Source organism: Pongo abelii, chromosome 4 (assembly GCF_028885655.2).
Source record: "Pongo abelii isolate AG06213 chromosome 4, NHGRI_mPonAbe1-v2.0_pri, whole genome shotgun sequence".
In the NCBI taxonomy this organism is placed as follows: domain Eukaryota; kingdom Metazoa; phylum Chordata; class Mammalia; order Primates; family Hominidae; genus Pongo; species Pongo abelii.
This window is the reverse complement of record NC_071989.2, coordinates 97113405-97185493: the sequence shown is the minus strand read 5'-3', so window position 1 is coordinate 97185493 and position 72089 is coordinate 97113405.

Here is a 72089-nt window from a genome sequence, read left to right as displayed (position 1 = left end):
TGGTAATAAAAGCTATCTGTGACAGACACACAGCCAACATTATACTGAATGGGGAAATGTTGACGCGTTCCCACTGAGATCTGGAACAAGACAAGGATATCTTCTTTCACCACTTCTATTCAGCATACTACTGGAATTCCTAGCCAGAGCAATCAGATGAGAGAAAGAAATAAGGGCATCCATAACAGTAAAGAAGTAGTATTTTTGCTAATTAAATATATTGCACATTTGACAATGTAACAAATGACAAAGTAATTGGAGAGACATTCTGTAGATTAGATTATTATATTCATCAATCATTTAATAGTGTGTGTGAAGTAAAGACAGTGAGAGAACTCTAATCATTGAGAAAAAGTACAAAACACAAAAGAGAAGGCAGCTGAAAAGTTACTGGAACTAGTAAACAACACACATGATGTGATACTCAAGGAGATACTATTGTTTTAAAAATTAAGAATTAGCCGGGCATGGTGGCTCACATCTGTAGTCCCAACACTTTGGTAGGCTGAGGTGGGTGGATCACAAGGTCAAGAGATCAAGACCATCCTGGCTAACATGGTGAAACCCCGTCTCTACTAAAAATACAAAAATCAGCTAGGCGTAGTGGCATGCACCTGTAGTCCCAGCTGCTTGGGAGGCTGAGGCAGGAGAATTGCTTGAACCTGGGAGGTGGAGGTTACAGGGAGCTGAGATTGTGCCACTGCACTCCATCCTAGACGAAAGAGCGAGACTCCATCTCAAAAAAAAAAAAAAATATTAGGAATCACCACTTTGGGAGGCTGAGGCAGGTAGATATAGATCACTTGAGGCCAAGAGTTCAAGAGCAGCCTGGCCAATATGGCGAAACTCCATCTCTACTAAAAATGCAAAAATTATCCAGACATACTAGCACATACCTGTAATCCCAGCTCCTCGGGAGGTTGAGGCATGAGAATCACTTGAACCCGGAAGATGGAGGTTGCAGTGAGGTGAGATCCCACCACTGCACTCCAGCCTAGGGGGAAAAAAAAGAGGGAATCACATATTATGTTTTCTTCACTCATAAAGAAATTTACCTAATTTGACTTCTTTGTTATTGGCACTGAAAAATAAGTTCATTCCCATAAAATTCCATGTGACACTTTGACTAAATAAAATTGTTATTACCAACATTTTATGACTGAGAAGTTAAACATTAATAAGTTAGTCCAGTAACTCAGCCAGCAGAGGTTAGTAGCATTTGGAAAAGAATGCTCTAATTTCTCTTTAGAGACCTTTGGTTCTGGAAGAGATTGGTGTTGAAATCCTTTAGGTTAGGGCCTAATCCTTTGGGTTCAGCATTTATGATATGAACACTAGTAAAGATTGCAATCTTAAGGATGAGAAAATAGCAAGTCAGAATGTAGAGGTTCTCAGACTAATAATCACAGTCAGCAAAGGTTAACTTCCTGATTGTCTGCTTGAGGGAGACGATGATTCATTAATTATACAAAGCAACTCCGAACACAGCTTTCACACATTTCTCTTTTCTAACCCAATTTTACTTTAAGTGAGGAGTGAACACAAAATGTAGAGTTAAAACTCCTTTCTTACAAAAAAGGAAGAAAGAAGAAGAAAGATAAAAAACCTTCTACTTATACAATTGTATGGTAAATATACTAGTCTCAGCATTAATCTTACACTGAAGATGGCCTTTTGATCACTTTATTACTTGTAATTTTCTTTTTCTCAACATCACAATGAAAATCTCAAGTTCAACTGGGTGGGAAATGACAGAACCATATTTTGTACAAAATAAGGATGATATTCAAAATTGTATTCTAGGCACTGTTTCTAATTAACTATTTGTTGATAATTCTGATGCATGCCCTGAACAAAAGAGGTAAAATTTATCACAGAAAGAACTACCTTGATGTTATAAAACCCCTGCTGTTCTTTGGGACCTCTCAAAGCAGCAGCCTGCCTTGGTTCAGGACAAAGTCATTTTCTTGTATGATTGACTAAAAAGGGGTCATGTTACCAAACTAAGGTGGAGAATACAAAAAGTAATATTGTACTACTAGGCATTCTGCATACTTATGTTAAAGTAAAGTAATTATAATGGATGTGTATTAATAAATGAATACATTTTTATAAATAAATATAATGGTCTTTTTAGAAGATACAAATATAACTAAATTTATCTTTTCTTATTTCTCTGTAATATATCCATGAAAAGATATCCTAAAAAGAAAAACAATCCTCAACTGTTGCTTAAAAGAACGACAGAACCAAATAAATTCTCAATTCTTACAATAATTTCTAGTCTGCCACCTAATGAGTTAAAACCCAGGAATGGTGTCTTCTGTCAAGTGGCCCTAGGCAGTCTTTCTGGAGAGGCATGCTGCCAGAAGTTGTTGTTCTAACAAGGGGAGGAATGAAAGGTACTACGGCAGATACAACTTGAATTCAGAGAAATTGGCTCAGTAAAATCAATTTAATGTGTGCAGTATAGGAAATATTTTGTTGAGGACAGCCTGAATATTCCAGCCCCTAGTATGTCTAATAATTTCAGGGCTAGAAAGAGAAAACAGATGCAAAAATCCGCCTGAACCCTAAACCCAATTTGGAGAATTTAAGAGGAAAGCAGGAGTGAAATGCTCATCTCCAGCTGACATACTCCTTGTTTTCAAATACGGAAGATCTACCCTGCTATTAAATAGAGCATTCTTTACTATGCAGATTATGAGAAGAGGAATGAAAGTATCTCCCCAAGATAGCGTGCTCCCTAATTCTAACTCCATGTGATACTTCATGTTGAAAATCTTGCTATTGGTATAACGCTCTTACATAAGAATGAAAGTTTCAGCATCACAGAAATACAACAGACAGTTTCCTTTGGCACATCACTAAGCCATTCCTTGAGTTTGTAGCTGAAACTTGAAAATTTTTCTTTCTCAATGAATGGCACAAGTGGAATTTTCCCCAACACCAAACAGAGCCATAAACCTAGCACTTGTCACAAAATCTCAAATCTGTCTACCATTAGACTAGATCTCTAGAGATTAGCCAAAGAATCACAAGAAGAGAGGAAGAACAATAATAATAACTTGACTTAGTAACATTTTAAAGAACCAGAAAAAAAATTTGGGAGAAAAAAAATGCCTATGCTATTCCTGATACAGAACAATCACACAAAAGTAGATTTTGAAAACAACTGGTATTCTTTTATACAGAAGAAAAGAAAGCATAGTAGCTGCAAAACAAAAACTGAACCAATTAAACCTTGTTAAAGAAAAATCTAGGTCATCAATGAAAATCACTAAGTAGTGAAAATCAATGACTCGAACAACCACTCAATTAAACAGGAAATAAAATTAAGAAACATGCAAAATGGGGAGGAGATCATTAATTTTCTGAGTTTAAAAAAAGAGGGAAAAATGGTAGACATAGAAGAATATCACCGTTTTTTAAATGTGTAATGAAACTACATTACTGGGCAATGATTACCAGTGCTAATCAACATCACACATTGAGATACCCAGAAATTGTATGCCTCATGAAGGAAATACACAATACCAGCTATGGAGAATTCTTGTTGAAAACAAAGTTCACTCTGATTGAACCTATTAGTCTGTTCTTATGCTGCTAACAAAGGCATACCTGAGACTAGGTAACATAAACAAAAAAGGTTTAATTGACTCACAGTTCAGCATGGCTGGGGAGGCCTTAGGAAACTTACAATCACGGTGGAAGGGGAAGCAAACATGTCCTTCACATGACAACAGGAAGGAGAAGTGAAGGGGAACTGTCCTTTAGAAAACCATCAGATCTTGTGAAATGTATTCGCTATCACAAGAAGACCATGGGAAAAAACCACCCTCATGAATCACTTACCTCCCACTGGGTCCCTTCTACAACACGTGGGGCTTATGGGAGCTACATTTCAAGATGAGATTTGGGTGGGAACACAGCCAAACCATATTATTCATCCCCTGGCTCCTCCCATATCTCATGTCCTCACATTTCAAAACCAATCATGCCTTCCCAGCAATCTCTCAAAGTCTTAACTCATTTCAGCATTTACTCAAAAGCCCACAGTCCAAAGTCTTATCTGGTACAAGGCAAGTCCCACCCACATACGAACCTGTAAGTTAAAAAATTTAAAAAATGTTGGTTACTTCCTAGATACAATCGGGGCCGGACATTAGGTAAATACACCAGTTCCAAATGGGAAAAATTGGTCAAAACAAAGAGACTACAGGCCCCATGCAAGTCCAAAATCCAATAGGGCAGTCATTAAACTTTAAAGTTCCAAAATGAAATCCTTTGACTCCATGTCTCACATCCAAGTCAAGCTGATGTAAGAAACGAGTTCCCAGGGCCTTGGACAGCTCCACCCTGTGGCTTTACAGGGTACAGCCCCCTGTCCAGACTGCATTCACAGGCTGGTGTTGAGTGTCTGCGGCTTTTCCAGGTACACGGTACAAGCTGTCAGTGGATCTACCATTCTGGGATCTGGAGGACAGTCGCCCTCTTCTCACAGCTCTTCTAGGCAGGGCCCCAGTGGGGACTCTGTGTGGGGGCTCCAACCTCACATTTCCCTGCTGTACTAGCCTATCAGAGTTTCTCCTTTAGGGCTCTGACCCTCCAGAACACCTCTGCCTGGACAACCAGGTGTTTCCATACATCCTCTGAAACCTAGGCAAAGGTTCCCAAACCTTAATTCTTGTCTTCTATGCACCTGCAGGACCAACACCACATGGAAGCTGCCAAGGCTTGGGGCTTTCATCCTCTGAAGCAAAGGCCTAAGCTGTACATTGGCACCTTTTAGCCATGGCTGGGGTGGATGGGATGCAGGTCACCAAGTCCCAAGTCTGCACACAGCAGGGGAGCCCTGGACCTAGCCCAGGAGACCATTTTTTCCTCCTAGGGATCTGGGCCTGTGATGGCACGGGCTGCTGTGAAGGTCTCTGCCATGCCCTGGAGACATTTTCCCCTGTGTCTTGGCAATTCGCATTTGACTCCTCATTGCTTATGCAAATTTCTGCTGCTGGCCTAAATATCCCCCCAGAAAATCATTTTTTGTTTTCCACTGCATTGTCAAGTTGCAAATTTTTCAAACTTTTATGCTGTGTTTCCTCTTGAATGCTTTGCCACTTAGAAATTTCTTCCCCCAGATACCCTAGATCATCTCTCTCAAGTTCAAAGTTCCACAGATCTCTAGGGCAGGGGCAAAATGCTGCCAGTCTCTTTGCACAGCAAGAGTGATCTTTACTCCAGTTCTCAACAAGTTCCTCCTCTCTATCTGAGACCACCTCAGCCTGGACTTTACTATCCATATCACTATCAGTATTTTGGTCAAAGCCATTCAACAAGTCTCTAGGAAGTTCCAAACCTTCCCACATTTTCCTATCTTCTTCTGAGTCTTCCAAACTGTTCCAACCTCTGCCTGTTACCCACTTCCTAAGTAACTTCCACATTATTGGCTATCTTTACAGCAGCACTCCACTACACCATACCAATGTACTGTATTAGTCTTCTCACATTGCTGATAAAGGAGGATGAGTAATTTATAAAGGAAAGAGGTTTGATTCACAGTTCAGCATGGCTGGGGAGGCCTTTGGAAACTTACAATCATGGTAGAAGGGGGAGCAAACACCTCCTTCTTCACTTGATGGCAGAAAGAAGTGCAGGAGAACTTTGCCATTTATAAAACCATGAGATCTTGTGACACTTATTCACTGTCATGAGAATACTTGGGGAAAACTTGCCCCCATGATTCAATTGCCTCTCACTGGGTCCCTCCCACGACACATGGGTATTATGGGAGCTATGGTTCAAGATGAGATTTGGGTGGGGACACAGCCAAACCATATCAGGCTTGTGCTATCTAATTTTTAGTGTGCTGGGTACAGAGGAACATATGCCATAAGAATGCAGTAAGAAAAACCTGACTGTGAGAAATCCTGCAAGAGAAGTAATTCAGTTTCTTCAACAGGTCAATTGGAGGGGGAAAAAAGAAGAGTAGAGAGTAGATTTTAAAAGACTTGAGAGACACAGCAACTAAATTTACATCTGAACCAAACCTAGAGTTTGGTATTATAATAAAATCAATGCCAGAATATGATGAGGAGCTGGTCTCAGAATGCTTACAGCAAAACAGTAATACATAAATGTCATGAAAAATCAAATTGTCATTCTATATATATGGAGGGAGGGTAGGGAAGAGCTTCTTTTCTCTTCTACAGGGCTGAGTTCCATTTGTGTAACACTCCATTCCCCAGCTCACATCCAAGCAGAAGCAGCTGAAGCAAATATTTACTGGGGACAGAAAGAGGATCATGGAGGGTGAGCTGGAAGAGTCTTTATGGCAATGGCTAAGAACAATACAACTTCTTTTAAACTGAAAGAAACAAATGAGTTTCATGTACCCTAGTGAGATTCTAATTTAAATTATAAGCTTTATCCCTGTATAGACAGTGCTAGATCAGCTAACTCAAAATCCATATTGCATTCAGCACCAGGAATGAGAAGATGAAGGGAGTAATCTCAAATAAATATAGTTTTTGAATAAGACTTAAGAATTGTCTTCTACTATACAATTACACATTGGTTCCAGATTGGTTAATTATGTATGAAGAGGAAAACTTCCTTCATAGGTATATTTCTTAGACCCAAACAATTCTGTAACAAGAGGCAGTGAAAACAGTCATAGTGCCAGAAACCTGGAAATGCTTGATCATAAAAAGAGTGTGGGCTTTGTGACTCAAAAGTCATTCAATTCAATTCTACAATGCAGAAACACAAAACCAAGGAGAAAATGGGAATTCAGGTGTTTGAAATAGACTATGCAGAAAAGGAAGAACTTTATAAAAGACTTCACAATGGAGATGCCATAAAGGCAAATTTAGAAATGTATGGAAGAATCTAATGATGGCTCAAATTGAATTTTTTGCAAGATGAGACATTTTGCATAAATGGATTTAGTCCCTGCCACATGCTGGATGCATAGGGCCAAAATTAACCTTTTATTGGGAGAGTACTTCTGACTGAGTGTGCTTACTTTAATTTCTTTGAACTTTAACTCATAAGGACAATATAATATAATTCAATCGTTTTTTCATGTTCCAGAGTCGCTGGGTGGGTGAGTATGCCTAATTCTGAAATTCAACATTTAGGAAGCACACTATAACACAGATATAAGCCAATTCCTCCATAAAGGAAGAGTTGGTATTTTGGTTGCCTTCTCTGTCTTTTTCCACATATTATTTCTCAATTGGTGAAGAGAGATACTAATTATTGATCTCCTCCTACATGAACACAAAAGAAAGATTTTATCATTTGAGTTTACTTTCTGAAAATTTGCACACCAAAATAAACTGTTCCTACAGGATCATTAATGGCACTGTCCAGAAACCATTAAACAAAAGTAACTCTTAAAAGGGAATGCTTCTGTAGAAAGAAAACTGGAATTCTCAGTGAAACCAATGACAAAATCAAAGATAAGAGAAAAAAAAAAAGAATTAGAGATCCTTAGTTTACGTAAAGCCTCATTTATTAAACAAATACTTATCTATTAGATGCTCTGCTAGGCAGAGTAAATACAATGTTGAACAGAAATATGTGCGCCTGCTTCCACAGAGTTTGAATTGTGTCTAAACAGAAGTAACAAAACAAAACTAAACAAAAACCACCGAGAGAGAAAGATGCTATGTTATCCTATATGCCTAAATTGAGAAACAGAATCGCTATCACACTAGCTGGGCCAAAAAGGGTAATGTGTCGAAGAAACAAGAAGGGAATTTGTTCTTTATCTTTCTTAGGCTACATGGTATTTTAATACTAATACTTCTGTAGTGCAATTTTATTTTATTTTTTTTTTCTCTCCCCAGGCTATCCCTATTTCAGTATGCACATGGTAGACACTGAGTGCCCAGTGTTGGTTCTGAATTTCAACACACAATACAGATTTCATCTTTGAGTCATAATTCCTGATTGACCCACAGAAATCTGTTTGACCCAAAGTTAAGGGTCCACCACACAACCAACCAATCATTAGTAGCCAAAGGTTGGGTAGGTTGGGGGTTAGAATCATATAACACTAACATAAGGATTAGCTCTCTTGGAAGACTTTGCTACTTGCCTATGCAATGTCTATTCTCTACAACTTTATGGTTATAATAAAAACCTAATTTTGTATGGGGCAACAATGCTTCCAGTTGAAATATAATATTCCTTATCCTTTCTTGTGGATAAAAATAGTCATTTGACAAGGTTCTGGCACAATGAAATATAATTGGAATTTTCCAGATGGGGCTTTGGATAAAGCTTTTTAAAGGGAAGACATTAGAGGCTCATGGCCTTTGTCTTTGGCTTTCGTATTCTTCTTCCCCAGAACTCAGATACAAAGCTGGTGGTGGCTAACCATCTTACAAGCATGGAATGGCAAGTGCAATGGCAAGTGTTCATATTAAAATCAGCTGAGTGAAGAGGTTAAGGAGAGTAAGTCTTAAATATTATTTCAAAAGCTACTGTAAAAGCCCTGGACTTCTCACCTGCAGAATTTTGTGAAGTGACAAAATAAACTTTCTGTTTAGCTAAATCACTATGAATTTTATTTTCAGTCATAGGCAGCCAAGTGATTTAAGTACTGCCCCTTTGTGATTAGTTTGAGATGCCTATCGATATCAGATAAGTGGATTTTGGTTGATTAAGCAATTCAAGCAGACTTACCTCCAACAACAAATGGGAACAACAACAGTAATCAAAATACAAAAAGAAAAAAAAAGTTAATGTTAAAGATGCAGAAAAAGTTAGTAAAAAATTAGAAGAGAATGGAGAAGATTTGGGCAAAAGCCGAATACTTTTTACACTCTATGACAGTTTAGACCAATATATATAAGCGTGGAATAAGAATATTTGTGCGATGCCTTTTAAATTATTCAACACAATGTAAACATCAAAGCTATGGTAAAAATGCAACTATCAGTTAAGTCTAAATAATAAAAGTGTTCATTAGATGAGAACGAGAAGTCCTTATATAAAAATAGATGGAAATACTATGTAAACAATGAGTTAAAATCGCAAATTGAAGTGAAAAAATGCTAGCTAGATGTAAGACATGAACCTAGAGCAAATGAAATGCAGAAAGTTAAAAAGAGAATGATAAAGACTTATTAATAAACTTTGTATAAAGTCATCATGAGTATTATTAATATCAAACAAATTAGAAATTAATCACTACATAAACTAGTCCATTATTTACTAGTTTTTAAAAATGTTAATGAAAGCCAAACATTAACAAATATCCATGTACCAAACAATATAGTATCCAAAAACATAAGGCAAACGTTTTTAGAAACATAGTATTTGTCAGAAGTTGAAAATTTGTTTAATCTCATTATGAGTCTATGACAGGTTCATTATGCAAAAATCAATAGAACTTCCAGGGGAAATTAAAAAGTTAAAGAAAAGTATTATTTTGATGTGATAGAGGTCTCAGTTTGAACCTTGGATCTAAGTAAAATGCTATTAAAAAAAAAAAAGCCTCATTTTGGAATTAAAGAGGAAGAAGAAATAGGAGAAACGAAATACTTTTGCCCCAACCTAAGAAAATGAGAAAAAGAGATAGAGAAGGGAGGTGGAGGGAAGGTGAAGCCGTAGGGAAGGAAGAGGAGACATTAGAGGAGAAGGGAAATCTAATTCAGGTTCTGTATTATTGCCATTATATGCATTACTTCATTTAGTCTTCACATGTGCCTATTCCCATTTTACAGAGGAATGAATATAATTTCAGAGGTGAGTAATATTCCCAAGATCCAACAAAGGGTTTTTCTTTGTTTTGTTTTTAATGCTATCAAATTTTCTTTTTCTAATATTTGAAATTTAGTTTTTAGGGTTATTCTACTTTGAAAAGTTTACAAAATAAAGAGAAGTAATTTTCTAGTTTTGGAGAAAGAAAATTTTAAATTGTGGTAATGATAAGCTTCTTGACTCAAGAGTCTAAATTGTATATTATCATTTGCTTAGAACCTGTTGATAAATACTCACAATTTACATTTTTAATGGTCATACAATTGAATGTGTTTTGAGAGAAACTATTTCTAATATTATTCACAAATTTTTTTCCAATCTCAGAAGCATGAAACACAAAGGGGTAAATAGCTTAAAATAAATAAAAAGTTGTGTAGTTTACATACAAATTACATGATCCAGGTCAAAATATACAGCAAAATAGAAATCTTTTCACTTTTACAAAGTAACCATTTGAAATCCTTTAAAGCATTATTCTCTTTAAACATTTTGAAACAAATTTGCCTTTTGATTGGAACTATGTGTTTCATTATAAAGATGGAACACGATGTTCTGGCTTACATATTCTCTGCAGAAGGAGGTCCTTTTTTGTACTGAATTTTTAGCATATAGTAAAGATCCAGATTGTAAAAAAAATTAATTTCAGGCATGACAGACTGGAAGTATATATTGAACAGATCTGGGAACAGAAATGATGCAAATGCCTTTCTCCCAGCTTCTGAAAATTATGTAATGGACCAGAATTTCAAGATAGACTTCTGTTTGAGTGAAGCATGGACTCTCAATCAGAGGACAGTACCAAAAATGGCTTTTGGAAAGCAAAGTATAAGGCAGTTTCCCACAAATGGTAGTTCGATGAGCATTGACTGTAGTGGTATCATTATGGCTAAACATCAGGATATTCACATATATTGTAATTATTAGTGGTGGTAACAGAATTTGGATAGTAAACATTTCTTCTGAATGAGCAAGAGCAGTAAAGGAAATTGACTCGTGAAAGGAAGACCAGTGATGCGTTAAAAGCTAGAAATAAAAATCAATAAAATTGTTTTAATTTTCAGCATATTGCTATTATGTTTAAAATATTATACACTTTGGTCAGTAACAATGATGATGGTAACATTTATATTGCCTATACATTGATTTTTATATTATTTAGTGTTTCCACCTCAAAGCAAATAAAAATACTGATAAGCTGATAAAAATACTTGAAAGATTTGTCCCTTCCTGTCATTAAACTATTTAAAATATGGTAGTTGCAAAGAGTGCAACTGAATACTACTAACCACTTGTTATTATGAAAGTTTTACCATAATGTGTTTGATAAATGACATTAAAAAAACTAATGAAAAATTAGTAATTCTAATACATGAAAAATTAGTTCATTTATACTTGCATACATATACCTAGAATTAGAAATCTTTCTAATAATACATAACAACTATCAATAGAACAGATGGATGGACTTTTAGAAAGGTTCTGTTAAGCCATTCCACTTAAAAATTGTCTACAAATTCAAGTCAATGCAATGCAACTCAACAAATGTTTTATCAAGAGTCTGTTAATGTGCAATTTTTCCCTCAAAATGTTTCTAGGGAGGGAAGGAATAGAAAAGAAACATATCCAAATTTTTTTTATAAAAAGGACATGACAGATCACTCAAAAATACAAGCAAAATGCTGTGGAAATATACAGGTGTCTTAAATGTCTGAAGCATCAGCAAAGACTTCATGGCAGGGCTGGCATCTGAGATGGTAATGTTAGGGCAAGAATTCAACGTGAAGAGCTATGAAGGGGGACTTCATTCAAGGATGAAAGCCAGTGCAAGTCTACTCTCATAAAATTACCTATAATACAACTGTATAAAGCCATTAGCTTACTTTGACTTAAGAAGGTCAAAGATCTATAAGAGACAGTGGTGATATTCAGTTATCCAAGCACTCAGAGACCCCAAGTAGCCAGGGCTTTTCTACAAGCAGCTTGTGCAAGACGGATTTTCAATCCTATCTCTATCTCTACTCTATCACCTATTATTTATTTATCTAGTCCTATTTTTCAATTATGATACATCTGTAAAATAGCCGCTACCTAATTTTATCAATGACAAAGTAGATTCACACACACACACACACACACACACACACACACACACACACACACTGTGTTTGCTGTTCTCAAAATATCACCCTGATGACATGACTGCAGAATTTATAAACCTTCAAACCTCACTGTATGAAATACTTTCGTAGAAATTTTTCAGAATGATCCCGCCCAAACCCATGTCTTTAAGATAATATATAGGTGAAATTCTATGGCACACAGACTTCCGATTTTAAATTCTCGTTAGGATAAGATTTGTGTTATGAAAAAAAAATCCAAAAAAAAGATAAATGAGCAGAAATGTGACATATTAATAAAACAGAGAGAAAAAGAGAAAATGTGTGTAATTAGCTTAATTGCTTTTGTGATGTATTCAAATCAAAATATTTTCAATATTTTAAATCACAAAATATATTTTTAATATTTAAAATTATGGCTAATGCCTTAAATTCCTATTGTTTCATCATCTTCAGTAAATTTTCCTGAATATTTTTTCACTAATTATATTTTTTGTTTCTCTAATGTGTTTTAAGTAGATCCAAGCTGAGATCTTTATTTCAATGTAAAAACTTTAATATATATATATGTTTTTTTAAAACACTTTTTGCTCTTAGAATTTTCTTTTTTATCAAATGGAATAGTAAATGGCCATACACTATTTAATGGCGATAGAAGTGCATACCTGTTCTGGAATCACTTTCTCCTTCTCTACTTATGGTATACTATTCTCCTGTTACTTCCTTTTCCTAATAATACTTCTTTATATCCTCATATCTCAATGTCTGTTTATATGCTCCCTCCTCCAAGAAGTCTTTCAAAATAAAATGAAATATAATAATAATTATATCTTTCTTATTGTTTTTACATGGCTGGCACTGAGCTAAATGTTTTGCATCTATTCTCTCCTTCAATATTCTCAGAAACCCTCTAGGGAAATATTGTCAACCCATTTGATAAGGAATCAAGGGTCAACACAGTTCAAGTGACATCCAAGTCTGTCAGATTCCAAACAGCAGCTTGCTCTTCATGTGTGTGTGTGTGTTTTAATCTCATCCTTTTTCACATGATTGTATGCAAATATATATGCATGAATTTGTGTGTGCAAATACATACACATACATATGTATGTATGAATATGTATATATGTGCAAATATGTATACATGGATGTGTTTGTGTGTGTATTACTACTGATTTTTGTTGAAGATTACAGCCAGTCTTTTTATATGTGCCTGCAGATTGGATCATAAAGCAGTTAAGTGAAATGATAGAGTCTTATTCATAGTCTTTATCCAGTCTTCATAGAGTCTTCTCATTTTTATTATTTAATGCAGTAATTGCCAGGTAATAGTTACTCAATAAATTATTATTGATTGAATATCAAAAACATCTCTCAATTTACCTAGAGAACTGTCTGAATAGAGTAATAAACTCCTTACATTCTTATATTTTCATTCATTATTGCCCACACAGGTGCTTTTCACTAGGAATAATATTTTCTGTTCATTTAATTTTCCCCATTTTTAAGCATGTTTTAAGGAAATTTGCCTATTACTAAGAATAATATATTCTAAAAGTGTCAAATTTGATTTTGCATAGCAAAAATGATTACAGATTAAAAATTTTTATCACAAATCACCTTTCATAATAGGAAAAGTAAGAAATAATTTTTTTTGAGGGATCTTCTTTTTCAGTTGATACTAATTAGATTTTTTTAAACCAAGTTTAAAGCTCACACTGTTCTGGCTTGAACAGTGCCAAGTGATAATCCAATGTGACATACATTTCCTATAGCAATAACATTTTGGCAGATAAACTCCCCAATGAGAAACAACCATTTCTATGCTTAGATGAATTTTGTGATAGAACGCAAATGAAAAAAAAAAAAGTAACAGAATTTTCAGAAAATACTCTACAGTATAATGAATCCCCTTTCCATATTTACAGAAAGTGCCTCAATCCATAGAAGGTAAAAACATTGAATATCTAATAAACAATACATCATAGATTCCTCATTGTCCTTGGAATGTTGATCGAATAACTGATTATTATTTACACTAAAATTCATTCCTAGAAATCTTGTATCCTTTCCCTTCATTATGCAATGCTGTCTTGGACCTGGGAGTCTAGAAATGTGGAAATTATAACACTTTGACACACCATGTAAATGAGGTATCGCAGTAACATGCTATTTAAATAAAGTTTGGAACAAACATTCAGTAGGGAAGTTTGGAAAACTTATAACGAGATTACCTCATAACTTTTTTTTTTATAAGCGTATTCTTGTATTTCCCCCAGCCATCTTTTAATTCCAACAAGAAGGTACAGTGTGCCAATTTAGCTCTCCGGCAGCAAAGCTGCACATTGTATTATTGTGGCAATTAGTCAGGAGCTGAGCTTGTCGTTTGAGCCTCTCCTCCTTTCCTTTATGTAGATAATATTTGACTTGGAGGGTCTTTGTCTCTCTGATGGAAATACCTGAATTAGATATTATCAGTCTCAATCAACAAGATATTTTCCATCATCAGTTCTGGAATTGAGGCTAACATGGGACAGGTAATAGAAGTTTCCAGATTAGCCTATGTGCTTTATTCATTTTTTACATGTTATTTTCATGATTAGTTGCAAGACCTAGAGAACTGGATGCCTGTGGAAAGCTTTAGGAGAGATTCAATTTTTAAGTTTCTTTTTAAAATGTAATAAGTGTATTTTTAAAATATCATGGCTGTAGCAGCACAAATGACTAGCCATAGTTAGGGATGCCACCTGTGGCCATGCAAAAAAGAATAAAATGAAAATATCTCATTTTTGGAACATAAGCCCATATCTTTAGAACTGTTCTGTTTTTAGGGGCATTTATTTGCTAATGAGCTAGAGACCAAAAAGTGTATATATTTAGAAATAAAATGATGTAAGCCTAAGGAAATTAAAAATTCAGATTTCCTTGTGCAAATCTCAGTCAGACAGGCTGCATACACCCCCAAATATTTATTTGTTAAAATTAAAATATTTCTTTACTTTTCTAGAATTCAAGAGCTGCTAACTTGAGGTGGCTTAGAAACCTCGTCTGGTGTCTGTCTTGTGTCTGTTTGGCAGCACCTGAAATCTACACTTCCTATATTTTCTGTAGTTTCTGAATTCCAATCAGAGACCCCGGCCTTTCTTTTCAGTTTTTTCCTTTTACATCTTCTTCTGAATGTCATATCATAAATAAGCATTTAATATGAAACTTCTTTCTGTAAACAAATTAGATAAGTTCCAACAGGCTGAAAACCAGAGAGAGCAAAGAACTATCCACGGAAGAATCTGGCAAGGGAGGCCCAGACAGTCCCTCCCTCAGAAAAGCCAATGCATCTTCTCAGAAACTATTTCAGTCACCATGTGTTCTCTAAATAGCCTTCTGAAGAATTTCCCAAGGAGATTTCTTCCCAGGGCACTTAAGAAGGTTCCTTCCATTAGGGTGCGTTTTTGGGAAGAAGTGGATGAAAGAGACCATTAGGTCAGCTTACTAAAGATAGCTTGCCATATACTTTAATCCTGACAAGGGAAAAAAGACCAAAAACATTGTCATGAAATAGCAGAATGCTTTCTGAGTAACAGTATAAGGCTTTCAAATTCAAGTCTGGTTATCCCAATGCCAATACATATGTACATTGGAGTATGGAAAGCCATAGCTTATAAATAATCTATCTTCTAATGTTTTCATTTCTGAAACTATTTCCCAAAATAGTGCGCTATCTCTTTTAAAACTGTGGCCTTTCTTATTTACATGACTAGAGGAGTAAAAGCCAAATTATCATTTCACATCTCTTAGGCATCTTCAATGAAGAAAGCCACTTGTCAGTTTTATTTGCCCAAGTACTTTAAATTGATGAGTCATTTTTAAAGAAAAGCAATATAATTTAATTCTACTTTTCATTTGTGCTTTTTGCTCGTTTTCAGCAGAGCTAGCTGAGAGAAAACTGAAGGGGACTAATTTAAAGTCAGGGTGGATAGGATAAGAGATTGTACTTTCTTAATGGAGAGTTTACCAGAAACACATTTTAATTTTTTATATTTATTATATACTTAGCACTGTAGACTTAATTGTACTGGTTGTTTGCTTTGCTGAAATATATTATACGTTTATATATATTTAAATAAAAACACTTCCACTTGGTAATATCCGCTAAACCTACTTTTTAGCTATAAATCCTTTCATTTTTATTTTGCTTTTATTATATCTACGGTCAAAGAGATAACAATAGATGCATCAGTTTTTTTCTTTACTTGTGTGTACATGTATTCAAGAAATTTTAAATACTTTTATATTAAGCAATTGCCACTTTCAAATACGGAAATATATCCCTTGTAGTTCTATCTGTTGATTTCTAAACATACATAAACATAGCTACTGCACATTGGCCATATTTTCATGACAGATTTTTTAATTATAACTTATTCTCTTAGGCCAACAAATGGTCATAATTTTAAGATATTGTGAGAGGAAAAATCATCTCTTTCTCCACACACATCCACAACAAATACTGGTTCATTTCTGGTTCTCTTTTGTGGTAGCTTGCATGTAAAGAAAACTCAAAAGAAAGCAATTCCTAGATTTTTATGCATTGACTGAATGTTATAGGTTTTGTGAAAGTACTTACATATTATTTAATAATTTCATCTGATTTGTAGTCCTTGATTTTTAAATGAGAAATTCTGAATACATTTTCTTCTCATAATCTGTTGTCTGTGTATACAAGGATGCCATTTTATTATAAATTACATCTATTTGATTAAATCATTTTTTATTTTTCATGAAAATACCACACCCTTAAACCATGTTGAGTAAATTCTAACATTTTTCCATGAAGATCAGGAAAACCTACCACTGAAAGGCACATGTTAGACTTTCTTCATTTTAACAGCTCAGAAAAATGTATTCTCTAAGTATTCCTTGAAATTTGATGAATATTAGATTACCTATGAATTTTTTCTTTTGATAAGTTTTAATGAAACCACTATCATTTCAGCCTCCACTATAAGCTAATATTGTAAAAGAGAGAATTAATTAAGATACAAGACCTTTAGAGATCCTAAGTTTTACAAATTCCACCTTAAGATAATCAGATAACAGATTTTTAATAGCTGCTATCAGTCTATATTTATCGCAGTTCATTGTAAAAAAGATTAGACATAATAAATCAGAAAGTTTTAAAGATTACTACATTGTGCTTTACTATTAAATCAAATATGTGAATAAAAATCTTGTAACTTTAGTCTTAAGTCTACACAAAACAAAAAAATCAGTGGAACTAGCTGATTTTCAAGTAAATGCAGTCAGTTGAAAATCAGTTTAACAAATATAATTAAAATGACTAACTGGGGAAATACACCAAATATGACAAGCAAAGAGTTAAAATCCTTGTAACATGAAGAACTAATAGATTAATATAAAAAATACTAACACCTTGGTAAAGCAAACAAAGAGGTAACTTGAAAAAGAGTATCGCACATACTAATTGTGTGTACATGTGGGTTGTGTGTGAATATAAAAGCATAAACAAGAAGAATATGCAGAACAGAAATACTCTCTGGGGAGAAAGAGAAAGGAGAATACAAGGCATTTTAAATATAGCTATAACATTCTATCACAAAAGCAAATCAGTCAATAAATGAAGTTAATATTGTGAAATTGCTAGTATTTGTCAAATTTTTCTGATAAGTTCAGAAGGACTTATTTTCTGTGCTTTTGTTCCACATGTTTAAAATAATTTGTAATTTGAAAATAATCCTCAAAGAATTTACAAAAGAAATATTTAAAAAGACCAATAAAAAATAAAATAACCATTAAGAAGTTTATCACACTAAAATAATAGAAAATATAATAAAAAGAATGATAAAAATTGGCAAAAAGCTATCAGAGATCTTTTAAATGCAGGATACTCAATGTTAGCATGGGTAGGATGACGAAGTCACATTCATACAATGCTGTGGGAGTGTAAATTGGCATAACCTTTATGAAAATCCATTTGGCAGTAGGTATAAAGAGCATGAAAATGTTCAGCTCATTTTGATCTAGTAATTCCTTTTCTGGGAATCTAGCCTACAGACAAAAGACAAATGTGAATAAAAAATATATAGGCACAAATAGTCTGACCATTTATTTATCTCCTTAATGAATATTTATTTATAGAGCCCTTACTATGTGGCTGATATTTTATTAGCCACTAAGTCTACAACAGGCATGGAGACAGATAAATTCCCCATAGATTTTGCCCGCTTAAGCATTTTTTTGTAAGAAGAAATTGAACACAGATTAACTATCTAACAACAGGGAATATGTATATTTATATATAGATATACAGCATATCTCATATAATTAAATGATTATAACTTTATTGTATAAATTAGGGTGTGCAATATGGTATTTTGATACATATATACATAGTGAAATAGCAAACTATCACATTTATTGAGGAACTACTACGTGCCAGGACCTATTTTAATCATGATTACATGTATCATCCCATTTAATTCTCACCACAATCCCATGAGGTAGTGTATTAACTTCCGATTTCTGTTGTAACAAATTATTATACCCTTAGTGGTTTAATAAAGCAAAAGTTTCTTCTCTTACCAGTTTTGGAGGTCAAAAATCCAAAATGGGTCTCACTAGGCTAAACTCGAGGTGTTGGCAGGGCTGTATTCCTTCTGGAGGTTCTAGGAAATAATCCATTTCTTCCCCTTTTCATTCTTTCTAACTGGCATCCTTCAGCCTGTGGGCCCGTTGCTCCATCTTCAAAGCTATTAAGGTTATGTTAAGTTCTCACACTGCCATATCTCTTGTTCTCTCTCTCCTGCCTCTTCCACTTTTAAGAACCCTTTTAATTACATTGGGACCACCAGAATAATCCAGGATAAACTCCCTTTCTCAAGGTAAATTGGTCAGCAACCTTAATTATACCTTCAATCTGAATTCTCCTTTACAATAAAGCCTAACATATTCTGGGGATTAAGATATGGACATCTTTGGAAGAACATATTCTAGCTATTACAGGTAGGTACTAGTTTTAGCCTCATTTTACATAAAATAAACAGAGAGAAGAGGTGTTTGTTATTTTGTCCAAAGGTCATACATATACTTAGTGACAAATCTGGAATTTAAATCTAGCTGAGGCCGGGCGCGGTGGCTCACACCTGTAATCCCAGCATTTTGGGAGGCCGAGGTAGGCGGATCACGAGGTCAGGAACTCGAGACCATCCTGGCTAACATGGTGAAACCCCTGTCTCTACTAAAAATACAAAAAATTAGCTGGGCTTGGTGGCGGGCGCCTGTAGTCCCAGCTACTCGGGAGACTGAGGCAGGAGAATGGCGTGGACCCGGGAGGCGGAGCTTGCAGTGAGCCGACATCGCGCCACTGCACTCCAGCCTGGGTGACAGAGCGAGACTCCGTCTCAAAAAAAAAAAAAAAAAGAACAACAAAAAAAAACTAGCTGAGCAATCCAAAATGTGGGCTTTTAATCACTGTGTTGCAGTACATCATAAGCAAATCGCTAATGCTAAATCTTCTATAACAAAATAGAAAAGTTTTCAGAGAATAAAAGGTGAGAATCTGCTAAGATGTTAATGCCATTTACATCTTGGTAATAAGCTCATGAGTAGTTTTTATTCTGCTACATTATATGTTTGTTTGTAATTGCCACGTTTTCTTTAATGAATGTGGTTAAGATTTGTTCTATCATCAACTTGATTAAGCTGGGAACTGTTTCCTAAAAGCAGCTTCCATGTCTGTGTATAGGTTCTAGCTGACCAAAAGTTATACTGCAAATATTCTGGAAGATGGAAGCAAAGCACAACCATTACCCTCTAATGGTCATCATCAGTCAGGCTATGGGAGACAGATGCAGCTCTGCAGGTGATTTCAAACAGTTAGGCTGTAGTTCGCTGTGCTGCAAAGTCACAGAGACACTAGCCATGAAAAGCCAATAGCCTTCCATATATTTCTATACCTGTCTCCCTTTGTTGCCCCTGTTCTGCAGCTGTATGTGCATAGCTTCCAAATTTCCATGTAAGAACTGACTCATCCAACTGTGTCAGGACTGGCTAGTTAACTTTTCTCTAGTATCGCTACTCCCTTTTTTTTTTTGGACTTTTACATCCCTAGCTTCTCTCACAATTGTGTAAGTTCAAATTCTTGTAATAAACTTCTTTTTCCTGCCATGCACAGTGTTTCTGTATTTCTGATTGAATCTCAACTGATACAGTTATTGGAACCAGAACTCAGTTGCTTCTGCAATAAAAAGCTGCAGGAAAGAAAGTTCAAGTTAAGTATTGGCAGAAATATCAGCTTTATCTGTGGTAATGTGGAAAATAGAAAGTGTACCCAAGAAAACTCATTGATCTGGCTGGGTAAATAGTATGTTGAAAGTACTAACTGGTTTATTCTAAACATGTGATAAAATATGAGAAAAGAGAGATAAACTTACGAAGGAAGTGTTTAGCTGTTTGGCAGAACTTAGGTATTAAAGGGTCAAGGACAGTTGTTTCACTGAGATTTAGGCTCTCAAATTAAGAAATGGCCTCAGAGTAATGATCAAATTCAGGAACCTTCTAGTAAAATATCATCTCAGTTTAAAAATGGAGTCAAATGTAGTTTTAACTGTGTATTGGGACTACAGATAGACTTGATGACATGCCTTGTAGACAGAAAAACGAAGCTTGTTAACTTGTCCTTTAGACCTTCTCTGCTAGAGGGTGTCTCTGGATTTTAAGGGTGTTATACCACAGCACCCTAAGCCTCAGGTCGAGATAGAGAATGAACTGTTGTAAAGACATTTGTGTGTATGCTTTTGCCTAATCATGTAACTATCAATAATATTCTGAGAAACCCACAATGTTTTTAAGACATTTGCATTGGTAGAAGCACTAACAAATTGCATTAAATAAGAGAGGATCAGTTCAAGGCAAAAATATCATAGGCTTTCAAATTTCTATGGGAAGAAAGCAGGCTGAGAAAGTTAATCACCTACAAACATGAGCCATTCCCTGTAGAAAAGGAAGGAAGTCTCAGAGTGCAGAGCCACCTGGCTGGAGAGTGGAGTTAAGAACCACAGGGAACCACTCCCAGGGAGCACAGCTGGGCCCTAATCAAGGAACTGGAATTGTTGCACTGGCTGGATCAGAACTGCTATGAACTAGTAAGTACTACTCATTCCTCATTCCTCCTTTTTAAATGGAAATGTTCACTGTAGTTATCCTGATACCACATCTACCCCAAGACCATCTTGTTGCAAGGAAGCCCGATGTCTACATGGACAGGCTGAGTGGAAAGACAGAGGTGACGACAGAAACCCAGCTGGGCCGGGCTCCCAGCCCACGTGCCAGTGTCTGCTGCACCAATATGGAGAACAACCAAGGAATTCAACTGACAGGGACAACCAAGGACTCCTGCAAACCCTCATCCCAGTCAGCTCCAGCTGTTTGCATCACCCCAGCTGAGGTGCCGGCATCATGTGGAAGAGATGACCTATCTTTGCAGTGCCCTGTCTGAATTTATGACCCACCAAATCAGGAATACAATAAAATGGTTGTTGCTTTATTCCACCAAGTTTCGGGATGGAATCAACACATAGCTGAAACAATATGCAGTCTGTAATTTTAAAAAAATATGTACTCATTTTATAAAGAAATTTAAAAAATAGATTGATAATGTCCCTTTTTTCCATTTGTTAGTTTGGCAATTTAAAATTTAAAACTTAGAGGAGTAAACACCTTAATGTTCTGAATCAAAAGGTGGTAATTCATCTAGAATTCAAATGCCATCACCCAATAAGCATTTCTGTGTGGCTTCAAGCTGGAAGTTGCCTTCCCTTCCTCTTTCTTCCCATAACTCTTAATTTAATGTACCATTCATCTGGCATTCCCCATAAACTGCTTGGTTGATAGGTATTAGTGATTTCATATTACATTGTAATGATCAATGCAATGTGCTGCAGAAGATGCAAAAATATATAAGGTATTATTTATGTCCTCAAAGAACTCAAAGTCTTACAAACTACTCTGATGACTTGTATAAATAAATACACTATTGTTATATATGATTGACAAAATTCTATTCCATAAGGAAAATTCAGAGTATTACAAGGGTTCAAAGGAGAGAGTTTATTTGCTACGAGTTACAACAAATAGTGCATGTAGGAGATATAGCTGAGATGAAACTAGGATTATATTGGTTTTGGGTCCAAAGTAGACTTCAAAATCCTCAAGAACAGAATACCATGATCTTCATGTCTGAATTCCTCAAGCACCCGTCAAAGAGTTTTGAAAATTATAGCAGCTCAATAATCGTTTGTTGAACAAATTATTCGATGGATTTCCAATTTCTGTGTATTGTATTGTTGGAAAAGAATCACTTGATTATCTTTTGTTCTAGGATAATAATTTGACAGTGTCCTTTTTACTACCAATTTATGTGGGATGCAGACAAGCTTACATATAAAGCCATTGTGACAGTTTTAGATAAGGTAACTCGAAAAGCATAAATTACTATTAGATGAAAAAAAGAGGATAATATTCACTAATATTTCTCATGCAGCAATGATTTTGCCATGTTTGCCTGGAGTAACACAGGCAAATGGCTTCAACATGAAAGTCCATGCAGTTTGTTCAAGATATTTTGACAGATTCTATGTTTTCTCATGATGTTATGATTTGTAATGTTTATAAGCATCATCTTATGACCTGATTGAAATAAATGAGAGCAAAGTAAAGAGATGAAAAAATCTAATTCAGGATAGAGCTGTAAAAACAAAAGATTAGAATAAGGTCCTTTCTGTCACTGAGATAAATTGTTACACCCTTTTATGTTCTACATCATGGACTTCTAACACATTCACAACTTGTATGTGTCATATGGGCATGAGCTATTTCTCATCCTCCCACTCATACTTCCTTCCTAATAGCAAGTTGTTCCAAAATATCTTGTCAGCAAGCCTTTGCTGCTGCTTGAAGACAAACTTGATTCTGAAACCCTTTGCTCTTTGTGAAAGAAAGAAAAATAATCTTGTTTTATTTCCAGTGTTAGAATATAAATCAGTATCATAGCTAATTTCAGAATTTTATGAGTGTTTAAATTAAATACATATAAAACACAATGCCTATTCTTGAAAAGATTTAAAGTATAGAATAGATGTTATATACATATAAAATATGTCAAGTTTTGGTTTTCTTGATTTTTCTATATCCTTTTTTCTTAAAATCTATGTATGTATTCCTACTGAAGCAAAAAATATTAAGAATTATAATTTTTTTACCAAACTTTTGAGAAAATTTTCAATTAATATAGTTAATATAGCCACATGTATTTAAATAATAGATTGATTAAAAGGAAAATAAAAGAAATTTACCAACTCCAGTCCCAACAGCCTTGAAAATTACAAAAAAGCTTGTGATAAAACTTCAGCCTAGAAACTGCACATTTCTTATCCTGGCCACTGTGTAGGTTTCAGAAAAATCCGTAACCCTCAAACTTCTGAAGTAGAAACAACATCCCTCCCAAGTCAGCCCTCACTGTCTACAGTTGAAGTTTGACCCCAGTGTCTAGCTCAGAAACATGACCAAGAAGTAAGTGGTGGGGCTAGAACCAAAAAACCACCACCATAGTGCTGACTGACTCCCATACTCTACAATTGTAATACTGGAACTGGAAGTTCCAATACAAGGGCATCAACTAATTGGGAATAGGACAACTTTTTGTGGCATTTATAAAATATCTCTGGTCCACAAAGAAATGGTAATCAAGGGGCAGAAAAGATATTCATTTATTCATGCATTTGTATATACACACATGTTCGTGACCTCAATATAATGTTGCATTCTTGGTGAAAATGTAAAGTGGTAAAACCATTATGGAAAATAGCATGAAAATTCCTCAAAAAATTAAAAATAGAGAGAACTTATAATCCAACAATCCCACTTCTGCATATATATCCAAAAGAATGAAATCAGGATCTCAAAGAGATACTGTAATTCCATGTTTAGTGCAGCATTTTTCATAAAACCAAGATATGGAAACAACCCTAATGTCTATCAACAAATGAATGCATAAAGTAAAATGTGGAATATATATTCAATGGAATATTGTTTGGCCTTACAAAAACAAAAGGAAATCTTACCATTTGCAACAACATGGATAAACCTGGAAGATACTAAGCTAATTAAAATAAGTTAGTGTCATAAACACAAATACTGTACTATTCTACTTATATGAGGTATCTAAAATAGTCCAACACATGGAGAATAGAATGGTGGTTTCTGAGGGACTTGGAGGAGCAGAAATGGGGAGTTGTTGGTCAATGGTTATAAAATTTCAGTTATGAAAGGCAAATATGTTCTATAGGTCTGCTGTACAACGTAGTGCCTATAGTTGACAACAGGATATGGTACACTTAAAAATTTGTTAAAAGGGTGGATCTCATATTAAGTGTTCTTACAACAAAAGGAGTGGGATGCATAAGGAAACTTAGAAGTGTTGAATATGTTTATTACCTTGATTGCAGTGACAGTATCACAGGTACATAAATATGTCCCAACTCATCAAACATGCATTAAGCCTATGCAATTCCTTTGTATAAAAATTAGACTTTAAAAAAAAAAAGACCAGGGAGATTGATATAGTGGCATTACAGAAATGTAATGGTGAGGTACTTAAAGTAGAAAGGACTAAAGAGACCATGTTCAGGTTATAAGCATTTCATAGTTAGAAAAAAAGCAAAAATAAATAAACTTTCATAGTTCTTGTATTGAGTAATATGTTCAACATTTCAGATATTTACCTCATCACTGAGCCTCAGTTCTTCCTTGAAGTTAACTCCATCATTAACCTTTAACAATTTCTTAAGCCTCGAACTAATTCTGACGCTCATTATGTCTTTGATCTCCACCCCATCTCTGAGATTCAATTCTTAGGCTCTGTCCCATTCCTCGCATTTGCCTTATCCCACTCCCAAATGACGACTAGTTAAAATTTCAGTCTTACTCCAAGGAGAAGGTAAATGTTAGGTACAGAGCAAACTGTGGTATTAGAGGTTGGAAGTGAATGTCAGCAACAAGATCATACCTGGAGATGAGGTAAAATAATAACAAAGGAGATAGAGGTTACACACATCAATGTTTGTAAAAACAATCATGTTTATATTCTAAACTTAATTTATTTTAGAAATATAGAGCATATATAGGCATCGATGTATTTACAGATTCAAATCTGGAAGTATGTCATTCATGGGAATCTAGAGGGTGATTCATAACATTATACATGTCTGGCTATTGGGTCTCTGGGGCATAGGTGGCAAGTGAAACCATAAGGCAAATGAGGAACATAAGAGACTCAGAAATGGAGGGAAGAGTATGGAATTGTCAATAAGAAGAAAAAAGGTGTACTGTCTAGTCCTCTTTTCCTGTAAGTTTAGTGAAGAGCTGTGAAGAAAATGATTAAATCAAGACATAGAGCAAAGTTCCTATAAACACATATTAATTGAAAAGTGTTTGATGACATTGAAAAATGAATTCACAAGATCAGGGGAAAGGGTGAGTGCAAAGGAGCAGTCAAGACTGAAGTGTGTCTAAGGAATTAGAAGTAGTTGGATCGAAATTCACATGTCAGAGAGTAAAGTAGAGAACATTTGACTTTCACTTTTGGTAGTCACTGGAATAAAACATTGATGGATGCTGGAGTTGAGAAATAAACTAGAAGGCCATGGTAAAACAGGAACAGGATATGCAGACTTTGCTGCTGACAGAATTTGCAGCTTTTTGAAACCACAAAGGCCTGACTGGGGACTGGGATGTTGCTGTGATCTTGTAAACATGCTTCCTCTACTTGGTTCTGTTGCTGATAACAGCTTCACACTAGAAAAGCGGGTTTTGGAGGACTGTCCCTCAGCACATTTACCTTCTACATGTTCAGCTCTTCAATGAAAACAGAGCATGTTAGGTAAAAGAGGTCCTAGGCCTCCTTCCTCCAGGAATTATGTTGAAGTGACTAGGCAATGTGAAGCTAAATAAATTGGCAGTCTATTGGTGAAGTGATGATTTGCAAACCACAGCTTTATATCAAGTTGTAGAAACCAGGGCCTAAAATTATCAGGATAATATTGCACAACTGCTGACTCAGGAAGGCCTCAACTGTTTCCTTCCACTAAATAGAAAAGGCAGCACCTAGTTTTCATCCTTAAACCAAAACACACATTGTAGGAATGCCTTCTATACTGATAATTTCACTCCTGTTTTGTGTTAGAACTTCGCATATGGTATGACCTACAGTACTAGATAGGAAGGTGAGAGGCTTCACATCTCTAAGTCACTAAATTATCTAATCACTACATGTTGCAGTGACATCAGTAATGGGATGGTCCCCATAGCCCTTTGAGAGTTAACATGATCAGATTTGCATGTTAAAAGATGATTTTCACACTATGTGGAGGGTGGATTGGTAGGGTCTGTGGGAAGAGCAGATGAGATAAATCAGGAAACGGCTGTCAAAATCTAGTGAGAACTGATGGTCTATAAGGAGAAAGAATATGTTTAGGGGGATTAAAGTTTGATGACTAATAGGATATGGGAGAAGGAATGAAGTAGAGAGAGGAAGGTAACTGGAATGAAAGCAAGATTTCTGGTTTGGGTGAAGGTGTCCTTTCTGAGATAGAGAACATAAGAAAGTGAGTGCCTATGACAGAAAAACTCTGGTATTCACTTTGGGGAATGTTGATTTTGGATATTCAACTTTAGACATGTTGAAGATGTCCAGCAGGCAGAAAGATATACAGTTTTGAAGATACATATATGTAAGAGCTCAGTGTGTACATAGTTGGTGAGGTGGTAGACCACCCAGGGAAAAGATAGAGAAGAGACCCAGGAAACATACTTTAATTTTAACCTATTTGAAATTCAAAACTTTAGTTAAACAAGGAGCCATAGACTAAGGATTATTTTTTACTTTTATACATAAAACCTTATTTGCCAAATAAAAAGCATTATATGAAAATGATTGGCACTTAATGGATTAGATCCCTTATAGTTGTTTGTGCTTTTAAATGCACTTACCAAAAAAGAGGAGCAATATAACCCTGGGTGTATATGTGTGTGTGCATATGCAAGCCAGAGAGTGCAACAACAACAAAACATACTGTATACATATGGGTGTTTGTATAGATAAAATTTTTTTTGAATAAATGCATATAAGGAAACACTAAAAATTTGTTCTTAAGGGCTAAGAGGAACACTAGTTTTGGGGGGATGAGGAAGGAAATGTTTGTTATGTGGGGATGATTACTTTGCTTATAGTTCTGCTTCCAGTCAGTGTGAAGTTAAACTTAAAAGCCACCCAAGGAATCCCTATTTAACTAATATAGAGGTTAGAGAGCATGCTTGTCTAGAGAAAGATCTCACCAGCAAATAACCCTTACATAATTTAATTACAAATTATAGTTCATATTCATATCTATATGTGTGCTTTCATGTGTATGTGTGTATGCACACACATTTTACACCCACACACACATACACACACAATTTTTTTAGCTGGTGGAATGAAAATAATTTATAAGAGCCTAATGATTATAGTGAAACACTTAAACAACAATAATCAAAAACTAAAATGAATTATGGTAAAACAACTTAAAATTTGGTGTGTTTCTCCAGCAATAATATGAGTTTTCAAAAATATGATTAATTTTGCATGATATGTTTAATACGTCCATTCTTGAAAAATTTGATAATAGCATTAAAAAGGACATTGAAAAAACTGTCATTTCCTGTTCCCTATATTTGTATCTGTAGTACTTACATATTAATGATATTTACACTAAACTTAAATTTCTAAATAAGTATAGTTATTTTTACATCCTTTTCCTAAGCCCAGATCATTTATTGAATTTTATGCTTAAGGTTGCCTAAAAACTACTTATAATTCTTTAAAAAGTTGACTTTTCTAGTGCCAGCAAATTGAGTATTTAAATAATGTAAGTGATTTAGGGGTCCTGTAAATGGCACTTCCGAGTTTGTAACTGATTGAGGACTGACAAGTGGAGCCCAAAATTTTAACTTTGTTTCTGACAAACTTTACTGGAGAGAATGGCTTTTTATGTGTGATCAAATGATTCACCTATTAATCTCCTAAATTAATCAGATTTGAATGGATAACAACTAATACCTCCATTGGAATACAGGCTGCTCTCATGGGCTTAACCATAATGTGGAGAGCAAGAAAGAACATATGCATCTTGCAGGCAGACTGACTCTGAAAAAGGCCAACAGGGCCTATGTCAAGCACACCGAGTTTTTCTTTCAAACTTATCATTCAGGTAAGTCACTCCACTTCCAACTGAGAGGCGAGAAGAGAGCAAGTAGAGAAATGGAAGGCAGGCTTCTTACACTTTTCCTTCCTGGGGAAGTGAAGCAGAAATTGGCTTTCCTCCACCAAAACATGGGCAATGTCGTCCTGCATCCCTGCTTCTTAGGTAATAGGTAATAGTATACATCCATCACTTCCAGCGTATACAAAATCCCTGTATTATGCCCGATGATAGAAATCAGTGAAATTTTAAGGAGAATCAGGTTAATTTTATAGCTATAAAGATGTTCAATTTGTTTCTTTCTTTTCATTGCTCTAGAGAAATAAATTTCTGACTTAAAGAAATGAGTGATTCTTATCTAGTCTAAGAGAACCAAAAGTATATTTATGTGTTTCTTTATAGTTCTTATTATACTTTTTAATCCCATTAAGTATTTTAATGAACATATTTAGTTTACCAATTTTTATTTTTCATACGCCTATGATATTTGTTGCACTTGTAGAATGTTCTGTTTGTACCTTCTCTTCCCTGATTATTCTGTTTAAAAAGTCACTACAACCTTAAATACCTCTTTATAAGGTCTTCATGAAACAAAGTTGACACACTGATTTTTTTTTTTTCTGTTTGCACAAGGGTGAAAGATGGAGGTGTGTTAAGAAGGCAAGTAGGATGCTACTTGAAACCCAGAAACAAGTCCACCAAAACGGCTTGGGTAGGAAGACAGTTAACTTTGAAGTAATGATCAAAATGTTTCCTTATAAACAATCTGTATACTTAAGGATACCTAAAGATAAGCAATATGATAATATTTACCTTGATTTATGAAGATTTGTTCTAATTAGTAAGTCAAAAGTAGACATTGTACTATATAAAATGTCTAACAGTTCATGCTTCCTACTAATGTTACTGGATTTAATATTATTACTATTATGTGGCACTTGAAACTCTACCCCAGAGAAAAGGAAAATGCCATGAAAAACTTAGTTTTGTGATTGAATTGCATAATTAACATATAAATTTATGATGCTAAAAAGGCAATATTGTTATGGATCAGTGCATTGGCCTTATTAACATTTCTGTTTAAACTAAAATCTTTCATAAGATTGCTTTAGCTTTTTTATTACTAAAGTTAATACAAAAAACTTAAGAAGCCTCAGTGATAGTCACATGCCTTCAGATTTCATAAAAGTGGAGATAACATCTGGTCAGTTTTGTTCACCGATGTGTCCTTTATGCTGAACACACAGTAGGAGTTCAATAAAGTTCTGCTGACTTTATGAATAGATTAAGAAACTGGAGACTCTTGAGAATACGAAAAGTGCCAGCCTCAATCTTCTTGCAAGGATGCATTAATTTGTAATGGGGTTGAAAAATCCTAATCTTTACACAGAAAAAGGAGGGAAACATATAGTTCTCTTATAATTATATTATGGTCTAAACATGCCAGATTTTTACGAAGCATTTTAAAAGACTTTTTTTTCTAAACAGAATAAATTTGGCTTTAACATTTGAAAAGGTGTCTTAGAAAGTTCTTACTATGTATTTTTAGGAAGTATTTTAAATAAATTAAGGAGTATGGTGATAACTCTTTCTAGCATGGAAGAAATGAACTTTCTTGTGGGAAAGACATTTTTCATCTGTAATTTCTCTAGATTGCCATTGAGCAATAAGAGATAATGAACAAGAAAGGTAATATTGGCTTCTTCAGGCTCCGGGTTTAGGATAGGATAAAATGATTATTTAACATAAATTGGGAGATGTCTTACCTTTTAAGATTGAAAAGATGTTGTAAATATAACCATAATGACCCTGGGGTAATTTGCAAGTTAAGGCAATTCAGGAAATGGGACAAATTATGTAGCAAAACAGTGAGAAATGAGACTCAAATCTCAGTTTATTTGGTTTTGAGCCACTCAATTTCATGAAGTGATTTAATCTCTCTGTATCTTAGTTATAGCATTTATAAAATGAGAATGACAATACTTATTTCATAAGGGCTATTGTGAGAATTAAATAAGATAACTTAAATAAGGGAGTAGTACAATTCCTGGCATCTGTCAATATCAGCACCCCTTTTTATTCCGTCAGAAATGTGGAGAAATTTTGAAAGAAACCAGCTTAGAATCTCCAGCTAGGAAAGCCCTTGAAGTAACATGAAGCCATGCGTCTACTGGGTTGTGATTAGAAAGAGTGAGAGACACAAAATCACCCACCAGCCCAGTTGAGTTATCTCTAGCCAAGCCTCATAGTGAGGGTTTCACTAGTGTGGGACAGTTATGAAAAAAACCCACATTGGCGATGTCTGCCAAGTGAGGAGGTATTGAAGTGGTGGCAAAATAACTTGAATGTTGCTGGGCACTATCAGATCACCTTAAGTGAGCGGAATGCCTCAGTGCCTGCTGTCCTTTTTGGAGACAGGAATATTCAAAGTTCTGTGTGGATGTTGTTGTTTTCCTGAATAAAAAGGTAGTAACAGCCTTGAGAGATAGTGGTATAGGAGAGAACCCCTGTGGAGATGGCACTGGTGGCTCCTCAACCCAGTGCATTGGTAAAAGTCATCATCCTACACACTGAAGGTTGGAAGAAGACAATACAGAGCTAAGTGCAGACAGCTCCCCTAGGAAAGAATTCCACCGAAGGGGAGCAATTGTCTGTCATACTGCTTCTCAATAAGTGGTCCATGAACTGGCGTGAGCACAACCTAAGAACTTGTTAGATTCTCTGGGCACAGGGGCCAGGTCTTTGTTCTAACAAAGATGTTTGTTAAGCACACTAGGGCTTTAGATGCACTGGTCTCTGGAATAATTTTCCTAGCACTGCGGTAGCCCATTCCCGTCTTTTTTGAAAGATGCAGGGAGTTTCATGGTGGATTGAGTTTTAGCATTCAATAGGCAGCATACTCTTCTCACTTCTTTTTACCTTAGGGCACAATATTCATATGGTATAACTGTAAGTAACAGGAAACTGGGAAGAGAGAGGATTTTTTAGTACTTGGGCAACTGAACACCTCGTAGTACAACTTTTCTCATCTTTCCAGAGTCCCCTTATGCAGGTGGAAAGCAAGGCTTAGGGGAAATTGAGCTGAATCCCCAAGTGGTTCTAAACAATAAGCTCAAAATTCAGAATACTCTGGGTTTAAAGTAAATGTTCTGGAGCTCTAACATACAGTATGGGAACTGTAGTTAATAATACCGTATTGTGTACTTGAAATTTACCAAGAAAGTAGATTTTTAATGTTCTTGCAACAAAAAAATGGAACAAAATAACTATGTGAGGTGATGGATATGCTAATTAGCTTGATTGTGGTAATAATTTCGTAATGTATATATACATCAAAAAATCACAAAATACACCATAAATACACACAATTTTTATTTGTCAATTGTAACTCAACAAAGCTGGAAATATTATTTTAAATCTTTAAAAAGTTAACTAAAGACTGAGTTTTTTAGATTGAGGTGAGCTAAATGTTTTTGCCCACTCTTTAGTTCCAGCAAGAAGGTACTTTTTGTGTATAATTCATAGATAGGCTTAATGACTTGGAGATTTACTCCTATTTTTTAAACTGCTGTTTTAGCTGTTACTGTTTTACCAATTCCCAGATCCATTCTTATACCATTAATAATGCCAGAGAACAGCTGTGTTGAAGCTGAGGCTGTCTCCTGACCTTACCAGCCTTTCCTGTGGGCAGTTCCCAGCTTCATTTGCTAATATAACCCTTCTACATTTATTTCTCTGAGTTGTTCTTTCTTGTTTTCTCAGTAAATATTCTCATTCTCTTGTCTTTCTATTACTCCTCTGACTTAACCTCTCCACTTAAGCTTTCTTTTCAGCATTGCATTATGCTTTCCTAATTTTTATATTATTCTCACCTAATGGATCAACCAATGAGCTGCTACTACCTTGTAAAGATCAGCAGTAGAGTTTTCCTTTTTAGTAACATCAGCTCCTTCTCTCTGTCTGGTATATTTCAGCCTATAGAGACATTCTCCATTGTCAATATGTGAAGATTTCCAAGTTTGATCCCTTATGAGGAAAGTGGTTAAAGAGACAAAGAGAGCCAAGAACAAGAAGAACACACAAAGAAAAAACAAGTATATTTGATGTGGCATCAAATATTGCTCCAACGCTCTGATCTGGTGTTCATGAGTTTGATATCAATTATGACATTTTGATGTTCTAAATCAAAGATGTGGCTAGGATCACTGATACTGTAGAGACCTCAAAAAGAATGAATGACCTTCAGTGAGATCTTTGTAGTATCAATGAAACACATGAAAAAGAGAAGAATTTAAGAGATCCAATATTTCATTCAGAGAATTTCTCTTACTAAGAATTTGTGAGGTGTAGGTTGATATTCTTTTGCACCTGATATAAATAGTTTTGTAATAATTATTAAATACAATTTAATATTAAAGAATTCACACAATACTAGCAAATAATTTTGTTTCCCTATGTACTTCCCCAAGCTTTCCAGAGTTTTATTAAATTGCAAATTTGAACCACTTTGTAAAAGCGACCAATGAATAATGCCACAGTCACAGAAAAAGTGAGCTAATTATGCTTATCTAACTGTCCGTCTTTGGATTTTCTAGGATTTAACTGGAGGAAACTGTTACTCATTGTAAATAATTCTTCAACCAGAAGTGTGCTGCCTTTAGTGATGGCTAATACAACCTATGAATGCATATCTTAGAGGAGAGACACATGTAAGTTAAGGGCAGAAACCTAAAATGATCAAATTAAAAGCTCAGAGAATAATCAATCTGCAATCAAAGTTCTGCACTCCTCCTTTGTCCCTCAAGAAACTGATGTTTCTGACTCAATCATTTACCTGGATGAGGGCCTCCAACTGCCATATTTTCCTCTGTTCTCTTCATTGAGCAGATACATCCTGATGAGTATATCCAACATACATATACCACGTACACAATATTATATATGTTGTCTATTGCTTCATAATTAGAACCTTAAAGCACAAGTTTAGAACCTTAAAACAACACACATTTATCATCACAGAGTTTCTATGGAACAGGAGTTGGGGCCAGGCTTAGCTTGCTCTTCTTGAAATCTCATAAAGTTTCAATCAAGATGTCAACAGGTCTGGGGTCTCATCTGGAAGATGAGATAAACTGGCTTCCAAACTCATTCACATCTTGGCAGAATTCATTTCCCTGTAGCTATCTGGCTGAGGCCCAGAGTTCCTACAGGCTACCTGCAGTGTTTTGACACATGGGCCTCTTCATAGGTGGTTCACAACATGGCCGCTTCATTAAGGCCAGCAAGGGAGTGAAAGTGGAACATTTCAGAAGTCTCTGGGCTCTGGTTTTAAGAAACTTGTTGAAAGATAATCATTTTCTTTCAAAGGTTTTCTTGCAGCCAGACTGAAACCAGGAATTGCTGATTCCTGTCCTTGTAGTAAATCTCTCTTCATCACTTGTATTCTGGAGCTCAAAGAAGGACCTGCATAATTACTGAACATAAATTTCAGTTCAAGAACCTACATTTACTGATCTTTAACCTCCTGAGATGAGAGCTCACTGGAACATCCAACTTGTAACATTAATAAAAGTGTATACTAACTGTTTCTCTTATCGTTACTATTCAATCTCTGTCCCACCACCGGGCAATTTCATTCATTCCTAAGGCTTCAGACAATTTATGTCAATGATTCCCAGAACTTAAGGCCCAGAGCCCTTGTGCCATATTCAGTCCTACATTAAATTGATTCCCCATCATTTTACTAAGATGTACCTCAGTTATCTGAATCTGAACAGTTAGAAAATGCGTTGATCATCATCTGCCCTCTCATTTGCCCATATTCATTTTTACCAGGTCCTCTTCTTTCTCTCATTAAATAGAAACACCTACGTGGAGCTGATTTTTCATTCTTTCTTCTTCCCTACCATTTACAATAATCAAATACTAGCATTCCCTTTAAAATTTGAATTATGAACAGTGTATATTTGTAGCAAAATTATAAAATTAATATTCATGAACCCAGTATTCTAATTAAGAAATAAAACTCACTATTACTTTCTGTTAATTTCACTTTGTGCTTATCTAAAAGCATTCCAGTGCCTCCTCACTCCTCCAGACTTAATTACTATTCTAAATTTTGTGTTAATCATTGTCTTGTTGATCTTTATATGTGTTCCCAAACAATATAATGTTTAGCTTTACCTGGTTTTAAAATCTATAAAAATGATATTCTAATATATCTATGCTTTCAACAAATTGATTTTCTTCAGTCAACCCTATGGTTTAATATTTATACTGTTGTTTGTAGGTGGAGTTTACTTGAAATTTGTATTGAAAATATTTTATGAATATATAGCAATTTATTTGTAAATTTTCCTAACAATGGTCACTTCTTTAAAAAGAATATTTTTACTATTACAATACTTTCTATGAAATTATTGTACATGTACTCAATCCACATGACCAGGAGTTGTATTAAAGTTTACACCCAAAAGTAGAATTTCTGGGTTTTTATACATGCATATTTCCTACTTTACTATTAATGCCAAATTATTTCCAAGTATATACACAAAAATTTAAACTTTTTCTTGCAGTGTTTAAGAGTTTCCATTACTCTGTGTGCTGGCCAACACTTGATTTTTAAATCCATTTATTTTTGTCAGTATGGTGGTTATAAATAGTATCTTGTTGTGGTTTAGTTTTAATTTCTTTGAAATTTAATGTAGGTAGATATATTTTTATTTGTTGCTGGCCATCTGTTTTCTCTTCTGTGAAATATATGAGTTTGTATTTTTGTCGATTTTTTATTAGGTAGTTTGCCTTTTCTTAGTGAATTTTAGAAGTGCTTTATATATGTAGATTGATATCATTTTTCAGTTTTGCATGTGCAAATTACTTACTCCCAGTCAATGGCTATTTTGTATTTATTTGTAATCAATAAAAAAGTTGTTTCTTTCTTTTGATTAACAGGACTTCTAAATTTTAATGTAAATTATGTAAACAATATTTTTACTTGGTGTTTTGACTTAAGAAAACTTTTTACTCCTCAGAAATCATAAAAATATCCTACAATTTCCTATAAAAATGTATCTTCAGCATTTAAGATTTTAATCCATCTGGAATTGATTTTTGTGTAAACTTCACAATGACGTGATGTAAGGAACAAATTATTTGTTAAAACTGCAAACCATTATGTTGCCATTGATTCTACAATGTGTCACTTTCCCGTTTTATATCATGTTTCTATATCTGTGTGGGTCTACCTCTTAGCTTTCTTTCGTTGGTGTATTTTATATTCTTTTCCCAATAAATACTATAGCTTTATCATAAGTTTGGACATGCAGTAGAGCAGTTCCTCCTACTTTGCTTTGCTTTAAGTATTCTCTGACTGTGTTTTTCATTTTTCTTTACCGAATAAATTTTTAAAACGTTTACCATAATCTAAAAAAAGTACTGTTGAGGTTGTAATTAAATTTGCATTGAAGTTATAAATCAATTTGCACAAAGTTGACAAGTTTACAGTATTAAATCTACCTAACTTTGATCATGATCTACTTTATTTACATATGCAACTTCCTAAACTTTCTTATTAATTTTAATATTGGTCTTTTGAGTTTTTCACGTAGATAATTATGTCATCTGCTAATAATGACAGTTTGGTTTCTTTCTTTCCAATGCTTATTTATTTTTGTTTAACAGGGAGGTTCAGGACATCTAGCATATGATAAATCAAAGTAGTGAAAACTTACTAGAATTCTGTCATCTCTCAGTTGCCCCCAATAACTGAATTTTTGGCATTGCTAATACAGTAACTTTATTTTCTGTTTCATCACTTTCTAATCTTAACTGTATTATTTTCTTAGATTTACTTCCTTTATGCACTTTTAAGGTGTTTTATGATTTTTGCTGACTTCTTAAGTTGGATAAATAATTTTTAACCTTTATTTTATTCTGAGATAGATATTAAAAACTATAGATTTCCTTTTGAGTAATTGTTTTTTGTTGTTGCATCTTATATAATTTGAAATATTGTTTATTATTAGCCAAGTCTGAATATTTTCTAAGTTCCATTTTGAAATCTGCTTTGTCCCATGAGTGGTTTACATATACGATGTAAACAATTTTAACATATTTTTGATTTGGTTGATTTCTAAATGCATCTAAATTTTAGCAATTTATGTGTTAAGTAATTTAATACTAAGCAATTTTGGTATGTGTGCTATTGATTCTTTGGAATTTTTTGAGACTTTCTTTATGGAACAATATGTTCAATATGTGCTTCAAAAGAATACATATACCACAAAAGTTGGGTGTACAGTTTTTTATATGTGCTTTAAACATCTATTTTATTCATTAAACAATAACTAATTGGTTAATTGTGTTGTTCAAATCTTTCATACTTTTACCTATTATTTTATCTTCCTGTTGTAATAGTGAGAGCACCATGTTGAAATACCTCATTCTGATGTCAACTATCACTTTGTATATTTTGAAGCTATATTATTTGGTGCTTGAAAGTTTAGAATTACTACATTTTCCTGATAAATTAAAAGATTTATCATTATATTGTTACCTTCTTCATTTCCAGTGATAAGATTTTTGCCTTTATAACTATTTGATATTAATGCTGCACAGAATTGTTTTCTAGGTCACCCTTTCTTTGCGATTAACTCTCTGTAAGTGCAGGATCCATGTGGAGTGCTGGGGTTGTGGGGACAAGGCTTTGTTTCTTGTACTCCACATTTGCCTGTCATTGAAACCTAAGCTCCAGGCTACCCAAGAGCAGTAGACATACTCATGACAACAATTAGCCTCATAGTTTACTAACTCGCCTCAATTCATCCAATGATTTATTTCTGGCCCTATTTACATTTCCCTTCCTTACTTAAAAATTAACTTGTTTTCAAATATTGATATAAATATATAGGTATATGCATACATACCCACATACACAATTACTTAGGAATGCTGGGGAAGAGTTTTATTCCTCTTGCCTGCCAAACTGCCAGAAATGGGTGTCCTGCATTCAAACATCTTTTAAATACACCAAATTCCAATCCTCTTCCCTGACATTACCCGAATTCAGATCGTCACTAGTTTTCCTTCCTCTATTCTTCTTCCAACCATTCCTACTACAGCCCAAGCCCCCTTTCTGAAACACAGATCTGTTGGCGGCTCTCTCCCTTATTTTTAGCATAAGGACTGAATTATTTTATATAGACCAAATGCTCTGGGTGACATAAACTGCTTCTCTCTGCATGTTCTTGACTCACATGAACCCCTACTCATGCCCAAAATGTCTGATTCTGCTATAAATGTAGTTGCCTACCTTTGTGGAAGAACTTTTATGTATGCTTTATAAACATTCTATTAGTTGATCCTTGCGAAAATCTTATTTTTTAAGTATTATTATCTTCATTTTATAGGGAGAGGGTAAGTGACTTTAACCAAAGTCACACAGTTACTACTTGGAATACTTGGGATTTTATCCCATGGCTGCCCAACTTCAAAGATCCTTCTATTAATGTCTGATCCTACTGTTCCTCCTTTCTCATTTCTGGGCTTTTGTTCTCTTCCTAGAACAAATCATGCCCTTCTTTCTCTATCATAACTTTCTCATCATTCGAGTCCTACTTAATCAAGTGCCCTTTTTTATGGTTTTTATGGGCCTTTCACTCTGATACAGTACCTCTGTTTTTTCCTTCTTTTGCGTCTCCCTGTAGACTGTAAGCTGTGTGAGAGCAAAGACCAATCAGCCTTTCCTCGGCGACATCTTTTGTCCCAGGGCACATACTTTCTAAAGTCCCAGGCCCTGAGGAAACTTCCAGGATGAATTTTTTTTTTTAACTTGCCTCCCCCTTTTTTTTAACCCACAGGAAAAGTTCATGCTTATAAACATCTCATACTTATACACTCACAATCATTTTTTTAAATCTCCCCTACACTGGTTCCAAAAATTCTGAAGTAATTTAAGAAAAGGGATTTTGTTTCATGGTAAATCAAAGCATGGGGACTTTTTACTTTTTCCATTTCAAGAGAACTAGTCACTAGTTCCCAGGTCCTAGAGCACTGATTTGATTTACTGGTTTCAATGCAGAGCTTCCCATGCTTGAACTTTATAAATAGAAAAAAAAAGTGGAAGTTGTATTTTAAGAACCAGTTCTTTAATAAGCCCAAATGATATTTGTTTAATTGCATGTTGGGCAACGCTTCCAAACTTTGTGAAATTATAAGAGAAATATGAATTCCATAAAATGAAAATCTAATCATTATATTCTACTTTTGAATCTTCACAGGCTCTACCTGTTTCTTCTTGCACTATTGCTTGATTAAGAATTTAGATGAATGTGATTGATGCATTCCTGCCAATTTTGTGAGAAAATATGCATTTTTAATTAGAAAAAAAAAACACTGGTATTTGCTAATCTCTTTTAGGCATTCATACTTTATTTCTATTTTATTTTGAAAATTCAATCAGACTATTCACTTGTTTTCTTGTAAAATATGAAATACTAGATGGAATTTACCGGTAGAATTTAAGATACTCTTTCTTAAATAAAACCAATTCAACTGATACAACCAATTTTCAAAATTCTCTTGTATTTTTATTGTTTTTCATTCTAGTAAAGTTATTTTTATATATATGTATACATTATATATATGCATACACACACACACACACACGCGCACACACACACACACACATATATATATATATATATATATATATATATATATATACTCTCAGACCAGAAATTCACTTTTAATTGTGTACTCTACAAAAAGTCATGCTTAGGTACACTAGGATACATATGCCCAAATGTGATAGCATCCTTATTCATAATAGCAAAAGCTGTAAGCAATCCAATATTTATCAGCAATAGAATGGAAAAGTAAATTAAGGTGTATTTATGCAGGGGATTACTCACCAGCAATTAAAATGAAGGAACTACAGTTATCACTAGCAACATGGATAAATCTTAAAAACCTAACATTGAAAGGAAGAAGTCACAGAAAAGAAATATATACTATATTATTACATTCATATTAAGTTCAAAACAAGTAAAACTAAATTATGTAATTTAATGATACATTTTCACATAGTAATACTATAATGAAAAGCAAGGAAAATATTACTGTGAATATCCAAACAATAGTTTCTTACAGTGGGAGAAAAGGTGTTATAATTGGGTAGAGCTGTTGACAAAGTTCTCTTTTGTAACTTGGTGGTGAATTACATGGATGTTTGCTTTATTATAATTCATTAAGTTGTGCATTTATGTTTTTTATGTCTTCATTTGTATTTGTGTATTTTACAATAAAAGGAGGATGGAACCATAGTCATATTAGTCCATTCTCACACTGCTATAAAGAAATACCTGAGACTGGGTAATTTATAAAGAAAAGAGGTTTAATTGGCTCACAGGTGTGCAGACTGTACAGGAAGCATGGATGGAGAGGCCTCAGGAAACTTACTATCATGGTGAAGGCAAAGGGAAAGCAGGCTCATTTTACACGGCAGGAGCAGGAGAAAGAGAAAGAAGGGGAAGGTGCTATACACTTTTAAACAACCAGATCTCGTAAGAACTCACTCACTATCACCAGGACAGCAAGGGGGAAATCTGCCCACATGATCCAATCACCTCCCACCAGACCCCTTCTCCAAAATTGGGGATTACAACTGGACATGAGATTTGGGCAGGGACACAAAACCAAACGACATCAACAGTAAAATTCATTCCTATTTGCTTTAAGTACAGAGTGTTACTGAAATATGAACCAGACTTACTAATTTCTTATCAGCATATTAGTTCATACTCACTGCTTAGGGAGGAAATGACCTTATTGAGGAAAAAAAATATAAAGTTTGTTTTGGCTGAAGAAGAGTCAAACTTTTTCCTTAGCAGGAGGCATAAAATACTAGTTTTCCATTTATGATGGGGTCAAGCCGGTCAAAAAAGTTTTTTCCCCATGAATAGTGGTCCCTTTTGCACTGAAACTAAAGCTGTAAAATAGAGCTTTGTTTAATACAAAGCTAACCTGCCTAGTCATTTTAATACCTGATATTCCTTGTATTATTACCGTATTCTACTTAAATATATAATTCTATCAGACATAAATCAGGACAGTTGTAACATTCTTATTTTATTAGCTATTCAGTATCTAGAATAAATTACAACTTTATCATATTCATGTGTGAATTACTTGGTTGAAAATCTTGTAAGGCTTTTTACTTTTTTGTAGTATTGAAGAACAAACAGATGAATTTATTAATAAATATCAATTGACCAGCAACTCTGTTATAGTTCATGATGCTGGGAACTAGGAATATTAATATTAAAATGATGTGTCCTTAACTTGATTAAAATATTTGTTTCTTATGAGTTAGGCTTTTGAAACTTAGCATTTTAGGTGTAGTTCACTCAATGTTTCGACTTAATTAAAAGGGGTATAATTTTTAGTTCATTTAATTTTAATTTTTTGCTATTCACCTGGATTATACATTTCATACTCAATTATAGATGTCTTAAGTGATTAGGTTTCTTTTTTTACATTAGTAAATGCAACATTATTCTAGTCAAATTCTAGTCATTTACTAGAATAATGTTATTAGAAAGGAAGTTCATGGATTTGAGAATATTTATGAAAGTTGGCTGGAAGAAGGAGAGAAGGAGATGATACATCCAGTTTTGGACCTGTTGAAAAACGGCCGTGTGAAAGGGTACGGTTTCAAAGCTGGATGCATCATCAACTCCAAGGGTAGAAATTGAGTACTTATTTAAACATATAGGACTGACTAAAACTCACCAAAAATACATTAGTTGAGGATTTATTCCTTGGATCACATTTTCCCACATGTAAATGATGGTATAGGTGTGTAAATTATGATTAAATATATAAATGATATTCATCAGGAAGAATGTATTGAAAGATAAGCATCAAAGACCTAAGAGATATCCCTGAAGACACTAATATTTAGGGAAATGGCAGTGGACAAGAAGTCTACCAAGAAAATGAGAGAGAGCAATGTAATTACACTGAGGAAACCATGTTTAAAGAGGAGGGGTTAGTTAGCAATATCAAGTCCTACAAGTAAAATAAAGTAAGAATATCTACGAGGGATTTGGAAACAAGACATTCATTGATGACCTTAACAAAAACAGTTTCAGAGAACTCTTGGCAGTGTTTTCCAGTTTGCAATGGGTTGAAGAATGCATTGAAAGTGAAGGAAGCACAGAACAATGATTCTAGGCCACTTTTTCAAGATGTTTGCCAATGCTAGAGGTAGATAGGACAGTAGCAAAAGAGCGACTTGGGGAAAAGGGTGTTGTTTTGCTTTTGCGATTGGAAAGACCTAAGTATATTTAGACAATATTCTTGAGAAAGAGCTAGTAAATATGTAAGAATCTGAAAAAAAAAAAGGGAAGAAAGACAGGTAACAAAAGAGGAAGGAGAATCCAAAGCACAGATAAAAGGATTGGCCTCACGTTGAAGGAATAATAATACCTCTACACTTGTGATTGGATGCAGTGGACACTATCTCCATTTGTTTGCAGTGCTTGGATGACAATTTCCATTCTCTTTGTGAAGAGATAATGAGCTGAGAGTCAGAAGGTAACTGGCTTAGAGAGAAATAGTCATGAAAATCATTTATTTGAACAATAGAAAAGAGAGCTAGAGAAATACGAATGAATTGATCCAATCTTGAAGTTTTTGCAGGAATGTGTGATATAAAAGTAAAATTAGGCAAGGAATTTGAGGCAAGAGGAGTGGCTGAAGTGGTGGGCCAGGGAGTCTAGATCAGTCAGGAATTAAATAGTTTATGGTTGATAGAGACATATAAATTGGAGGATTAAGAGATTAAAGGTTTTGGTCAGTTTGGAGAATGAGGATAACAATAAAACCTGAACAGTTAAGAAGTTGTTGCCAGGGAGTGGAATTTATGATTTTAGAGGTGGATCATCTCTAGGTGATAACAGGCTTCAAGTTTGTACATGACAACTGATCATCAGAATGGAAAGTTGGCAGATCTACCATACTAGCCTGTACATTCCTCAACCTACCATATTGGTTTTAACACCTTTGTCTCTAAGTATTCGTTGATCCCATTTATCTTCACTTACAATATCTGGTCATTCTTTATCTGTGTAATCAAAATAAATATACCCAAAGTTCATGAGTCAACAGAAAACCTATTTAATTCAAGCCTTGTCTCAATACCTCGGCCCACTGGGGTTACTTCCTACCATGATGCATAGTGTGAAATGTGTTCTTCCCTCACGGGTCACATGAGTTACCATGGTGTGCTGCAAAAGCTGCATTTCCCACTATCCCTGTTGTTTGTGCCACTGTACCCTTGTTTGTGCTTGTGCCTGTTTTGGAAGCCTGTCACATTTTCCTCCTCTGTCTAAGTCAATTACCTTTCTGAACTAGGTGCTCTCTCCTCTGTTCTTATCATTCCCTATGTATACATCTATTTCAGCACTTACTGCATTATATTCACATTAAACTTTCTATATTTTATTCCTTACAAGCCTCTGCACTTCTTAAAACAGATTTTTCATTTTATTTATTTCAGTGTCAAACACTATGCCTGGTATAGAACAGATGTTCAATATGTGCTTATGGAGGTAAATTGAAGTAAAATCTTGTTTAGTCATTTAGTGGCTATGTGGCCCAGACAAGTTATATCTACTCTCCCCTCTGTCTTCATCTTAAACACGGGAGGAAACATCTCACAGAGTTTTTGAGGAGTTAGGTGAAACACCTAATGAGAGGAAGTACCCAACATAGTGTCTGGCAGGTAGAAGACTGTAATGAATCTTTTCCAATTTTAAGTCCAATTTGTACCATCCTTGTATTTTTTAATCAATATTGAATATACGTATTGCTATTTGACATTTTTATAAGAATGGCTTACCTACTCAACTAGATATTAAAGTTTCTTGAGACTAGGGATTGTATATTGTATTGGCTTATATATCTCACATTACCTAGCACATATTATGAATATGGATAAGTACCCACTCAACAGATGAATATTAAACATTGCCAATCAAATGAACTACATTCATAGATTCTGTTTGACACCCTAGCTCTGAAACGAATAAGGCAGGATAATTAAATTTTTTTTCTTTAAAGAGGAGCAGAGTTACATATAAATATGTTTGTATTCAGTGACACAATTCAACCATAACCAACCACTAACTGAATGGGGGTTGAAAGCACAAATTGAAATTTCTATATCATAAACAAAATGCTTTTTTCATTCAATGACTGCAAGTTAAACTGCATAGAGTTCGATTGGTACAGGAAAATTCTGATCTGGGCTACTTACTACATAAGCAGACAAGAGCAGCCACATAAATTAAACGATATCTAATATGCAGATGCAAATAAAATGCTTGAATCATTAAATCTCTTTTCTCTCTGCTCATAAGAATGTTCCAGCATCATGCAGGCATAGCATTCAGCTGCACAGTGTGTTGAAAATAAAATGGACAAAAGCCTTGAAACTGATGACCTATCCCAATTAGTGTTGCTCTCTCACATAAATGTACACAATTTTCATTAAAAAGTATATTCTCAATTTATTTCGTGATTTCTTGATGATGATAGCAAAGTCTATTTCCTAAACTGTATGGTAGAAAGATTTATAAACATTTTGTTATATAGAAAGAAATTGAAGCAAGAAAGGGTCTTCACAAAATAAATTAATAGTGGGTGCATAGAAATATACCTGTTCCTCAGATCTAGCCATTCAGAAAGAAGGCAGGCACAACCCTCACCCATCAAGTCCATTTCTTAATTCTGGCAATTTAATATGGTACTGATCAGAAAGTTTTGAATAATATGCATGTCACAACCCCAGAGTGGAGAGCTGATTTGACTTGTCTATTTGTTTGTACATATTTTGAATTTTTTAAAATGACACAATACAACTTGAAAAGGAAACATTTGATTGCAGGAGTTCATATGTACTCTTTATATGTTTTCATAAACCTTCTTCATCTATATTTTCGGCAATTTTTCTTGGACGTCTAACAAATACTGAAATCAGTTTGCCTCTCCACTTACCCTTTCATAATGTTCGTGACACAATCCTGTGTAATTTGACACCTTGGAACTTTAAACAGACTCAGAATCTTTTGGACCTTCTAGCCATCATCAATTCACATAGTGTGCAGTAAATCCAGCTCAAAATAAACAACACAGATGGAATCGAAGCTTATAGTACAATGTCAGCAGTATCCACAGATTGACAGAGCTAGTTAGGCTGCCAGATGCACAGAATGTTGTTCTATCTACTTGTTCTTTATAACTGGACTTGATGGAGTACATCAGTGTCAAACTCCTTGCTGGTTTCCACACGCACACGCACAGAAACGCACCCGCATAAACACGCACATTCCTGCGCTCTATATCAACGGCACCATCTGCTCTCAGCTTTACATGTGGTAGCTAACTAACTATCCTACTGTGCCTGGTCTCACCGACTGCTTTCCCTGGAAACAAATGACAACAGTTTTTATCTTGTGCCCTCCTTGGCATTATAAAATAAGGCTCTTAACATTTCCATACGCATATATTTTACATGCATTTTAAAAAAATTCTCTTCTCCGTTTTATTTACTGGTTCCCTAGAGAATGGCAATATCTCTTTTTATATCTTCCCCAAATTGAGATTTTCCTATGGAACTGCATATACCATGATTGTTTCTTCTAAGGCTTACATCAAAGCAATATATATAAAAGCAATGGGCCCTGGGATCATTTTCCTCTCTATATACTATTTTGTAGGGTACTACATACTACTTGCAAAATGGGGGTGTGAAAAATGTGAGGATACAATAGATGCAAAAGCATTCATTCCTTTTCACTATTCTTCTGTATATCTTCTGTATAATTCTATTGGCAATAATGACCATGCTGGAACTGTTGAGATGGAGGTTGGCGGGGGGTGGGAGGGGGGTTGTATAAACATGAAATACTTTTATATACAAGTGTCTTACCTGTAGGAGGAAGCCCATGTGTTATTCTTTTCCCAAATGCAGAATTTTGACTTGACCTCTTTGCCATCTCATGTGAGATCTAAATGTGTAGTAAGATATAAAGGAGATAATCACTTTTTTAACCATCAAAATTAAATTGTAATGTCTTTTCAAAGCAATACATTCACTTGAACTAGGAGTATGAAATGTCATAAGGAGGATAGATGGAATGAGATTATTGAAAGATGACCCAGGTTTGGGCTGTACCAAATATCCTTTCCTGACCCTTTTCCATGTCTAGCACCTGTCTTTATGACAATCTCTCCAGAAGATCTACAGAAATTATACTTACCTTCGGGTAACTAGGTAACATAATCTCCTGGAGGCTAGCTAATTGCAGCCCACGATAACATCACATACAGTAACTGTTAAATTTTTCATTTATTTCAAATTATTATGGATCAGTGGAGAGGGTATTGATTTGATTCATTAACAGATTCCCAGTCTGTTCCAAGGTTAATGATTACATGTATCTCAATTACATCCTTAACAGGTTATACTGTATGATTTGTTTTAACTGCTGTGTACATTGTGTATCTTTCTCAGCTGAAAGGCTTCTTAGCACTTCGTGATTTAACAAATCTTTCTCCTCCTCTTCCTAAAACAATGAACCTGCTCTGATGGAACACATAAAAGTAGGACAAAAATGAGCTGCAAAAGCTTTCTGCAGAATCTTCCAAGAACCATAGCAAACAGTTTATTTTAGTCAGGTAAATACTCGGCAATTCATTCATATTTGAAATATTAATAAGTATGGAGCAGAGGGTTGATCCTTCCTCTTGGTATTTTACATCACCTTCCTTAAGTAGGAGGCACTTTATTTTTTAACTTTGATCTTTTGAATATATACATAATGAAATTCTTCTTAGAAAAGCACGAGCAAGATATATATTTTTAAGTCACTGTAATTCTTCCAAGAGAAACCAGATACATCTTAACTGCTCTGTAGAACCAAAAAGTATGAAATAATTAAAACTATAATAACCATGTATACTGTTTAGAATCATAGTAAGTCAAACTCAAATGAATTATAGGTACGCTTTTCATATCTATAATGGATAGTCAGGCAGGAGGAGAGAGAGAGATCCATTGCTGGGATTCTCTAGCAAAGACCCCATCTACCAATTCGAAGATGACACATTGATTTTGACAAGAAGGAAGACAATTATGTATTCTAGTACCTCTATTTTCTTTTTTCCTCTTACTACTGCCGCCAAGCCTACTTGTCTCTGTACATTTAGGCAAATAAATTTTTTTACTGTATCCTGAACTAGAATTGTTGAATCTAGAGACTGTCTAAACATGCTTTCTTTGATGAAAAAGCTTTGCTTCTTGCTCATAGTACTATAGATCCCATAGCAGAAACTACATTTTAAAGAATGTTATTGCTTTTACTATCCACTTGTATTTTGAACAAGCAAAACACCAGACTCCCCTCCTTCTGGAACCCCCAAGATTCTGACAGAGTTTGGGGACTCAGAAGCCAAATGGGAATCATCAGGAGGAGAGACTTCAGTTATACAATCCATTAAATAAAACAATAGAGCCTGCAGCTGAGCTATTAAAAAGAGTAGAGCAATTTTTATTTCAATGGCTACATTTTATTTCCTCTTCTGAGTGACTGTTAACAAAGGGCCGCTGAAAGGACTGGATAAAAAGCAGGCGTCAGATGCAGGATCCATGAGTTAAACAACATTATTAGATACAATTTCATAAAATCTAGTTGCTTTTTTGCTACTAGAAATCATGTCCTTTTGTCAACTTGTGGTCACATCAGCACTTCTGCTGATATAATTTGCTCCAGCTGCAGAGCATAGCTGGCCTGCAAATCAAGAACCAGAATGAGGACAGGCAGGAATAACTCAATGGCTTGGATAATGTGCAAATCACTACACTTCTTGCTATTAGTCTACTTTTTTTTTTTTCAGAATATTTGGAAGAGGAAAGATTTATCTTTAGCAAAACAGCCAATCAGCCACCCTCTTAAGAACTGGTTTGTCTGGTTATCTTCTCCTGAAGCCTAACCCTCCCTGCAGTAATGCTTTATAATCATGACATTATGTATTTTTTTCAAAAACTTCTATTGCCCACCATAGAGTAGCAACTTGAACACCTAATGTTAAATAGCTACTGCTTTTATTCACTGCTCCCCTAAAAAAAAATTCCCTTAGATTTAAAAATATTCCTGAGTGTTCCTGTTTATTATTCTTGCATTTCAAATGCTTCTATGTGGCCTGGAATGTACAGGTTTACAAAATAATACATATCACTCTGCCAACAAACTGCTTTATAGCCTCAATTCTGGATGCAATATAGTTCCAATCAAACATGAAACATAATACTGCCTATTGACTTAGGCATAAGTTAAAATGGTAGAGGCTTAACTAGTCATTCAGCATTGAGCTTCACCCTGATTAGAAACTCTATCAATTTACATTGAAATCAATTAGAACTGGATCCCAACCATTTAAAATTCAGCCATAATTGAATACTCAACAATCACTTCATGTACAGAGAAAAGAGTTTCTAAATAAAAGCAAAGCCCAAGTACTCTTGCCTGTCTGAGAAAGTCATTATATATGGTGAGCAAATAAGAGGGAACAAACAATAGCATATACAGCTGGAACAGCTGAATCAATGTTCCTATAACAAGAACAGCTTATCAAGTGTGCAAAAGCAGCACTAGCCTGTTGTTCACCAGTGCAAGTGAGCTGATATTCTCTTTTCATGGCATGGCAACCTTCCAGGGCCAGGTGCAATCATAACTGCAAACTCATTATGTAACCTGTCACCTTCTAAAATTCATTGCTGCAGTAAGTACCTAAACCCAAAGCTATGGTTGGAATATTTCCCTTTTTTTCTTTGTAAACTGACCTGGAAAATTTTGTGGCTACAAAACATGTTTTTAGTTACCATTGTTTTAGAAAAGACAAAGAGAAGGAATGTGCCACATATTTGTGGCACCAACTTTGTTTTCTTTTTCACAGAATTGCACAGTGAGTTGGAGATTAGTCCGATACCTCTTTCTGTTTCTCTTTTATTACATGTTGCAAAGGTGAATTTGCCAAAACCCAGAATTCTCTTTACTCCTCAGATCAGAATGGAAGTTATAACATTTTATGAAATGTATGTGGGCAATTTTCACCAATCCTAAAAGCTTTAGAAGTTTGCTTCTGCTAGATGTAGACTAGTGAACCTCATGAGCTCTAGCCTAGAGAAACAAATTTTAATTTCTGAATGGCATGAAAGCTGAGTTTTCACATATTTTTATATATATATATATATATATAAAATATACACACTTTTATTATTGTTCACTTTGGGTGGGTGGAAAAATTGTGGTTTATTTAAAATAGAATCAAAGTTCATGCGATATTGCTAACAAATCTACAATGTTTAATCATTACATCAAGCAACTCTTTTTGTTCAAATAAACAAGAAACAAACAGAATGACTTGCAAGAGGTTTTTACCTCTCTGAGAAGGAAAAACATCATGTTACAAAAGAAATGGGTTTTGAAAGATGAATGTTAACATCTCTGATCACACTCTTCTAATTCTGCCCTTACCTGGCCTCCTTACAAGTAAGGCTAGATCCAAAAGGTAGGTGAAAGGAATGAGGCTTAAAATTGGTAAAGTCACTCTTGAATATGAACCAGTTATTTTATGAGTCTATGTTCATATCTCAGAATAAGCCATTCTCTTATCATCATTAAGTCAAAAATGGTTGTAGCAGTGAGCAAAATGTGTGAGATACTTTTAAAATGACAGTACACACAGACTTGCTTTAAGGCTACCAAATTGCTATTTCTTTGTCAAACCTTAGATGCTCCTCTGGTATCTTGAATTTGTGTCTAGACAGAAGACTAACAAAAAAATAGCAACTAAAAAAGTGCTTCTAGCATTTTCTTTCATTTTTCAGAAGTAAGGTATAATTTACTCTGTCCACATTGAAGTTCGAAATAAACTGTTCTTTATAGAACTTCTCTTCTCTTAACTCATAGATTGCTTGTGGGTAGTAGTCAAAATCAAGCAGAAAAATATAGGTGGCATTGAGTCTACTGTATCAATCTAATAGTTTGCTTAACAATATGGTTTCAAGAATATTGTACTTGGAAGTTGCATTACCCCAGAAACATATAAAGAATATTTTTGAGCACTAAGTATACTGTTACTCGGGTCTGTTTCATGAAGTGTTAATACAGCATGGGGAAGATAAAGTATTTCCATCCCATCAGATTCAAAGACTCATTGTTCAAATATAAATATCCAACACCTTCTCAGCTTGAGTGCTATTTTGCCAGTTGCTTTTGCTGTCAGTTGTCTTTTCTTGTGAAAGATAAAGCTTTCTACAATAGCAAAAATTATCTACAGGAAGTTTAATCTTAGTGCATTTGCTTCCCTCTCCTGTATGCTATATACTAATACACATGTCTATGGAACACAAGATGATTATGAGAGAAAAGTTTACATTGGGATATTTTCTAATATTTTGAGGATTAACAGAAATAGTTAACCTTAATGGATCACAAAACTATTGAGAGAAATTCAATTGCAGAAGGAAATCTGAAAACAAAAGGAAGAAGAAGAAAGAGGAGGAGGAGGAGGAGGAGGAGGAAGGGGAGGAGAAAGAAAATAAAGAAAGAAAAAAGAAAAAGAAGGAAAGAAAGAAAGAAAGAGAAAGAAAGAAAACAACAACAAAACCTTGGAAGAATTTCTGTTACTTTATCAAATGTTTTGTCTGTTTTAAACAGATTAGTGAGTCACTGTCTTTTTCTTTTGTTTTTATAGAGAAGTTCTGTTGACTTAAAACACTACTGCCAACATAGGCAGAAATACCACAAGTATAGTTGTATGACAAAAGTACTTAAAGCAAAGAAAAACAATATTTCAGAGCCATTCCTGTTATTGAAGTCTCCTGAATTTTCATAAAACATTCCAAGGACTCAGTTAGGGTTCAGAGGTTCTCCATGAGTTCTAGTCAGCCCAATGCAGCTCTACTGTGAAATGCAGGGAGATGCAGGCTTGGCTTATATAGTGGTAAATGAAATAAATGATTGTGATTATTTGAATATCTTTCTCCTGGGTTTTTCTTAGAACAATGTGTATTTGTAAAGCTGTGGAAAATTCACACACAAAAAGAATTTATGAGCATTATGTTGTGTTTTCATTTATTTGACCCTGAATCAAACAATTGTGTTTAATGCTTGTGCCTTTTGTTGTTGATGATGTTTGCTTTCAAGTTTGAATGCAGACTTCATAAAATAGAAAATAACTGAATTAATACCCAACTTAGTATGTGCTCTATGAAGCAAGTATTTAAGGAAAACTCTCATTCTCCTGCTGGATTGTGAGACTGACTAAGTCACAGATTGTGTCCTGCTAAGATATGCATGTCCTGGTGAACAGCAGAGTTCCTTGCACATAGCAGAATGATTGAACATTTGCAGAGTTAAAGTGAAATCCAATTGAATTAAAATGGCAGTAACACAGCATTTATTTGACAATTCTCTAAAACAGACAGCTGATAAATGGACAATTTCTAGCATCAAATGTTACCATTTATGAATTAAGATCTTGATGCGATTAAAGAAGTATGAATTTATATATTTATGTTAGAAGATTATAATTTTGTTAGCTTAAATTCTTAAATACCTGTATAGTTTCAACATAATTGACTTAATTCATCATAGCTTTTCTGGAAACAAAAATAATTATCATTCATTGGCTGTCAACCCTGTTAGGGCACTATATTAGATGTTTTACACTTCTTTTTACATTTTATTTATTTATTATAATTGATGCATTTTTAATTGCACACATATTTATGGGGTACAAGTTTATAGTTCAATACATATCTATGTTGTATAATGATCCAACAAGGGTAGTGCATCCATCAGCTCATGCATTTATTACTTGTTTGTAGTAAGAATATTCAAAAATCTCTCTTCTATTTTGTATTATGCAATATTTTATTGTTCACTATACTCATCTTAATGTGCAATGGAAGACCAGACTTTATACCTCTTATCTAATTATAGCTTTGTTTCATTGTCCAACCTCTCCCTGTTCTCCCCTCATGTTGTTCTACTCTCTGTTTTCATGATAGATACTTGTTTTTAATTCCACATATAAGTGAGATCATGCAGTATTTGTCTTCCTGTCTGTATTTGGCTTATTTCACTTGACATGATACCTTTCATGTCCATCCATGTTGTCCTAAATGACAAGATTTCATTCTTTTTTTTTTTTTTTTTTTTTTGGCTAAATAGTATTCTATTGTGTACATATACCACATTTTCTTTGCCCATTTATCTGGAGAGGAGCATTTAGGTTGATTCCATAATGTAGCTATTGTGAATAGTGCTGCCATAAACATGGAAGTACAGATATGTCTTCAACATACTGATTTAATTTGTTCTGGATATATAGCCAGTAATGGGATTGCTAGATCATATGGTTGTTCTATTTTTAATTTTTTGAGGAAGCTCTATACTGTTTTTCATAACAGCTGTAGTAATTTACATTCCCACTAACAGTGCATAAGACCTTCCTTTTTTCCACATCTTTGCCACCATGCCTTATTTTTTGTGTTTTTGATAACAGCCATTCTAATGGGAGTGAGCTGCTATCTCACTGTGGTTTGAATTTGCATTTCCCTGATGATTAGCGGTGTTGAGGATTTATTTTATATACATGTTGGCCATTTATATATCTTTTTTAAAGAAATGTCTATTAAGGTATTTTGCCCATTTTGTAATCAAGTTAGTTTATTTTTTTGCTGTTGAGTTGTTTAAGTTCCTTATATATTCTGGATATCAACTGCTTGTTAGATGTATAGTTTGCAAACATTTTCTTCCATTCTCTGGGTTATCTCCTTACTATAAATAGTTCTTTTTGCTATGTAAAAGATTTTCAGTTTGACGTAATCTCAATTGTCTATTTTTATTTTGTTGCCTGTACTTTTGAGGTCTTATTTCAAAAATATTTGCCCAGATAATGTTGTGAAGCATTTCCCCTATATTTTCTTTTAGTAGTTTTATAGTTTCTTTGGGACTTTACATTTAAGTCTTTAATTCATTTTGAGTTGATTTTTATATATGATGAGAGGCTTGTGTCTAGTCTCATTTTTCTGTATGTGAATATCCAATTTTCCCAGCACCATATATTAAATAGACTGTCTTTTCCCAGTGAATGTTACTGACATCTTGTTGAAAATCAGTCGGCCATTACACACCAAAATTACAGTTGGTGTGTAATTTTTTTTTCTGGGCTCTCGATTCTTTTGTATTGATCTATGTGTCTGTTTTTATGCAACTATCATGCTGTTTGGTTGCTACAGGTTTGTAGTATATTTTGAAGTGAGGTAGTGTAATGCCTCCAGCTCTGTTCTTTTTGCTCTGAATTATTGAGGCTATTCAGGCCCTTTGTGGTTCCATATGAATTTTAGAATTGTTTTTTCTATTTCTGTGAAGAATGCCATTGGTATTTTGATAGGGATTGCATTAAATCTGTAGATTGCTTTGGGCAGCCTAGCCATTTTTAACAATATTGATTCTTCCCATCTCCTCTTCAATTTTCTGGGATAGTTTGAGGAGAATTGGTATTACTTCTTTAAATATTTGATGGAAATCAAGAGTGAAGTCATCAGGTTCTGGGCTTTTCTTTAATGAAAGACTTTTTTGTTATTGATTCCATTTCCTCACTTATTATTAGCCTGTTCAAATTTTCTATTTCTTCATAGTTTAACCTTGGTAGGTTATATATGTCCAAGAATTAATTAATTTCTTCTACGTTATCAAATTTGTTGGTATATAGTTTATGCAATAGTCTCTTATGATCCTTTGTATTTCTGTGGTATCATTTGTAATGATTCTTTTTTCATGTCTCATTTTATTTGAGTCTTCTCATTTTTTCCGACCTAAAGATTTAATTTTATTTATCATTTCAAAAAATTAATTTGTTGTTTTAGTGATCTTTTTCATTCTTTTTAGTCTATTTCTGCTCTAAGTTTAATTATTTCCTTACTTCTACCAATTTTGCCTTTAGTTTTTTCTTCTTTTTCTAGAGTTTGAGGTACATTACTGGGTTATTAGAAATATTTCTCCTTTATTGAGGTAGGTGTTTATCATTATAAAATTGTTTCTTGAAACTGCTTTTGCTGTATCTTATAGATTTTGGTATGATGTGTTTTTCATTCTCATTTTTCTCAAGGAAATTTTAAATTTTCCTTTAAATGTCTTTATTGACACATTGATTGTTTAATAGCATGTTGTGTAATGTCCACGTACAGGTAAAGTTTCTAAAGTTTTTCTTGTTGTTGATTTCTAGTTTTATATTATTGTGGTCAGATACTTGATAAGATTTTTGTCTTCTTATATTTGTTAAGACTTATTTTGTGACCTAATATGTGATCTGTCCTGGAGAATGTTCTATGTGCATGTTAGAAGAATGTGTATTCTCCAGCTGTTGGATGGAATATTCTATAAAAGTTTGTTGGGTTCAGTTTGTCTATGGCTCAGTTTAAGTCTGTTTTTTTTTGTTAATTTTTCGTCTGTAAGATCTGTTCACTGTTGAAAGTGGAGTGTTGACATTCCCTAAAATTATTGTATTGTAGTCTGTCTCTCCTCTTAGTCTAATAAAATTTGCTTTACATATCTGGGTACTCTGCTGTTGGATGACTGCTCACAATGTGTGGTGGGATGAAAAATGCCCCTCCAAAAGATACCCAATGATCAAATCCCAGGAATCCATGCATGTTAATTTATATGAAAATAAAAAAAAAAGTTCTTTGCAGATGTGATTAAATTAAGGATCTCGAGATGGGGAGATTAGCCTGAATTATCTAGATGGGCCCTAAATGCAATAAGTATCCTTATAAGATGGAAGCAGAAGGAAATTTTACACATAGAAAGGGAGAAAGAGAGAAATGGCAGGAGGGTGAAGGAGAGAGAAAAGAAGAAAGCATTGTGAAGACAGAGGAATATGAAAGTGGTATGGTCACAAGCCAAGGAATTCCAACAGCCAACAGAAGATGTAAAAGGTAATAAATGAACCCTTCTCTGGAGCCTCTGGAGGGAATATGGAGGGAGTGTTCTTGATTTTGGACAGGCAATACAGATTTCAAAATTTGGGCCTCTAAAACTATGAAAAAATAAATTGCTGTTTTTTTAAGCCATCAAGTTTGTGGCAATTTGTTACAGAATCCTTGGGAAACTAATGCACAGTCACAGCACTTTGGTAGTAATAATGTTACAATTTGAACATAGTATATTAGGATTCTACTGCTGTGTAAAAAATTACCACACATTTGACAGTTTAAAAAATACCCATTTATCATCTTGTAGTTCTGTAGATCAGACATTTAGGTGAAATTGACTGGAATATTTTTTGATTAGGGCTGCACAAGGCTGCATTTGATGTGTTAGCAAGGATGAGATCTTATCTGGAGGCTTTGGGAGAAATCCACCTGGGTAGGTTTGGCCCACCTCAGTAATCTCCCCATCTGAAACTCAACTCATTAGTAAACTTACTTAAATCTGAGAAATTCCTTTTATCACATGACATAATTGCCAAGGAGTAACACCAAAATGTATTAATAGATTAGGAGTGCCATCTTAGATTCTGCCTACTGTATTTGGTCTCATGACTCCAAAGTCCATGCTATATTATCTGTCATACCACACTGTCTTCCAAAGCACTTTGTCCAGAGTTCTTTAAAACAGGGGTTCCCAACTCCCGGGCCATGGACAGGTACCAGTATGTGGCCTGTTAGGAAATGGGCCATGCAGCATTACCAACTGACCTCTACCTCCTATCAGATCAGTGGTGGCATTAGATTCTCCTAGGAATGTGAAACCTATTGTGCACTGCACATGTGAGGGATCTAGGTTGTGCACTCCTTATGAGAATCTAATGCCTGATGACCTGAAGTGGACCAGTTTCATCCCCAAACCATCACCCACTGCCCTATCCATGAAAAAATTGTCTTCCAGTAAACCGGTCCCTGGTGCCAAAAAGGTTGGGGACTGCTGCCTTAAAGAACACCCACAACAGCTCATTAATTATCATGTTTGTGTGCAGTGCTTGTCTTGGTAGCAAAATGTCTTTATACCTGTTTCTATTTAAACTAGCAAAGATAACTTGTGGCATTGTAGCACCATTTCATGTTTTAAAATCCATCAAGTATTTTGCACTTTCCTACCTAAACATCCATAAAAGCAACAGAATGACTCTCAGAGGAACAACAAGGAGAGTCATAGAGGTGGGAGATAGGGTTGTAGCAGACATTCGAACATTTTCCCAGAGACTTACAGAAGTAAGACACATAATAGCCCCCAGTTGATATTCTGGCCGGATCCCTCAATCGCCTTTACCCATAAGATGTTCTCTACCTTTAGTTTGCCTTGCTTCTGATTACTCCTAGAAAGATTGCCCTGGGGTTACTGGAGCCACTCTGCTCTTGTGGCAATCTACCTGGAATTGCCTAGGAGCTTATGTTTCTCTGGGGTGACCCACAGAGTCTCCCTGGGGTGGCTGGTAAAGAAACACAACACCAGTTTATTTGCCTTGAAACATGGCAAACTGATGTGTAGTTTACGCTCCACTGCTTTCTCTGGAAACGGGCTCAGGTTGGGATTTCAGCTGAAATTGCACTGCCCCACACACACTTTTTTTTTTTTTTTTGGTTCTTCTCCTTCTCCATTCTGTATTGTATAATCAATTTCTCCTGGGAACCTGGCCTTCATAAATCACTTACACTTGAATCCTTGGCTGAGGGTTTCCTTCTGGGATGACCTGACCTCAGACATGAAATACACTTTGGGCACTTTTCTAGAGCCAGGAGCATTAAGGGCTAACCACTCTAAAAACCTCTACCTGGCAAGATTTTTTCCAGGCTGTTTTGTGTAGATAGTGAATATAGCCAGGTCACTATCTGGCAGCCAAGTTCTCTGCTGTCAAACAGATACCTCTCCTAAGAATGAAAGTGTGTGTTGGCCAAACAGGGTACTTGGTCTTTCTTTGTGCTTTTGGAAATCTTCCTTAGAATAGTACAACTCAAAGACTTTTCCAGCACCTCTGGAGATAAGTCTGTCTTTGGCCACTATGTGAAACCCATTGCCTAAAAGTGTGCATATAGTTTTTACTGACTCTGATTAGCTATCTCTCTTATGTGTATACATGTAGTAACTGATTAATTTTAAGTACCTGTGGAAACTATAATGGTGAGTACATATATTCAAGGCCGAATGAGTTTGAAAAGGGCATTTTAAACATTATATTCGTTATTTCAAGTCTGTAGTTGATTTGTGAGTGTGAATACAGAATACAAAATAATGATCCATGGATGGATCCGCTAAGCCTCTTAACTGCATATTCAGGTGCACATGAATGGTACTACAAGCAGAATCAGGATTCAGGATGAGAACTCGCATAAAATAAGGGAGCAGGAGGTTTAAAAAATGTGCCAAGGTTGCTCAGCAGAGACTGTTGAGATACAGTCTGTCCAAGGATGAGGCAGTGCTCAAGAGCTATGTATAGTGAGGGTTTTAAGAAATCCACCTTGGTGTCCTAATGTCTCTTGTATTAAAAATAAAAACAAAAAAGAAAAACCTTTTACATGGCAAAATGGATTACGCAGATGAAATTAAGGTTACTAAATTTGCTGACTTTAATTTACGTTAATTATTCTAGTGAAACTCATCTAATCACATGATCCCTTTTTAAAAAGTTCCAGGTATCTGGTGCCATTTCGCCAGGACCCACCACCAAATTGCAATTCTTGAATGCAAGGAAGCTATGATGGCTGGTCTAGAGCTTTTAGGTTCACTCATTACAACAAGCTCAGTTCCATGGAACAAATTCATTACCTGAGCAATAATATTTTATATAATCAATTGCTGTCTTGGCCAGAGTAGATTATCATTTTATATTTGCTGAATGAAGGAGCTCCATATCCAACCAAATTTCTAAGAACTATTTTATCAAAACTTCATCCCTTTGAGGCAGACTAAGCACAAAAGAGTAGAGAAAGGGGACTAAGAATTCAACCTGGATAAGCAAAAGGAAAAGCTAACTCTATTTAGTAAACCTCTAAAAATACCATCTTCTAGTGTCAATTGATGAGTACATTATCACAGAGTTTACTGTCAGGGTGCCATACATGGTAAGACCTTTAATGGGTACTTCTCCTCAGGAGGAGTTAAAAAGGAACATGAGAGTACTGGTATCATTTCATTTTCCAGAAACATTAGGGAAGTCCTGAAATGTAGCCCTCTGTAGTTCGTTTAGTGTTTACCAATTTTTGATGTTATACCCTCCAGTAAAATGCATGGATGTGCAAAAAAAAAATGATAAAGAGAAAATTATTTTTTTGAAACAAATGAAGTAAATCAGAGCAAAATGTTGGAATCCTAACTTGTTAATTAAATAGTGTTGAATAACTCCTTCTTGCTAAATTTTCCAACCATTTATCATTATAAGATTCACATTTTTTGTACTATGTCATCAACTGAATACTAAAAAACTCTAGGTTAAGGAAACTCTCAGTTTGAAGTTTACAGTTTGGTTTTTATTATCAGGTCAATGTAATGTGGTGGGAAGTTCTTTGGACCAAAAGTCAATAGTGTGATCTAGACCTGTGTGGGCAACTCACTCAGCCTTAATAATTTTGTTCTAATTTCTTCATATTAAAATGATAATAGCTAATATATTAGCTTACCTTTAAGATATCTTGATTCTACTTAAGTTTGGACTTCTATCTTATAGGAAATACCTTGCAGTGAATCATATAAACTCAAACTAGAAAAACCGTTTATGTTATAGCTAAAATTATACTGGCGTGATTTTTTTCCTTACCTCTTGTGCTATTTACTCCTTTTGTTAATTGTCGTTAGTTTTTTCCTTTGTCCACATTCCCTTATATAGATTTGTTTGTTTTGTGTGACCACTTAAAATTCCTATTATTTTTTATATTCCCAAATTGTTAATTTACAAAAATGAGATTGTTACATTTCACTTTTTCTCTCTGTGTTTGTGCTCAATCTAAAAATATACCTTTAAGATTCATGCACTTCACAAATTGTTCATTTAGTAGGCTATCATAACAGCTGCATAGTACTCTGAAGTATGTGTGCATCTATCACATTTTTTCTATATCCACTTCCCTGTGATGTACTCCCAGATGTCTCCAACTCTAAAACAAAAACAATGCTGTCATCAACATCCTCATAAATATTCCCATAAGAATTTACTTAGGGTATATTCCCAGAAGCAGGCTTGCAGGTTCACATTATATTTTTGTATTTAATTTGACTAATTACTGTCTGTTTGCACTCAAAAATGGCTACACCGGTCTACAGACCAAGGGATCCTGGATGCCTATGTTCTCATCAACATTTGGCATTATCCAGTTTTCTAATTTTTGCCAAAGAGACATATTTACCTTCCATTTATCTGACAATAATATGAGTATGATTTACATAATTTTACCCTTTTGGGTTTTTTCTTTTGTAAATTGTCTTTTTATTTTCTGTACCCATTTTTTTGAGATGCCTTTTTCATGATTTTTTAGAGGTCCTTGTATAAATTTCTAGATAGTAGTTCTTTTACCCTTTTAAATAGTGCAATTATTTGGGCCTTTTGTAATACATTATTAATTTTGTTCAAAGTGTTTTTTTGTTGAAAACTTTATTTTGATAGATGTAATTATTATAACCAATTTTTGCCTTAAGGTATGTGGTTTTAAAATTTTATTTAAGAAGTCTCTTCATGTTTCTACAAAAGAAAGTTGCTCCTCAATAATTCTTCTAGTAACCATACAGTTTTACCTCTAATATTAACAACTTGAATCTATCTCTGTACTGTCATTATCTATAGAATCTACATTTAATGTAAAATAAGATTTATTTTATATATGTTTGTACTGACAGTTTGTGATATTTTAACTGTTGCAAGTAAAAGTCAAATTACACTTATTTTATTAGTAGAAAGTTTTTGAACAATACTACAACAGTTTCATAACTTATCCCATGCTGTTTTACAATTGTAATTTTTCACTTATAATCTCTTTTCTCCACACCAGCACCATTACTATGCCCTGAGAGTCAGTCAGTCCTATGAGCATGTATCCATCCTTATATGATGCTCTATAACCTTAACTGTCTTATTCCTAAAATATTGCAAAAGATTCCTACCTAGCCATAAAGCTCCATTTTAAGGACCTACTCCGGAAGAACCCTCTTCAATTCTGCTAAGCTTTCCCTTCAACTGTTTTCCCCCAGCCCCAGCATATGGTCTTCAAATTGCCATTAATACAGGTGAGGTCAATTAGGGATACAATTTTCCCCACACCTAGCCATTCTCTTAAGTCTTTTATTTTTGGTATAAACTTTGTGTCTTGTATGTACAAGGGTTAGGCTTTTGAAATTCAGTTATGTCCAATATCTTACAATTTAAACTTTGTTTTTCTGAAACCCAAAAAATTAAAGTTCAACTTTATTTTTGTTGGGATTTTTGTTTGTTTGTTTGTTCTTGTTCATTTTTTTCAGGTAGCAACTATCTCTTGGTAAAAATCAGTGTCTCTGACTAAATGGTGAAGAGCTAGGTTCAGAAAGAATACCAGGAACAAAATTCAGCTTGCTGAGTGCATTAAAATTTGTACCATTAAATGCTGGTCTCGGCGAGAGGGCTGAAGTTGGGTTAATTGAGATAGAGGGCAATAAGTTTCAGGTCCACGTTAGTCACCAGGGTAAAGAACATAGGAATCCAAATGGAATTGGGAATCCTTGGAATTGAATCAAGTTAACAAGCTTCAGATAGGATAACAAGGAGAAAGGAAGCTAAATGATGACGTATCCAAGGATTCAAAAGTAGACTAGGAAAACCTCTAGCACATTTAAGTGAATCCCAGAACTTTAGAGACAGAAGAGCCATAAAGATTAAAGATCGAAGGGACCTTTAATATTATTTGATTTAGTATCCTGCCTTCAGATTGATAGTTTCCTTATCCATACTATAAGCAAGGTGACAGAGGCCCAGAGCAATGCACCTTTATTCTTAGCACGTGGGTGAGTGGAGTTAAGAAATGAGGTCTCCTTTGGTCTCAAATCAATACTCTCAAGTATCATGATTTCCCTTCTGAGTCACAGTCACCTTCCCCTCAGCAAGCCAGCTTTTGAGTCAACTCCTGGCAGGGAAACTAAATTGCTTCTTAAGATTACTAAAATTTTTACCAAAAGGGTTAATACTAATTAACCATGATAATTCTGCCCACTTTAATTTTTCTCATCCCCTACTAAATTCTAAGTGTTGCTCCTTGCTCTAGCCAGCCAGCTAACGTGCTTTCTTTTCATGAGTTTTTAAAATTTTTTCCTGAATCCTTTATACTTCCAACTTTTCTTTCTCTTCCTGTCTTCTTTCTTTTTTTTTTCCTTCCCTCATTTAACGAGCATCAGTTGCAGTTTTGTACTGCAATTTAATGAGTTACATATGAAGACCAGAGAAATAAACGATAGGTTTTTCCTTTCCCAAGGAATTTGTGTCTAATAATATTCTAATCGGAATTTATTCATAGTTTAAATCAGCACTACCAACCCTTTTCTGTAAAGAGCCAAATAACGAATATTTTAGGCTTTCTAGGCCAGAAAATTTCTGTTGCAACTACTCAACTCTACCACTGTAGCACGAAAGCATGAATAGGAAACAAATAAACAAATAGGCATGACTGTATCTCAATAAAACATATTTACAAAAACAAGTGTGAGGCTAAATTGACCACTGGGACATGTTTGCTAACCTCTAGTTTAAATAAATATTTAAACAATATATGTAGTATTATAAGAAAGTTGTAAATAAAGGGACATAAAAGCCAAGGAGTCTCACCTCCTTTCTATCAATTCATGTTCTATTGCTCAATTGATCACCTTTGCAATATTTACTTTAGATAAAATATCTTTATAGTATAATTCTCTTTCTTTGTTGATATTTTATAATACTAATTACTTGCTATATATAATTAGTAAAAAGTTCCCCTGCTATATTATTCAATTGTGAACAATCTTGATGACATTTAATGAATAATATATTGGCCATGAATCTTTCTTGGCATAGTCTTTTTTAAAGAAAGATTTTCTACTATATAATCATTACTCTTGACGAATTAGCAATAATATTTTATATGGCTAATAAATATCGTGAATCTAAAAACAAGTACTGTGAACAACTTATGGTATTCAGCCTTCATTACAGAAGAAAATGTCTGAAAGAACATAAAAGTAAATTAACCAATATGCTAAGATATGAAGAGTAATGCAAGGATATGCTCAAAAGCACAAATGTTCTTATCATTCTTTTCTGTATATGAGTTTAATGTCTCTTTAAATTGTGTTATGAAAAAAATATATTAGGGAAAGTACTCCATAATATTAATACTAAGGTAAAAGATCAATAGCAATACTAACACAGTAGTTTTCTACCAGGATGATTTTATCCCTCACAGTACATGTCTAGAAGTGTTTTTGGTTGTCATACAAGAGGGGACTACCACCAGCATCTAGTGACTGGAGGCCAGGGATGCTACTGGACATCTGGTGAAGCACAGGACAATCCCCCCCAACAAAGAATTATTCAACCTAAAAGGTCGGCATCAAGGTTGGGAAATCCAGTCAGCATTTTTGGTCATGTACTTTTCTTTTTTATATTAAACTTTTAATTTTGAGATAATTGTACATTCACATACAAGAAATAATACAGTGAGGTACAGTGTACCCTTTACACAGTGACCCATAATGATAACATTTTGCAAAACTGTAGTACAAAACCACAACCAGGCTATTGACATTGGCACAGTTAGCATATAAAACATTACTATCACAACAAGAATCCTTCATATTGCTCTTTTATAGCCACACCTACTTCCTTCCAAATCCAAGACCATTAATTATATGATTCCACTTATATGAAGTGTCCAGAATATTCACCTCTATAGCTACAGAAAGTAGAGTAGTGGTTATGAGGGCTGGGGGAAGAGAGAAATGGGGAGCAATCACAAAAGGCAATAGGGGTTCTTTCTGAGGTGGTGAATATATTCTAAAACTAGATTTAAGTGATGGTTACATAACTTTGTGAATACATCAAAACCATTAAACTGTATACTTTATACGAGTGAACATTAAGATATATAAATTATATCTCAATAAAGTTGTTAAAAACTAAAAATAATCAATTATCCATATATACATATTTCTATTTCTAAACTATTTTGTTCTTTGCTTAATGTGTACATCCCCTCACAATGACTATAGCCTTCATTGTTGTATTTTTTGGGCTTATTAAAATTAAGTAGTGATTCCTCCAATGTCATTCTTTTTCTTTAATTGCCTTAACTCTTCTGGTTCCCATGCATTTCTTATAAATTTTAAAATCATTTTGTAAGTATCTACAAAACTTCTGCTGGGGCATAATTATGCTAAATATATAAATTGTTGGGGGGAAAACATAGAGATTTTCTTCTTTTGAGACTTCTAATCCATGGACATGGAATCTCTGTATTTCTTTAGGTCTTCTTTGGTCACTTTCATCAGCATGTGTAGTTTTTAGCATACAAATCTTGTACATGTTTTGTTAGATTTATACCTAAGTATGTATATAAAGTTGGAAAGGAATTATTATAAATGGTAAAAATTATTTCCCAGTTGTTCAACAGTATATAGAAATGCAATAAATTTTCATGTGTTGACCTTGTATTTGTACCCTTGAAACTCATTTACTATTTCTAGAAGTTTTTTACAGATTTCTTAAAATTTTCCATGTCAACAATCACGTCATCTGTGAACAGGAAGAGTTATTTCTTCCTCTCCATTCTGTGTATCTTTCATTTCTGTTTCTGGCTTTATTGCCTTGAGTTGAGTTCTTAATATAATGTTACATAGAAGTAGTAAACATGGACATCCTTTCTTGTTCCCAAACTTAGGAAGAAAGTGTTAAATCTTTCACTATTAAGTATGATGTCACCTTTAGGATTCTTGTTAATGTACTTATTAGGTTGAGAAAGTTTCCTTCTATTTCTAGTTTGCCCAGAGGGTTGGGTTGGTTGGTTGGTTGGTTTTGTATCATGAATGAAGTCAAATTTTGTCAAATTCATTTTTTTCATTAATTGATAAAATCATGTGGTTTTTCTTCTTTAGACTGTTAAATGGTGGGTTATGGTGATTTTTGAGTGATGAATTAACCTTGCATTCTCACAATAAACCTCAATTTGGCCATGATGTATATAATTTATTGACATATATAGAGGATGTCTACTTCCTTGTTCACAAAAAGTATGTATCTGTACTTTTTCTCCCTTTGTTCTTTCTCAATCTGGTTTTTTTATTGGGGTAATTTTCCAATCATACAATCAGTTGGGAAGTGTTTCCTTCCTTTTATTTTAGAAAATAATTTCATAAAATTGGCATTACTTCTCTTTTAAATGTTTGCTAGATTTTGCCAGTAAAACCATCTGGGCCTAGAAAGTTCTTTTTCAGAAAAGTTTAACCATGAATTCAATTTTTTAAAAGTAGCTATATGAGTACTTATGTTATATCAGTTTGAGTGAATTTTGAATATACAAATCCTTTCCAATCATAAGAGAAATGCTTTGCAAGCAATTGTTTCACTTAATCTAGATTAGTTAACTTATATACAGAGAGCTGTTTGTATATTTCCTTAGAATAATAGAATTGTTATTATTGATACAGTAATACAGGCTCTGTAGTGATAGCCAACTTTTCATTTCTAATAATCACAACTTTTGTCATATTGAGTTTTATTTGATCAGTTTGATGAATGGTTTGTTACTTTTATTACTCTTTTTAAAAAATAACCTTAGAGTGTCATTAATTTTCTCAATTTTTTTATGTTCTCAAATTTGTTCCTGCTCTTATCTTTATTATTAACCCTTCCTTATTCTTGTTTTGGGTTAACTTTTTTCTAATTTCTTTAGATGAAAATCTTGATTGTTGATTTGAGACATGTATTTTATTCTGATATAAGCACTTAATGATATAAGTATGCCTCTAAGCACTGCTTTTGCTACAGAGTTCAAATTTTGATATGTAGTATTTTAATTTTTATTAGGGCTAAAATATTTCCATATATACTTTGAGAGCTTATCTTTGACTCATCTCCAAGTGTTTGAAGATGTTCCTTTTCTCTTTCTTCCATTAATTTCTAATTTAACTCCATTAAAGTCAGAGAACATACTCTGCATGATTTAAATTATTTCAATGCATTAAAGTTGATTTTATAACACATTATATTATTTATTTTGGTGAATATTCCATACACATGTAAAAGGATTATATGCTCTGTCAAGGCGCAGTGAATTACAGCTGTAATCCCAGTATTTTGGGATGCCACGGTGGGAGGATTTCTTGAGCCCAGGAAGTTTGAAAGCAGGCTGGGCAATAAAACAAGACCCCATTGCTACAAATAATAATGATAATGATAATAATAATAATAATAATAATAATAATAAATTTTAAATTAGCCGATCATGGTGGCGGGTACCATATCTACTTGGAAGGCTGAGGAAAGAGAATTATTTGAGCCCAGGATTTCAAGGCTCCAGTGAGCTATGATCAGGCCACTGAACTTCAGCCTGAGTGATAAAGCAAGACTCTTTCCAAAAACAAACAAACAAACAAAAAAAAGTGTATTCTTTTGTTGTTGTTATTGTATAAATATTTATCAGATTTAATTGGTTTATGGTGTTATTCAGTTACCCTACATTCTCACTGATATTCTGTCTGATAGTTCTAATGATTACCAAAAAGAAGGAATATTGAAGTGTCCAACTATAATAGTGAACTTACCTATTTCTCAGTTCAGTTTTGTCAGTTTTTGCTTCCTGAATTTCAGAACTCTTGTGTGTGCCTATACATTTTGAATTAGTACATCTTCTTGGAGAATTAACTCTTTTTTTCATTAAGCAATGCTTATGTTTATCCTTGGTAATTATATTTGTCTGGAATTTTATTATCTGTGATGTTAATATAATCACTCTATCTAGTTTTCTTTTGATTGACATCTATATGTTATATTTTTTCCATTCTTTTCTTTTTTTTTTTTTTTTTTTTTTTGAGATGAAGTCTTGCTGTGTCACCCAGGTTGGAGTGCAATGGCACAGTCTTGGCTCACTGAAACTTCCACCTCCCAGGTTCAAGCAATTCTCCTGCTTTAGCCTCCCAAGTAGCTGGGATTACAGGCACCTGCCACCACGCCTGGCTAATTTTTGTATTTTTAGGAGAGACAGTGTTTCACCATGTTGGCCAGGCTGGTGTCGAACTGCTGACCTCATGATCCTCCCCCCTTGGCCCCCCAAAGTGCTGGGATTATCGGTGTGAGACACCGTGCCCTGCTCTCTTCCATTCTTTTACTTTAAAATCTAAATATATCCTTATATTTGAAGTAAGTTGCTGTGAAAAACACATCCAGAACAAACAGGATGTACTTATCTTCCGTGGAGACAAGTCCAAGATCGGCAGTCAGCAAGCTGGAGACCCTCAAGAGCTATTGGTGTAGTCCCAGTCCAAATTCAAAGGTCTAATAAACAGGAAAACTGATTTCTATGGAATGGACTGAGTTGCATCTCCCCAAATTCATGTGTTCATTCCCTAACCCTCAATGTGATGATATTTGGAAATGAGGCCTTTGGAAAGTAATTAGGGTTAGATAAGGTCATGAAGATGGGCCCTTATGATGGCATTAGTACTGTTATAAGAAGAAAGATCATAGAGCTTGCTTCTTTTCTCTTTTTCTCTCTCTACCATATGAGAACACAAGAAGACAGCCACCATCTACAAGCCAGGAAGGGAGCTCTCACCGGGGAACAAAATCAGTTGGCACCTTGATCTTGGACATTTCTGCCTCCAGAATTGTGAGAAATAAGTTACTATTGTTTAAGCCACACAGTCTATGGTATTTTGTTATAGTAGCTTGAGCTGACTAATCTACTAATGGTGTAGTTCCAGTTCAAGTCTTGATGCCTGAGGACTAGAAGAAACAATGGTGTAGTTCCATGTAGAAAGCTGAAAAGCTCTAGAGCCAGGAAGAGCCCGTGTTTCAGTTTGAGTGTATTTTTTTTTACTCAATATATATATTTGTATTTTTTGTAGACATGCAGTTTCGCCATGTTGGCCAAGCTAGTTTCAAACTCTTGACTTCAAGTGATCTGCCTGCCTCAGCCTCCCAAAGCACTGGGATCATAAGGCACGAGCCACCACATCCAGCCTATGTTATATTGACTTATATATTATACCTACAAACATTGAGAACCTTTTCAAAAATGTTTTAATTTTTCTTTCGACTGTGAAAAGTATTTTAAAACTGAAGAGGTATATATAGTCTATTATATTTATTCATATATTTATCATTTCTGTTTCTTTACCTTTTTCAAGTTGTTTTGAGCTTCTGATCAAATTTTCCCTCTTTGTGAAGAATTTTTCACAATTATTTTAGAGCAGGCCTTCAGATAACGAATTATCTTAGTTTCCTTCCACTTTAGGTGTCTTTATTTCATCTTAATTCTTGAAGAATATTTTCATGGGATACAGAATTCTAGGGTGATAGTTCTTTTCTTTTCAGCATTTACACTTCCCCTAGCTCCCATGGATTCAGATGAGATTTCCACAATCATTCAAATCATCATTCTGCTCCAAGTAGTACATCATTTTTCTCTGACTGATTTGAAAAACTTTTCTTTGTGTTTGTTTTCAACTATTTGATTATGATCTGTCTGGTCCTGGATTTATTTACATTTATCTTGTTTTGGAGTTACTGAGTGTATTAAAGCTATTAATTTTTTTAAATTATTATTTGAGACAGAGTCTTGCTCTGTCACCCAGGCTGGAGCGCAGTGGCGCGATCTCGGCTCACTGCAAGCTCCGCCTCCCGGGTTCATGCCATTCTCCTGCCTCAGCCTCACAAGTAGCTGGGACTACAGGCGTGTGCCACCACATCTGGCTAATTTTTTGTATTTTTAGTAGATATGGGGTTTCACCGTGTTAGCCAGGATGGTCTTAATCTCCTGACCTCGTGTTCCGCCCGCCTCGGCCTCCCAAAGTGCTGGGATTACAGGCATGAGCCACCGTGCCCGGCCTGAAGCTGTTGATTTTTATGTTTTACCAAACTTGAGATGCTTTTGGCCATTATATTTTTCAAATATTTCTTCTCACCACACTCTTCTGCTTCTCATTCTAGATCTCCGATGACATGAATGTTAAAACTTTTGGTATTGTCCCACAGGTCTGTGGGATTAGGTTTATTTATTTTCCAATTAATTTTCTCTTTACTGTTTGAAATGGATAATTTCTAATTATCTATCTTCAAGTTCAGTTATCTTCTACTTTGTCATCTCTATTCTGCTATTGAACCTTTTCAATAATAATGAGGTTTTTCTTATCACCGTATTTTAATTTTTAGTTGTAAAATATATTTTGTTATTGTTTTGATCTATGATTTTGTTGAGAATTTCTATCATCCTATTGATTTTAAAAAGAGTGTTTGCCTTTACTTCTTGTATTATTTTTCTAATAGCTGTTTTAAAGTCCTTGTCAGATAATTCTGATTTCTGTGTCATCTGGGTGTTGGTACATGCTGATTATCTTCTCCCATGACATTAAATATTTTCCTGGTTCTTCCCATGCTGAGAAATGTTGAATTGTGTTCTAGACATTTTAAATATTATGTTATGATTGTCTGGGTCTTGGTTAAGTCCTAAGAAGAATGTTGATATTTAGTTTAGCAGGCAGTCAACTTAATGAATTCAGGCCCCAAGTTCTGCCTAGCCTTTTGAGGGTTGTGGTTTTAGTGTCAGTTCCATTTTCAGTCTTTGAAATGCTGTTTATATCTTTCTATATTTGCTACACCCGGTGGCCAGTCTGAGATTTTGGTGTTGCTCTATGTCTTATTTCTGTTTCCAGAGTTCTTAGTATAATATATAGGGTCAGATTCATGTATACAAAGCTCAGGGGTGAGGCCAAGAGTTTGTAAGCAACTTCATGTGTTGTCTTCCCAAATTTCTCTCTCTCCATTGATGTCCCCAGTAATTTCTGTCCAGAAAGCTGAAGATTTCATGATCCTTCTCCATTGTGCACTTTCTATTACTGCAGCTTCATCGAGCGCCAAGCAGCAGGAGGGCAGAGAGATAAAAAAGAAACAGAGATTTGCCCATCCCCCTTGAAACTGCAGCTCCTATGGCTGGAGAGGAAGGTTATCCTCCCTCAGAGCAGTAAAGCATGTCCCTTGTGACACTGTTGCTAACACAATACTCCTATCCCACAAGATTGAACCAGAGAGTTTCTCTTGGAGCTTTCTCTATCCACGCTAATGCCCACTTCCAAGTTTCAGAATGTGTTGGGTCAAGGTCAGGGAGTTACTGGAGGGGAAAAACATGCATGGTAAACTCACCACTAGTGGTTGCTTCCAAATTCTGATATTCTCCAATTGGTCTGCTATTCACTTTTCATAGTCCTTAGATAGCTACTCAGTGCATTCTCTCAAAAATTAATAGCTGTATTCAAAGATAGATAAGGATGAAATGTGCTTACTATGTGTTGCTCAGAATCAAAAACCATGGTTAAGTTTTGAAACCAACTTTATGACCTGTTATATATGGAACTATGCAATGCTAAAATGTGCCAAACTGGAATTTTATTTAAGCTGTGGTAAGTTTGCTCTTCATTTTAATATAAGATCCTTAATATAAGATTCTTTACTATAAATATAAGCTATTTCTAAAAACCCAGATTCAATTTAGTTATGTAATTCAAGAAATATTTATAGAACAGCTACTTTAAGCAAGGCAATTTACTAGCCACTACAATGTATACTGCCGTTTCACATGGTGTCAGGGGCAAAACCAGTTGTGTGGCAGTATAGAAGCCAATATACAATAGATTCCCCATTGTTAGTATGGCAATTCTTTCAGTTGGGAAGATCCAACCATATTTGTTATCTTGCTAATTTTAGCCTTGTGTCCTTAACTCAGCAGGCAGTCATGTTTATAATACTAAGAAAAATATTATTTTGACAGATTGATAAGCAATTTCTTCAAAACTCTGCGTTAGGCCTATTTTTCATCAAATTGTTGAAAAGTATTCATATTTTACCTCCCTGATCCATGACTCTATTTTGGTATTCAATTATACAATTCAGCTGCTTCCTTCTTAAGGAGTGGGAAGCTGAGTCATCTTTTGCCATATCATTAAAGATTATTTTCCTGAACTATTGTGAATATTATTAATTGGTTTATTTACTATTTTTGTGAAAAATATTAGCAAATTCAACATGTGAGCAGTCTTTATTAACCAAGCCTTCAAAAACCAGACAAAATAAACAAAATTCTTAGGAAGATTTCTTGATGAAAGCAACATAGATTTTTCTTCTTATCAGCATATTTAGAACTACTTTTTGGCTTAAGGATGAAAAAGGCTATTATCAGGAAACAATAACTGGAAAATAACTGATGAATTGGAGAATGACAGTAATATTCAATATGCTGGTGTTATTGCCAAGTCTGGCATTATTAAAGCAAAGTTCTGCCCAGAGGAAGTATAACAGTATGTTAAACAAAAGTCTCGGAACGCTTTAGAAATAAAATATGGGCATATGTAACTAAGGAGTTTGTTAAGGCAATAAATGTCTTTTACTATAGATTGAGAAGGTTAAACTTTCCCCAAACTCTGTCCCTTAGGAATGAAAAGACTCTAAAATCAAATAGATCAGAATAAAAATCTGTCTGTAACTAATTCTGGTTTTGAAATATTGGCCAAGTTTCTTGGTTTCTCTAAGTCTTGGTGTATTCATCTATAAAATAGGGATAACAATAAAATTTACTTCATAGTGTTGCTATGAGGATCAAATAATATAAGAGAAAAACTTAATGCCTGGCACATAATACTCAATAAATGGTCATTATTATCACTAATAATGATAGAGCTCAGTATGTTTTCCACACAGAGAGATTAAATCTTTAAGAGTCATGGATATATCTGGGGAAATATCTCTATGAGTCTTGTATGTGGCAATGTGATTTATTTGTTTATTTTAAAAATCTTTTTATCATCTTTGTGGAGCAAGGTATGTATGAATTCTGAGGTTTCAGAATTCCTTAATTAGAAGGGACAGCAGTCCAGTGAAGTTGTGTTTCTGTCCATTCATACTATTCCCTGCAATGCCTGTTTATTAACTTTTTCTTCACTCATTTATTCAATTGGCATTAATTTATCCCCCCCAAATGCCAGGTATCATATTAGGCACTTTAAATAAATAAATGATGAATACACAGCCCTTATCTTTGAAAGATACCCAATCTTTGGCAGAAAAATATGCACTGACAAAAAAATTATAGCAGTAAACTGTAGCCACTTTGTATCTGCTCATGAGAACCAACTACTAACAATCCGGGAATTTTGGAAGCTGGTTGTTAAATACTGACATAACTAAAAAATTAAATTGTGTAAACTTAAAATTAAATAATTTATATTAAAAATACAGGTAATAAATATTCAAATTCATCACTTAAACATTGTTTTACTGCAGTATTCATTATTATTTTACTACTATCTATGCTTTTGAGTTTATTTACATCTATTATTTCTATACGCTTAAAATCCTGTGTAATGTTTTCCTACTGCACATCTCTTTCCATTTCCACATTTTGTTATATCACGGTGGTTGCTTGAAATCAGCCATGTTAGATTACTTACACCATGGAATTTGGCAAACATGGCAATCTAGGGCTTTTTTCCCCTCAAATTACATATGTTAGACGTTACCAGCATAATATTGAAACTAATTATAGCACACTGCTATACGTGTCATCATGAAGTAATGACATGCTGTAGGAATACGAATGACGTGAGCAATGAACCCCTGATTGCAGAAATCAAGAAAGGCTTCATGGAGGAGTAAATGTTTGAATTAACTTTAGGAAAAAATTGGCACTTTACAACTCCAAGGAACAGAAAGGGTCTTTGAAAACAGTGACAGACTGTATTACTGTTCTAAGCTATTCACTCCCCCTTCTTGTTTTAGATCACTTTCATTGCTTTTTGACTTATTACACATTTACTATGAACAACACTGTTAAGTTCTTCATACATATAAACGTATTTAATTCTTACCAAAAAGGAAAAGAAAACACAACTATGAGGTAACTATTACAATATTTCACTTTAACAAATAGAAATCTTAAGCACAAATAAGTTAACTTAGCCATGATCAAACAGCTGCAAAGTGTGGTTAAGATTTCACAGCCTTACTCCTTATCACTGGGTCACCCTCCCTCATTCATACTATTAATACTCTATGAAGCGCCAAGACATTCAAACTGTGAATAGAGCATTCTTTTCTTTCTAAGGGCCAACATGTCCTTCTTTTTTAAAAGGATCACAGTGTTGCTTTAATCTGGGGAAATTTCTCTTTCATTTTAAGAGATGTATCACTTTTCAAATTACCGCTAGCTCTAATCAAAACCACCTACTTAGAAGATCTCTTTTCAGGGGGAATAGGGTGCTATTTTGTTTGTTTTGTTTTATTGCTTTGACTTAAAATGTTCTCTTCAAGAATACTGGAGATTAAACATTATTAATTTGCTAAAGATCCAACATGTTAATACAATTATAATACTTGTGAGGGGAAGAGTCAATTTTTTGAAAGAGAGCTACCATCTTCATGTTCATTTAAACAAATTAGAACCTAAGGTGCTTTCTTATCAAGAGTGTGTACCCTCTTGTTGAACATTTCCTTCACTTCAGTTTAGCTTTTCTTAGGATCTCCTTCACTTCTTCACCCTCCAAACGTTTTTATCCCT